The following is a 72,089-nucleotide window of genomic DNA, read 5'->3' as shown; positions in this document are numbered from 1 at the left end:
CTCAAAGTTTACACCCCACAAGAAGTATAGTCTCGTTGGCAATATTCCTTGGAACGATGACAACTGTGTTACACCTACTCGGAGATTCGGGCCTCAACGCTCCGTCTCTCCTGAATATTAGGGATGTGTAATGACGCGCACCTTTGTACCCGTTTGTCCTCGGCTGTAGCCAATTATGTTTATGTATTTAAGGAGTGAGTTTGTGTTTGTCATTTGTCGGTTATTGTCACGTTTTATGTTCAGAGAGCATGTTAGTCTTCTCTTGAGAGCTCTGCTGGATGCAAGCGTTAATTTTGTTGTTCTGCATAACGAATAGGCTACCTGAGTTAAGTGCTGTTTTGTTTTTGCCGATGGACATTCCATTAAACTACAACCTCCTGCATCATACACCTCCTGTTTTTTCGTTCGACTCAACTACACGGTGACAAACTGAAGGTTGTGTGAATAGATACTGAATAGACGTGTTCCTCAGCAGTGTTGGTCAAGTTACTTTGAAATAGTAATTAGTTTCTAATAGCTGACTGGTCCTCCAATAAAGTAATCCAGTTACTTTACTGACTACTTATTTTCAAAAGTTATTAGTTACTTTAATAATCACTTTACTTAGTTACTTTTCAAAAACATGATGCACAACCTGAATACACTATAAAGCAATAGACCTCTCAGGTTTTCTCCCCACGCAGAGTGTACAGCGGACACTAATGTTTTTGTCACTTTTTACAGAGTCAAACTCAAAGTAATGTCGGTACTTGTACGTATAACTTGAATGTTGTACCTTAATTATTTTGTAATGTTGTTTTTAATTGTACTTTTTTACTTTCCCAGGTTAATGGAGAATATTTGGCTTGAAGGGATAAGGCGAAAGTTAAAGAAAGTAAAGGATGCCCAAGTCATTCAACAGGTCATACCTTTTTCTGGGGAGAATGATTTCATGCAGGGTTACATTAAGAAACTGGAAGAGGAAACGAAAAGCATCTTCAAGTCCCCTGTGTCAAGTCATAAAGACTACTTTTACTATGGATGTGAAAGATCAACCAAAGCAAAGGGGAAAAGCAAAGTAGAACCAACAAAGACAAGAGCTAATTCTTGCATAGCTTATGTGTCCTTCAAAATAATCAAAGATGGTAGTTTCACAGCTGCTGTGGTCAACAAAATGCTTCAACATAATGGACATGATGTGTGCATGAAAGAAGAGGGAGTAAGAAATCTGATTGACCCAGAGTTAATAACCTTCATTTAAATGTGGCTCGATCAAGGACTGTCAATTTCAGAAACACTTGTGTTTCTGAAATGTGTGGACTGGGCAGTGTCATGGACATATGGACAAATATAATCGGCGATATTATGTTACACTGACGATATCCGATTAATCAAGAAGACCATTAATGCTCTTAGTTGTCCTGATGCGAAAGACTGCATTAGTGTGGACAAGCTAGTCACGTCCGAGCTGCAGGAAAACATTTGTTACTACCAGCCTTTGAGTGAAAATCAACCACTAAAAATTGTAGAGCAGACACCCTGGCAAAAGGATATACTTAGAGAACATCCCCATACCATGGTATTCACTACTTACAAAGCCATGACATCATATGGTTATGCATTTTATGCACTTCTTTTGACCAACAGTATTGGGAGAGCAGTCCCATTTGCTTACTTTGTTGTTAGTGAGGAATCAGCAAACATACTTGCTATCTGCTTGGATAAGCTTGTAAAACACAACCCAGGATTTCTTCCCAGGTCAGAAGCTAAAAACTTAGGGTAGCAAAAATAAAGTTAAGGCAGCAAAACTTCATTTTTACACAAGCTGTTCATTTTGACAAACTCTACAGATGTTGACATATCTTAATTCCTTCTCAATTCCTCATCGTGTAGGTCGATAATGATTGACCGTGACCTTAAGGAACTCAATGCCATAAGAAGAGTTTTTCCAACAGCCACGGTTCTTCTCTGCTGGTTTCATGTACTCCAGGTAGGTTTAATATATCTTTTGTACTGGAAAAAAAAAATATATATATTGGGTCTTTAATTAGCCTTATTGAGTTACAATTAAGAAATGTATCACTAGTCACAGACATATTCATTTTAAAGATAAAATTTGATTTAAAAGGCCATGTAAAAATTATAACATCATGACTAGCTTTTGAATGTTATTGTAGGCTGTGCATAGGTGGATGGTTAGAAGAGATGGAGGGAACTTGCCAGTGAATCAACGAAATATTGTTATTCAAGCAATGGTGTCACTGAAATCCTGTTTAACGGTAATATTTTTATATAAATCACTTTATTCTTTAGAAATTTCAGTACATGGAAATAAATCTTGAGTTGTATACTATGGATTTTAAAGGGATTGGTCAAGTTTATATTTGTTGTTTTGGACCCCATTATGTTTCATTACATGGAAGAAAAAAAAACTCTGAACCATTATTCAAAATATATATTAATATCTTCAAAATATCTATTGTGTTCTATTGAAGAAATAAAGTCATATAGTTTTGGAGTGACATGAGGTTGAGTAAATTATAATATAAGACACAATGACAATTTTCAGCTTTGGGTGAATTACCCCTTTAGATGTGTGTAAAATAAAGTGACTTCACAGTAAGAAGAGTTTAACAGCATGTCAGCTAGAAAGTCCGAAGAGCTCGATACCTGTCTAGGTAGTTCACATGTATCGACCTACCTCAAGAATCATTGGATTTGTTTTGCAGATTTGTGGTCCAACTTTGGCAGGTCATCCGGATTGTACCTTCGCCGCCAGCCTGTGTACTGATCACTTCCCTGTCCCCGACTACTCTGCCTTAAATAAACCCATTGTTCTTGGAAGCTACCTCCGGTGTCTGAGTCTGCATCTGGGTGTACCTCTGTGCGTGAGCCGTGACAGCACGAACTGGCCATGACAGACCCAGCAGACGCAGAGCAGCTACGCCAGGCTGTTCATCTCCAGGGAGCCGCCATCGGAAGACAAGAAGTACTCCTCCAGGAGGTAATGGGAGGAGTTCAGGCCATGTCTGATCGTCACGACCAGGTACTCAACCGGCTAATAGAACAAGTACAGGCTTTGACTGTTGGACCCTTTTCTCCTCCTGTTGATCACAGCCCTCCTGCCCACCCAACCGCCCCGGCCTCCAGAGGACCCCACTTACCACCTCCGGAGCGTTACGACGGTGATCCTGGGACTTGTCACTCCTTCCTCTCACAGTGCTCCCTCATCTTCGAGCTCCAGCCGTCCACGTTTCCGACAGAACGTGCAAGGATAGCGTATCTTGTCACTTTGATGTCGGGTAAGGCAAGGGCATGGGCCACTGCGATATGGGAGCAACAGTCCTCCATCTGCCACTGTTACGAGGATTTCACCGCCAAAATGAGACAGGTTTTCGATTCCCCTGTATCAGGCAGGGAAGCTGCTAGGACGCTCCTCCGGCTTTACCAGGGCTCTCGTGGGGTAGCGGACTATGCCATCGATTTCCGTACACTAGCCGCAGAAAGTGCATGGAATTCCAGTTCTCTTTTCGACGTTCCATCATGGATTATCCAACGTTATAAAGTACGAGCTTGCAGCGCGGGAACTCCCCGACTCTCTTGACTCCCTTATATCCCTTGCTGTCCGGATTGACAGCCGTCTGCGGGAAAGGGACCGGGAGAGGAAGGATCCCCGTTCTGGTAAACAGCCGCCTTTCTACACTGGGTTGCTGGCACTGAACCAGCAACCCAGAAGTCGCCTCAGTTACCAGGAATACCCCCGAGAGCTGCCGAGATCAGCCGTACCGTCGCCAACATAACCGATGCAACTGGGGAGGGCTTCGTTGACGCCGGCGGAGAGACAACGTCGGATTACCAGCAGCAGATGTCTGTATTGTGGCGAACCTGGACATTTCATCTCTACATGTCCGTTAAAAGGGCAGGCCCACCAGTAGGCAAGGGTATACTGGTGGGTCACGTTCAGACACCCTGGTTTCCCTCTGTCCGTGCTCCTTTTCACGCCCTGTTATCCTGCAAATCCCAATCCCGTTCCGTCAAAGTGATCATCGACTCAGGGGCTGACGAAAGCTTTTTCCACCGGGATCTGGTCGGGATTCCAACGCATCCTCTCTCTATGCCTGTGGTGGCCAGGGCACTGGATGGGCGCTCCATCAGCCGCATCACCCAGATCACTGTTCCGGTGGAGCTACGAGTCTCTGGAAACCACTGTGAGTACCTCCAGTTGCTCCCAGTGTTTTCCCCTGATGTGCCTGTTGTTCTTGGCTTGTCATGGCTTCAACGACATAATCCAACTATTGACTGGCCCACTGGTTCTATCACCGGTTGGAGCCCTCTGTGTCATGCCAAGTGCCTGAGGTCTGTGCAGCCTGCCCCTGCGGAGGGGAACGGTGGTGTACAGGCGATTGCTGACCTCTCTGATGTTCCGAAGGAATATATGGATTTGCAGGAGGTGTTCAGCAAATCCCGGGCCTCTTCCTCCTCACCGTCCCTATGACTGTGCCATCACCTTGCGTCCTGGTACTTCGCCCCCCAGAGGCCGCCTCTATTCCCTGTCTTCCCCTGAGACCAAGGCTATGGAGTCATACATCACCACCTCCCTTGCCGCAGGTCTCATCCGCCCCTCTTCCTCTCAGGCGGGTGCCGGATTTTTCTTTGTGGAGAAGGAGGGAACCCTTCGCCCATGCGTTGATTACAGGGGCCTGAACGACATTACGGTGAAGAATCGATATCCACTCCCTCTGGTCTCCTCTGCCTTTGAGCTCCTCCAGGGGGCTGTTGTTTTCACCAAACTGGATCTGCGCAACGCCTACCACCTGGTGCGCATTAAGGAGGGGGACGAGTGGAAGACAGCTTTCAACACAGCCAGCGGTCACTATGAATACCTGGTCATGCCGTTTGGTCTCACTAATGCCCCTGCAGTGTTTCAGGCTTTGGTGAACGATGTGCTTCGGGACATGTTGAACCGCTTTGTTTTTGTTTACTTGGACGACATCCTGATTTTTTCGGACTCTGTTAGCAACCATGTCTCCCATGTCCGCCAGGTTCTCCAGCGCCTCCTTGAGAACCAACTGTTCGTGAAAGCCGAGAAGTGTGAATTCCATCGTTCCACCATCTCCTTTCTGGGTTACATTGTCGAGGCGGGCAACATTCGGATGGACCCCAAGAAGGTCGGCGCAGTGTTGGATTGGCCGCAACCAACATCCAGGGTCGAGCTGCAACGTTTCCTGGGGTTTGCTAACTTCTACCGCAAGTTCATCCGTGGATACAGCTCTGTTGCTGCCCTCCTCACGGCTCTGACCTCCACCAAGGTCCGCTTTGCCTGGACTCCCTGTGCTGACCGTGCCTTTGTTGGGCTGAAGCAACGTTTTACCTCGGCCCCTATCTTGACTCACCCTGACCCGTCTCTGCAGTTTGTCGTGGAGGAAGATGCCTCGGATGTAGGGGTGGGGGCCGTTCTCTCCCAACGCTCTCCACAGGACCAGAAGTTGCACCCTTGTGCCTTCATGTCACGTCGGCTCAGCCCTTCGGAGAGGAACTACGACATTGGAAACAGAGAGCTGCTGGCAGTCAAAGTGGCCCTAGAGGAATGGAGGCACTGGTTGGAGGGGGCCGAACAACCGTTTCTTGTGTGGACGGACCACAAGAACCTAGAGTACCTGCATTCAGCCAAACGCCTGAACTCCCGCCAGGCGCGATGGGCTCTTTTCTCCCGGTTCCACTTCACCTTGTCATATCGCCCTGGTTCCAAGAACCTGAAGCCTGACACCCTCTCTCGGATCTACAGTGCTGATCCCTTGGCCTTGGATCCTGACACCATCCTACCAGTCTCATGTCGGGTCAGTACCATCACGTGGGGTGTGGAAGAGGCTGTGCGGCGGGCTCTGAGCCAACACCCTGACCCAGGACGGGGTCCGGCAGGTTGCCTGTTTGTCCCAGACCCTCTACGCTCAAGTCCTGCAGTGGGGTCATTCTTCAGACTTGTCCTGTCATCCTGGTTCCCGCCGTACTCTGGCTTTCATTTGTCGCCGGTTCTGGTGGCCCACTATGGGAGCAGACATCCCAGCCTTCGTAGCTGCCTGTGTGGTGTGCAATCAGAACAAGACACCATGGCAAGCGCCCTCTGGTCTTCAGCCACTTCCCATACCTCATCGTCCTTGGTCCCATGTTTCCCTGGACTTTGTCACCGGCCTTCCTCCCTCTGACGGCAACACCGTCATCCTCACAGTGGTGGACCGCTTCTCCAAGGCTGCCCATTTCATTCCGCTGGCAAAGCTACCCTCAGCCAAAGAGACTGCAGAGATCATGGTACAGCATGTTTTTCAGTTACACAGTCTCCCGGTTGACATGGTGTCTGATCGTGGGCCTCAATTCTCCTCCCAGTTCTGGCAGGCCTTCTGTACCCTCATCGGGGCCACCGCTAGTCTGTCATCGGGCTATCACCCGGAGTCCAATGGTCAGTCAGAACGGGCGAACCAGGACCTGGAAACCGTGCTCCGCTGCCTTGTCTCCTCTAACCCCAGTACCTGGAGCCGCAACCTAGTGTGGGTGGAGTATGCCCGCAACACCCTTCCTAGTGCTGCCACTGGCTTGTCCCCATTTGAGTGCTCCCTGGGCTACCAGCCCCCTCTCTTCCCGGACCAGGAGGCTGAGGTTGCTGTTCCCTCGGCCCAGCTGTATGTCCGTCGCTGTCGCCGGGCCTGGCGTAGGGCCCGTCAGTCACTCCTCCGGACTTCAGCCAGGTACCGACGGCAAGCTGATCGTCGCCGGAAACCGGCTCCCCGCTACCAAACTGGGCAGAAGGTTTGGCTCTCCACCCGGGACCTGCTCCTGCGTGTTGAGTCGCGGAAGTTGTCTCCCCGTTTCATCGGCCCTTTCCCCATCACCCGTGTCGTCGGGCCCTCGGCAGTCCGCCTCCGCCTTCCATCCACCCTTAGGGTTCACCCCACCTTTCATGTCTCCCGTGTCCGTCCTGTTACTAATTCTTCTCTGTCTCCTGCTTCTAGGCCTGCCCCTCTCCCTCGTCTGGTCGATGGCCTTCCCGCTTTCACGGTGCGGCGCCTCCTGGGGGTCCGTCCTCGGGGTCGGGGTTTCCAGTACCTGGTTGATTGGGAGGGATACGGTCCCAAGGAGAGGTGTTGGGTCCCAGCCCGTGACATCTTGGATCCTGCTCTTATTGCTGATTTTCGCCGTTGCCACCCCGGTCAGCCAGATGCGGCCCCCGGTGGGTCGCCAGGTGGGCCCGTTAGGGGGGGGGGGGGGGGTTCTGTCACGTCCTGAGTGTTCCCCTGTTTTGTTTGCCCCCCCCGCCTCCAGGTGTGTCTCGTCTGCTCGTTAGTGGGGTATTTAGTCCGTTGGGTTATGTTTGTCCTGTGCCAGTTCGTCTTGTGTGTTCCTACCGAGCGTTCCCGCGTACCTGTTACCTGTTCTGTTCCTGCCTTGTGCTCAGATTTCCCGTGCTTAGACCTCGTACCTGCCTGTCCACGACCACTCTAGCTGATTGTACCTTCGCCGCCAGCCTGTGTACTGATCACCTGCCTGTCCCCGACTACTCTGCCTTAAATAAACCCCATTGTTCTTGGAAGCTACCTCCGGTGTCTGAGTCTGTATCTGGGTCTACCTCTGTGCGTGAGCCGTGACAAGAACAAAATGAAGAAACGAATGTTGATTAAATAATTCACTTCAAAACGATTTTATTGAATGGTCTTTTGTTTCAACATTACAATAGACTACTTTCCTTTTGTAATAAGGTTCACATATCCTTCGTAGACGATTTAAGTGCTTTGATTTTTTCTTTGAGGCATGTGTCAATGAACTCAAATGTGCCCCCCATTAAACCAGGCCCAAGTCCATGGGTTGCCTGTCCAAACGTCTCCCAGTTGCCCCTTAAGGTGGTCAAAAGTGTTTGTAAGGTCTTCCTGCAATTGAAGTACGTACAGCTTTTAGTTTAAATTCAGTCATTAAAATCAAAACATAAAAAGAAAAACATAAAAATGTACTTTACCTGCAGGCTTCAGTTTTGGAAATTGCATCATGAACATCCTCATTTTCAGACATTTCCTGGACCACTTTCTTTTGTGGCGTAAACTTGGCTGCCAGGAACATAACATCATCGACCAGCTCACTGCATTCATCTGAAATGGAATGACATAAACAGAATTATTTGTAAAAATCTAAAAACACACTTGCCTTAACATTTTTTTACCTTCACACAGTTAAGTGCACAGGGAAGTCAGTTTGGTTCGCTTGGTGGGCTGCACACCCATGCCAGTCAGCTTTTCCTCAATTTTCTTTTTCTGTGCCTTTGCTTTGCGCAAATACGAAACCACAGTGTTGCTGGAATAACACTCAGGTGGTGAGCATCTCCTCTGTAACTCACTAGAAGAGACTAGATATCTGTAATAATAAATTAGAAGATGCCGAAGTATTTTGATCCGGGCTAAAGGACTAAAGTATCGATCAAGTAAGCAAGCACCTAATCAGCCATGCCCACAGCACATTACTTTATGTACATTGTGAAACACAACAGTATATTATTCAGCCTCAGTAAGATAACTTGTTCTCTTATTCTCTACACTAATCCTGCTTGCTGCATTACCTCTTTGCCTGTTGAAAGTCTGACACTTTCAGTACGCTTTCTACAAGGAAGCCATCTGTAAAAGATAACAAGAGCTACAAAAAAACTATTTAAAACTCAGCTTAACATAAATGGGATTCAGATGGACCTTCAGAGTTGCCAACCCCTGTTTTAATCTAATATATGTATATCCCTGAATCCTAGTGGGACAATGTCTCCTGTACTAATGAATCTCTCATTCTTTCTAAGAGGAATTATTTGCTTAACCTCTCTCCACCACTTCCTCATCTATCTGTTTGTCAGTCTCTGCAAGGAGAGTGTAGACAAAACACAAGTAACTAAACTTTTGAACGATGAAATGAAGAAAAACAAGATGTTGAAATATATATATTGCAATGTCTATTACAGGGCTCTTCAACCATTTCCTTTGAAAGGTCAGATTATCCCAATGAAAATAATAGTGGGGCCAACAATGCCCCAACAGAGTCTTTCATTGTTAACGTTAAAAAATAAATAAATGCTATTAATTCTGTGGGGTAATAGACCTTATTCAGATCAGCGCCATGACAGTTATGAAAGTGAGGCTGTAAGGGATAGACTTACCATGTTTTCAATGGCATCTGTTGTAAAACGCTGTTAAGCACTTAGAGCACTTTTGTTTTTTGTCTACTGAAAATAAATGGAAAGATTTTTGTGTGTTTCATCAGCAAAACAGTCCAAAAACATAAATAACAGCACAATTCAGTGAAGAGCCGCATGCCTGTCCCTCAAAGCCTCACTTTCATTTCTATTAAAAATCAAAGATGGTGCTGCTGTGAATATGGTCTGTGATGTTATGGTATGGGATTTACAACATCTCAGCTCAAACTTAAGGAGCTTTGCATTCATCTGCAGACTGGGAAAGTGACCAGGGGCCTGTACTACGAATCAAGATCAACATGCTCTGGATTACTTTCAGTTACCCGGCTACGCGAAGCCTAACAATCGCAGTCACGATAAGAGGTACTACGACGGCAGTTATCAACTTTCTAACTCAACCCAGATCTTTCCAATCTAGAGACGTGCGCGTTCACATAAAGGGGCGGTGTTTGCATCGTATGTCCAATCGCAAACATGGACAAAACAAGAGCCGCATATTTCACGCAGGAAGAGCAGACATTAATCTTACAAACTTTGTCTACTCCTCCTGCGTGAAATATTGTAATACAAGCATATCAGGAATACAGACATAATACAGGCACAATTCAACAAAAGCACTGCTGCCAAGCTGGCAGAAAATAGCATACGCTGTAAATGCGTAAACTACATGGCTTATTGAAGATGTGACCATAATTACACGTGTGCATTCCACAACGTTAAACTTTTGTTGCTGTATTATTTTAGTTGCAACCCTGCAGGGGCAACCCTGCAGTGGCAAACGATTGTGGGAGCAAATTAAAAATAAAACCATTATTCAAAACGGTAAGCCAATATACTTAATAATAATGTACATATTTTAAGGCCAACAAGTACAAGGCTGAATTGCCTGAACTAGTCCCTTTTTTAGGATATCTATCAGGGTCACCCCATGATGGAAGGAGTGGAAGGGGGCATTTCTTCAGACCCTGGTGGCAGCTGGTTGGAAGCCCAGGCATATGTATGTACTACCCAGGCAATGTATTACTGTTCTCTGCAGTGACTGTCGTCCCACTGTGCTATACAGAGGTAACAGTGAAACTAATAGTCATACGCCAGTATGTATGCCATATGTGATTGCTGAATATTGATCAAATATACCATTTACTTTCTCAAGTGGAGGTCCTAGATGATCAGGAAACTGTGTCTGCCTGCTCATTTTGGGGGTACACTTTTGAGTTGTATTTACCACTTGCAACACAGATGGTGAGAGTGTGTGAACATGTGGCTGTGATTGAAGTCTCTGTGATGACTTACTAATGGTGGTGGTCTCAACATAAGACACAAGTCCTTAAAGTGCTCATTTCAAATATGACTCAATTGATTAAATTGCTATGGTGTTAAACTCAGCAGGAAGAGGAACGTCTTCCTCCCCCTGAGCCTAGGGCCTCCACTTCAAAGCCAAGACAAAGACACAAGGTATAAGCAATGAACCTTGTAATAGTCAAATGGACACCTTCAACTTTGACCAAGTGTGCCTTGGAAAGGGACAATGTTCTTCTGTTTCAGGTTGGAGCACACAATGAGGGGCCCTGTATAAAAGAACCCTGGAGCTTGATTATAAGAGGCTTTTAATAAAAAAACAAGGCTGGAGACAGGAAAACTGGACTATGAGAAGAGATAGTAATTGACTGAATGAATGACACTAAACTTAGTTAAACTGACATATTTTTCTGTGTTCCTAGGGAAGGGAGAACACATGAGGATGTATTTGTTAAACTTTGTTTTACATTTTGGTCTTTTTAATACCTTTTTGTGGCTTTCTTGTTGTGCCTTTTGAAAATTTTCTGGGGGTTTTCACCACTTATTTCTTTCAATGTCCTATTTATTATTTTTTTAAATGCTATAAAAGTGAACAAAACATCAAAATTCAATGAAAGTAGTGAAATGATCATTTATGTATCACTTGTGAAGAGCTTTGTATAGATACCCATTGTTCTTTTTGGTTTGAAAGGTTTTGATTGGGAAAAAAACATTCTGATTTGGAAATGATTAGAAAATGGCTCAAAGCAACCCAAGGACAACAGAATGGGTTAAGGGGAGACACCCCAGTGAATAGGGATAATATATCAACATGAAACCTCCCCAGTTGATAACTAATAGTAGGCTAGGTCAAATATTGTTTTCATTACCAGTTTCCTGTAAATGTATGTTTAAATGAGCAAATGTTTTTAAGTTGTAAAATATGATATCATTTGCATACATTGCCAGAACGGAAATCAGAACATAGAGTGAAAAACCTTGTTTCATTTTGTCAACATATTAGAGTCCAAAGTTTTTACAAAGGGCACTTTGGAAATCTCTTTTTCATCACTACATTAATCAGAATATGGTGGCAACAGTCATTAAAGAAAATCCGTTGCAAATTGCGCAGCAGACCGTGTTCTTGCTCAGGTTCTCTGCATCACCCACACTATAAAAGTACCCATAGCGAAATAACGAAACGCTATGCATACAGTCTGTGGGACTGTGAGTGCACAGCTTCAATGTGTCGCATTGGCAACATACGGCTCAAGAAGCTGGCAATGTAGCCTACGTAATTCCCTCTGCAAAGAACCTATATCTTTCAGAAAGATACTCATGAGGGAATGCGAAAGGGTTTTGTCAGTCTCTAATTGTTCTGTTTCTTCTGAGCGCACCTCTGACTATCCGCGCACCAAGCTCCACAGGATCTTCTACGAACGGTGACGACATTATTGTCAAGAATTAGTTAATGGGCGGGGTTTTCATACCGGTTGATCTGTGACCGACCAGGTTAGCCGTTCAGCATATGTTACCATGGCGATCTACCCCGGTAACAAGTGATCCACCGTCGTAGTACAGAAAACCCTGGGTTGAACCTGAAGTTACCTCGCTAACGCCAAATCTTGATTCGTAGTACAGGCCCCAGGGGTCTCATTTATAAAGCTTGCGTACGCACAAAACGGGGCTGAAAATGTGCGTACGCCACTTTCCACGCAAAGGTTGTGATTTATAAAAAACAAACTTGACGGGAGAATGTGCGGTCCTCCACGCCAACTCTGACCCTCCCGTAGGCCTACGCACATTTTGAAAACAGTTGAAATTGGTGACGCAGATGACCGTACTGTAGTCAGACTGCAGAAAGTAAATGTGGGAAGAACATTACTCGTAATATTTATATTTTTTGTTTTTCTCATGTTTTTCACTAAATTCATCATTATCATGAAGATTTAATCCAGCAGTATTATTTGAGCTTGTACTGAGTGATGATTGTTCCATAAACACCTTGTACAGCCCAACTCAAATTTTACATCAAAATTCAGCGTCACATTGTATAACTAAATATATTTCTTTAATACTGTGCATAGCCTATATCATTATGTCAAAAACTGGAAATACAGTCGTTAAGCTTCTGCGCAATCGCTACACTACGTCCTCATAAGTCCAAACATTAATTCATAACAAAACCGTCATAAAGAAACGTGTGTTTAGGCCTACCTATTACGTTTTTTTTTTCAATTATATCTTGGGGGATACCAGTAGGCCTAATTGATGCTGAGACTTCACCAAGGTGCTAACAATCACAAGAATTGTAGTCACATAAATACTGCGGAGACCCCCGTGCGTAATATTGCATGATGGCACTTTTGGCACTGCTGGAGGACTATGCCAATGGCAGAATCAGGAGAGAAAGAATATTTGGGGACCGTAATGATTTACTGGCCCATGATGATGAGTGGCTAATAAGCCGATTTAGATTCCCTAGAGCTTTGCTCTTGGATCTATGTACTGAATTGGGTCCAGTACTAGAGAGAGCAACACGCCGAAACCATGCCATCCCAGTCCAAACCCAAGTCCTCACCACTCTGGGGTTCCTGGCAACCGGCTGTCTCCAGCGGGAATTGGCAGACAGGTAAGTGTTCTATATCAGTGTTTCCCAAAGACTGGGTCGCGACCCTCGGGTGGGTCGCAAGAGATTTTTTGGGGGGTCACCTTGTCACGATCTGAATGTCTGCCAGTGGCCAGGGCCGGATTAAGACATTTCGAGGCCTGGGGCTAATTACCAGAATGAGGCCCCTATATCACCCCGACGCACATCAGTCAGTTTAAACATGTGACTCACCATCACCATCATCACATCAGTGATATTAAAAGGCCAGTTTTTGCTCATTCTCAATGCAAACTCATCAATGAGCTCTTCAAAGTCCAGTTGGCGCAGTATGTCATGCTCTATTGACTAGGGATGCACCAATCCACGATTTGGTTTCGGCCGAATATTGGGCTTTTTGACGGGAGTCAGTTTCGGCCAAACCTTTGATTATTATTATTTTTTCACCAAACCCGAACCCTACGCTTGCACTGTTGAAAGTGACGCCGCCGTTGTCGAATATTGACTATTTTGTTAACATTTTAAATGCGTTAAGAACACGTTCATCTCAAAGACGAGTTCGTTCAGAATCAGCTACGTAGCAGGTCGACTGACTGATTTCCTTCTCATTCAGTCCAGTAGCGTCACAGTGCATTTCCCTGTTGAAGCCCAGCTTCAATGGGCTGCTTTGAACAGTTTTTTACAGTGCTTCAAAACTATACGGTCATTGGATAAATGCTGCGATTATGTCCCGCCCACGGACGCTCAGCGTCTCTGGGAGTGAATGGAGGAGTAAGCTAGCCTGGACGCTGGGCTTCTGCTTGATGATTGGAGGGTCTATCGAAACAATATCTCCTTTTGATTGACAGCCATTGAGTACTATAAAAAAACGCTGAAGTTATTTGAGCTCAGTCCTATCGCGGATTTTGGCCCCACTCTCGTGCTTTCTTTGACTGGACATTTTCGCACATTATATTTGTTTTCACTCGGAATGTTTCTAATGTTATGCGTGGTGCCGTTGACCCACTCGGCATCTGGCAACCTGAGGCCCCCCTGGTCGTGAGGCCCAGGGCTGCAGCCCCTAAAGCCCACTGCCTTAATCCGGCCCTGCCAGTTGCGATTTCTTAAACTAATTAATGGTCAAATATTTACTAGTGTTAACATTTTAAATGCGTTAGAACACGTTCATATCGAAAACGAGTTCATTCAGAATCAGCTACATATATTAGCAGGTCGACTGACTGATTTCCTTCTCATACATTCCCGTAGCGCCAGTGCATTTCCCTGTTGAAGCTCAGCTTCTATGGACTTCAATGGGGCTGCTTTGAACAGTTGTTTTCAGTGCTTCGAAACTAAACGGTCATTGGATAAATGCTGCGATTATGTCCCGCCCATGGACGCTCAGGTGGGGGTGAATGGAGGAGTGGGCTGGCCTGGATGCAGGGCTTCTGCGTGATGATTGGAGGGTCTGTTGAAAGACATCTCCTTTTGATTGACAATAATTGTGTACTATAAAAAGTCACCGAAGTTCTTCAAGCTCAGTCCCATCGCGGATTCTGTAAGTGTAGTCGATAGAGCTGCTGCAACCCATTTCTTGGTATTTGCTTGGCGAAGTTGCTAGCAAGTTTTCATCATACATTTCATACAATTATACACCACATGCCTGCCATGTTTCAGTTGAACCTAATTCCCACATTTTCTTCGAGTTTAATATTGTTTCATTGATCGTTCATTCATTCATTCATACATACTACATACAGTAGGCTAGGCTAGTGTCGTAAGGGTGAACTAGCCAGTGAACTAGAAAAATAATGTAAAATATATATGATTTATGAAAATGAACTTCCCCTATTTGAAAGACCAGCAGCTGTCTGCGCTTAATAAAACTCATCTCGTTGCGCTTATTGAGAACTTCTGAATGATGAAAGGTGGATGCAAAATCCCTTCGAAGTTGAGAGTCCTCAGGCTTAACTTGAGTTGACGCTTAGTCCTACAGAAGAAACCGAGTTGTTGCAGCCCAGCTGCGATCGCACTGACGCTATGGATCTGTGACCTTATCATTCTGGATAAGCATTTCGTCAGAATATCCTGTCCTCAGTAGACCCAGTATTTCTAATTATATGCTTATTCCTTTCACTACCACGTACATGTGCGAATTGGGATTTTCTGTGCTCACAAAAAGGAAGACAAGCACAGAAACTGACTGAATGCTGCGCCTGATATGCGTGTTGCGCTCTCCTCCTGCACCACGGATTGAAACGCACTACAAAAACGCAGACAGGCCCAGCTACCCCATTAGCAATGTTGAAATGGTACAACATGTTTTGTATAATTTGTAATCTTTTTGTAATTATTTCATATTTTGTTCCAATATTGCTGGTTCAATTGAATGTTGAAAATAAGAATACATGGGCTAGCCTATATGTTTTTTATAGCTGTATGTCCAATTAGGCACTTATTGGATACCTTTAAACATTGCTGGTTCAATTGTTCAGAAAGAATTGATCACTCAGTCTGAGATAGCTCATTAATAATGGCAGTAGGCGTACAAGTTCTGAAATAACAATAAAATAACAGTAAAATATCCTCATTATTGTGCAATAATGGTCAAATACACCTTTATTTTGTGATTTACGAATGATCTCTATTGGCTTGGGTCGCAAAGGCTTGTGACTTTTAAAATATGGGTCCCCAGAAAAAAAGTTTGGGAAACACTGTTCTATATCATCTTCAACTCAAACACTAAGGCATGTCTGGATATAATCTAATTGTGTATCATCCTATAGGTCTGGTATATCGCAGCTGTCCCTGAGTGCCATAATGCCGGCTGTTTTGGAAGGCATTATTAATATGGGTAGTCGATACATCAAGTTTCCCTACACTGTGCGAGAACAGGCCGAAATTAAAATGCAATTTGCAGCAATGTCCGATTTCCCGAATGTAATCGGCGCAATTGACTGCACTCATATTGCCATAAGGGCTCCATATGTAAACGAATATGCTTACGTTAATAGGAAGCATGTCCAATCAATTAATGTGCAAGTCATATGTGACTCCAAAGTCATATGTGGTCCTCAGTAACATCGTGGCACGCTGGCCTGGCTCCACACAATTCCTTTATACTGACAAATAGCAGTGTAGGGAACAGACTACAGGCAGGCGCAGGTCGTGGTGGCTGGCTTATTGGTGAGTTAGCATTTAGAAATGGTAACCATTTGTCTTGATGTTGACTATATATAATTATGTATTAATTATAACCTGTAGGTGACAGTGGCTACCCCCTCAGACGCTGGCTCCTTACCCCATTTTTTAACCCGGGGAGCGCAGAGGAATTGCGGTACAACGAGGTCCACGCTCGTGCGCGCTCGGTCGTGGAGCGTGCCATCGGCCTCCTGAAATGCTGATGGCGTGCTTTGGATGCCTCAGGTGGCAGACTGCTGTACCACCCGGCAAAGTTGTGCGCCATTATCAGGGCGTGTGGTGTTCTGCACAATGTGGCACTGAGGAACGGTATCCCTCTCCCTCCTGACTTTCCTCCCCCCCAGCATTGTGACCCCGAACCACTGCCCCCTGCTCGACAAGAGGCACATCAGCATGGGGCAAGAATACGTGAAGATGTCATGCGGCGTTTGTAAGAAAGACAATTATCAAGTTTTATTTTGCAGCAACATTCTTTAATACTTGAACAATTTCTTCAAGTACTTTCCTTATCTGCTGTAGCTCGCTTGACACGTTATTAATTGCCGTTATCGTGTCTTGCTGCAGGTGAAGGACGGCGTCAGTGGGCACCCGACCACTGCCATGTGCAAGAGGTGCACCGCTGACTGGAGCCGAATGCTGGTCTGCCCCCTCACTCTCCTCGACGGGAACCTCCTGCCCACCCACAGCTCCAGACTCTGGAGGGACTGGGATTTTTTTTTTTGATTAGGTGGATTCACGCTTTAAGCCTACAATAAAACTGTTTACCTTTTTCCTCAGTGGTCGCGTCAGTGTCTCCCTCCTTCTCCGACACAATCCCACACACGCTGACCTCGCCAATTATGGCAGCAATTTTACCATCAATTGGCGATAGGTCAGGTGTGCTTGGGCCTCCACCAGTTGTAGCCACACTCTGGCGGTGGGAGGACAGTTTCCTCTTTGCCTCCACCTGGAATTAATGAATGAGATTATTTCTTTTGCGCAAATGAGCACATTTAACTTACACCTCTTCAAATACACACGCAACACATAAAGGAATACAAAGATGTAGTATACTTTACCTTCAGATCGGACCACTTTTTCTTTAGTTCTGCCACTGTGCGCTCTGTCCCACTGAAACCGTTGACGGCAGCCGCAATATGCTGCCACTCGCATAGTTTTTTTTAATTTGTGATTCCACTGCTGTGGCCACCAAATAATGTAGATTTTCGGGCCTCCACCTCGCCTACAAGAACCTCAATTTCTGTGTCCGAGAACTTTCTCTTTTTTGTTTTTTTGTTCGCCATGATTCAAGAACAATCGGGTCATGAGATTAGGGCTATTAATATAGTAGATTAGTATTCATGAGGTGCCTTGCATTGACCATTTATGGTTAAAAATTCACGTACGCACACTCGTGGGTAATCTGTGATTTATAAAAGCAACATTGCGTACAGGTGTGCGTACGCACGGTTTTATAAATCTGAATTTTTGTGTGCATACGCCATTTTAGGCTTTTGGGCGTACGTACACTTTTAGTAAGAATCCTACGCACAGTTTTATAAATGAGAGGGTCTCATTTACTTTCTCATTTACTGAAAGTGTACACGCCCATTTTTAACCATATATAGTCAATGCAAAGCACCTCATGATTGCTAATCTAGTATCTCATCATGACCCTGGCATACGATTGTTCTTTACGGTGAATCATAGCGCATGACAACTTCTGAGACACTGCTAGCCTATTATTGGAGCCTGAAAACTCAGAAAATGTGGTGGCCGGTAGATCACCAATTTAAAAAAACTGTGCAAGTGGCGTCAACTGTGCCAGTGATACTGCGAGTCGACATACAATTTGAAAACAAAAGCGTTTTGTTATGAACAGTAATCTATTAAAGTCTGGACTGATAACGAGGACTTAGAGTGTAGCGATTGCGGGAGTTTAACGACTGTATTTCCAGTTTTTGACATATGAGGATATTTGCACAGTATTGAATAAATATATTTAGTTATACACTGTGTTCTGCAGTTATCGAAAGGTAGGATATATGATGTTATCCTTTATTCCATGCAGTCGGGGAATCTGCCCCTCCTGAACTCCCGTAGTGGACAATCTGATGGTGAGGAAGTGCTGAATTTTTATTTAAAATTTTAGTTGGATTGTACAAGGTGTTTTATAACACTGCTGGATGTAATCTTCATGACAATCATGAAATTGAATGAAAAAAACGTGTGTGAGGAAAACAAAATACATAAATATTACGAGTAATGTTCTTCCCACATTCAATTTCTGCAGTCTGACTACAGTACGGTCATCTGTGTCGCCAATTCCAACGATTTTCAAAATGTGCTTAGGCCTACGGGAGGGTCAAATTTTGCGTGGAGGACCGCACATTCTCCCGTCAAGTTTGTTTTTTATAAATCACAACCTTTGCGTGGAAAGTGGCGTACGCACATTTTCAGTCCCGTTTTGTGCGTACGCAAGCTTTATAAATGAGACCCCTGATGTTTTAAACATTCTCACTCTGGTCTGGTGACTGAATATTGTTGTGCACCCTCAAACTCACAGCTAGATGTACATCAAAGAGCACTCTGCTGTTTTAGGCAATGCAATGATTTTTCACAGTCAAGAGTTGTAAAAACATGATGGTGCAATACAGGGATTGGTTGAGTTGGTTGGTTGAGGAGCCCTGGTCTAGAGACTGCTATATTCTGCAACATGACTTTCCATAAATAAAACTCTATAAGCCTTACCTGCTTGTTTGTTTTCTTTATGTTCTGATGTTGTTTCACTTTGTAATAAAAATATATATAAAAAATGCATCAGGGCACATTTTGTACACAAAATATAAATAAGTATGCATTATAATTCAAAATGTATGTAATAAAAAATACATTACCTTTGCACAGAAAACAAAGTGCAGTCTCATGATAATTTTGCACACATTTCTGATGTACGCTCAATCCACATGTTGAACATTTGGCTGTATGTTGGTTAGAAGAGACTGATTTACTGAAGTAATTTGTTTTCTTATGAAACATAATTTGAGATTTGAAAAACAACTTAACTTGCTATTAGCCTTATGGCAGACACCACAAATGCTTGACCTTTCTAAAGAAAGCAAGAAACACTTGTTGTATTTATAGTTTTATAACTCAAACCAACAGAAAACTATAGGTATAAACCTGTATTGTACCTACCAAGTGAAGTGAAGAGTAGAAGTGCTAGTCTTTCTCTTTCCTCATGAATTGAAGGGCAGTTAATATACCTGTAGTTAAAAAGCTACTTGAAACACTGCCATCTTACATGTATTTTTTGGTAGACCATGTGCACTTGATTGCAATAGAACTACCACACTGTTTTGTATATTTACTAAGAATGCTACATCCAATTCACACAAAAAAAAGAATGTTGTAAAAGTAATACTTACCTTGACATAACTATGAGTTGTTGCCCTGACGTTCCCATCAAGAATATTGTTCAAGGTGTGGGTATTGATTGCCATTAAACCTGGTGTCTTCTAAATTACAAATGAAATGTTGTGTATTACAAATTGAGCTAGTTAAAATGAATGCCATTAGTTTAATTCAGTATTTGTTTTCTGACATTAAATGTATAGGTAGATAACATTATATCACCATGCTGAACAGGTGAAATATGGCATCCATGATCTGATCAGGTTTATATAAAAATTAAAAAAATTTCAGATAAAAAAGGTTGAAAGGAATATAACAATACAAAAAATATTTATAAATATACAGTACGTGAAATTTATAAAATGTAATAGAAAGATTTATTTTTTACCTCATCGGGAAGTTCCTGGTTTTCCAGAAGGGACTGAAAGCTAGAGATATATAGGGAATATGGCCCAATTTTCCTAATTTGTGTTTTGGTGCTTAATTGTTCCGAAATCAATTGGCGTAGAACTATATGGGAATATGAACAAACCATTATGTTTTTTCCTCTTTTGGCAGGTGAAATATATTATGTAATACATCAGTTGTAGCAGCGCACAGTCCTGCCCTGAGAGCAGCACATAGTCCTTCCCTGAGAGCAGCGCACAGTCCTGCCCTGAGAGCAGCACATAGTCCTTCCCTGAGAGCAGCGCACAGTCCTGCCCTGAAAGCAGCGCATAGTCCTGCCCCGAGAGCAGCGCATAGTTAACTATAGCACAGCGCTATCTTTGCAGCGGAGATTAATAAATAGTTTAAATGTCTGTAGCAATTATATCGTCGCTTAATGGCTTTATAGAAATGGCTTAATGGCTTTAAAGCGCGTTTTACCACATCTACAGTAACGTTGCAGCAAAGCTAAACTGCTCATGGTGTAACGTTAGCTAGCTAGCTAGAGCGGGAGATTACTGTTAAGGAGTCAAATCAGCTGCTGATTCCTCACTAACAACGAAGAAAGCAAATGGGACTGCTCTCCCAATACTGTTGGTCAAAAGAAGAGCATAAAATGCATAACCATATGATGTCATGGCTTTGTAAGTAGCATCCATGAATACCATGGTATGGGGATGTTCTCTAAGTATATCCTTTTGCCAGGGTGTCTGCTCTACAATTTTTAGTGGTTGATTTTCACTCAAAGGCTGGTAGTAACTAATGTTTTCCTGCAGCTCGGACGTGACTAGCTTGTCCACACTAATGCAGTCTTTCGCATCAGGACAACTAAGAGCATTAATGGTCTTCTTGATTAATCGGATATCGTCAGTGTAACATAATATCGCCGATTATATTTGTCCATATGTCCATGACACTGCCCAGTCCACACATTTTAAAAGTGTTTCTGAAATTGACAGTCCTTGATCGAGCCACATTTCAATGAAGGTTATTAACTCTGGGTCAATCCGATTTCTTACTCCCTCTTCTTTCATGCACACATCATGTCCATTATGTTGAAGCATTTTGTTGACCACAGCAGCTGTGAAACTACAATCTTTGATTATTTTGAAGGACACATAAGCTATGCAAGAATTAGCTCTTGTCTTTGTTGGTTCTACTTTGCTTTTCCCCTTTGCTTTGGTTGATCTTTCACATCCATAGTAAAAGTAGTCTTTATGACTTGACACAGGGGACTTGAAGATGCTTTTTGTTTCCTCTTCCAGTTTCTTAATGTAACCCTGCATGAAATCATTCTCCCCAGAAAAAGGTATGACCTGTTGAATGACTTGGGGATCCTTTACTTTCTTTAACTTTTGCCTTATACCTTCAAGCCAAATATTCTCCATTAACCTGGAAAAGTAAAAAAATACAATTAAAAACAACATTACAAAATAATTAAGGTACAAAATTCAAGTTATACGTACAAGCATACATGTACTTATTACTTTGTACAGAACAATAACACTCAAGAAAAATGAACCCATGGTGCACTCCTGCCCTGAGAGCAGCGCACAGTCCTGCCCTAAGAGCAGCGCATAGTCCTGCCCTGAGAGCAGCGCACAGTCCTGCCCTGAGAGCAACGCACAGTTGACTAAATATGGAAGCAGGAAACGAACCTATGGCGCACTCCTGCCCTGAGAGCAGCGCATAGTCTTGCCCTGAGAGCAGCGCATAGTCCTGCCCTGAGAGCAGCGCATAGTCCTGCCCTGAGAGCAGCGCATAGTCCTGCCCTGAGAGCAGCGCATAGTCCTGCCCTGAGAGCAGCGCATAGTCCTGCCCTGAGAGCAGCGCATAGTTAACTATAGCACAGCGCTATCTTTGCAGTGGAGATGAATAAATAGTTTAAATGTCAGTAGCAATTATATCGTCACTTAATGGCTTTATAGAAATGGGTTAATGGCTTTAAAGCACGTTTTACCACATCTACAGTAACGTTGCAGCTAAGCTAAACTGCTCATGGTGTAACGTTAGCTAGCTAGCTAGAGGGGGAGATTACTGTTAAGGAGTCAAATCAATTGAAATGCATACGGTAAGATGATTATTAGTTCTGTGGATCAATGTTTGCCAATTATCTTATTTTAACTAAATGTTCACTTACCCTTCACGATTCCAGAGATTTCCTCCACAACGTCCTGACAATTCCGATCCCCAACACAAATGTCTTCTGAGCCCGCTTTCACCTTCAACTTCATTGGTTGAATCTGTAAACCAATCATTTTGCTTTCTGCCCTCAGAACATGTTTGAGTTTGTATAACTCCCATCTGCCCTACAAGCTAGCTTAGCTAACATTAGGTAGATAAATGTTTACATTTGAGACTGTTATGATCTGGTAAAATAAGTAAGCTGGCGCTGTTGTTATCATGAAGATGATCTATTTTAACATGTTAAAATCTTTCATCTTCAATCATCTTATCATTTCAGAATCCGAATCAGAAGGGATTTTATTCGCCATTAATGTTTGCACAAACAAGGAATTTACTTTGTCAGGGAGGTGCATACATTAAACATATAGAAATATTGAAACTTAAATATGTGGACTAACTATACAAAAGGAGCAAAGTCTAGCTAATACTAAGGGGAAAAAAATAATATATAAGTAGTCATAATTTACAATCTAACCTAAAAGAACAGATACTGCAAGAGAATGATACAATAGTGCAAATTGCAATGTACAGGGTGTCATTGTGCAGCTTGTGATTTAAAGTCAGTGTGAGTCCTTGGCCTTGTTAAAGTGGCCAATAGCGGATGGGAAGAAACTGTTCTTGTGGCGTGAGGTTTTGGTCTTGATGGACTGCAGCCTTCTGCCGTAGGGGAGTAGCTGGAACAGGGAGTGTCCAGGGTGGGAGGGGTCGGCCACAATCTTCCTCACTCGCCTCAGGGACCTCGAGGTGTGCAGGTCCTCGAGGGAAGGCAGATTGCAGCCGATCACCTTTTCAGCAATGCGGATGATATGCTGCAGTCTGCTCTTGTCCTTGGCAGTGGCAGCAGCGTACCAGATGGTGATAGAAGAAGTGAGGATGGACTCAATGATGGCTGTGTAGAAGTGCACCATCATTGTCTTTGGCAGGTTGAATTTCTTCAGCTGCCGTAGGAAGTACATCCTCTGTTGTGCTTTTTTGGTGAGTGAGCTGATGTTCAGTTCCCACTTGAGGTCCTGGGAGAGGATGGTGCCCAGGAAGCGGAAGGACTCCACAGTGCTGACTGGGAAGTCATTCAGGGTGATGGGGGTGAGTGGGGCTGTGTTCTTCCTGAAGTCCACAACCATCTCCACTGTCTTAAGAGCATTGAGCTCTAAGTTGTTTTGGCTACACCAGGTTGTCAGCTTCCCACCTATAATCAGACTCGTCCCCGTCAGAGGTGAGCCCAATGAGGGTGGTGTCATCCGCAAACTTCAAGAGTTTGACAGACGGATGACTTGAGGTGCAGCTGTTGGTGTACAGGGAGAAGAGCAGAGGAGAAAGGATGCAGCCCTGAGGAGATCCGGTGCTGATGGACCGGGAGTCAGAGACTTGTGTTCCCAGCTTAACGCACTGCTTCCTGTCAGACAGGAAGTCTGTGATCTGTGAGTCGGGCACGTTCAGCTGGGAGAGCTTGTCCTGGAGCAGGGCGGGGATGATGGTGTTGAAGGCAGAGCTGAAGTCCACAAACAGGATCCTGGCGTAGGATGCTGGGGAGTCCAGATGCTGTAGGGTGAAGTGGAGGGCCATGTTAACGGCATCCACCGACCTGTTGGCTCTGTAGGCAAACTGCAGTGGGTCCAGGAAGGGGTCTGTGATGGATTTGAGGTGTGCCAGCACAAGGCGCTCAAAAGACTTCATTACCACAGAGGTCAGGGCGACGGGTCTGTAGTCATTAAGTCCTGTTGGCCTTGGCTTTTTGGGCACAGGGATGATGGTGGAGGACTTGAGACAGGCTGGCACATGGCATGTGTCCAGGGAGGTGTTAAAGATGTTTGTCCGGCCCAGCTGCTTTGCGGGGGTTCTGCCTCTTGAAAAGTCTGTTAACTTCACCCTCCTGAATGGAGAGAGTCGTCACAGTGGGGGGCTCATGGATGGGAAGGGGTAGTTCAGGACTGTCCAATTGTCTTTCAAATCTGCAGTAGAACTTGTTCAGGTCGTTGGCCAGGCGGGAGTCGTTAGTGGAGTGGGGGGCACGCTTCAGTTTCTCAGAGTACAGTCATTTAGCCACTCTCACCGCCTTGCTAAACCTGTTCTTCGACTTCTTGAATCTGTCTCTATCCCCACTCCTAAAAGCATTCTCCTTCTCTGACTTCAACCTTCTCAGCTCTGCTGAGAACCATGGCTTGTCATTGTTGAAGCTCGCCCTGGTGCGTGTTGTTATACAGCAGTCCTCACAGAAGCTAATGTATGATGTCACAGCCTCAGTGAGTTCATCCAGACTATTGGTAGCAGACGTGAACATATCCCAGTCAGTACAGTCCAAGCATCATTACTGGCAGTAATGATGTAATTCATCTTCAATTTTGCTTGAAATGGCTTGGGAGGCCGCAGCCCCAACACCCTTGTTTCCCTTTCCCACAGTCCCCTCTGGTGCATCCAGAAGTTCTCTGACGTGGCTATATGCCCCTTTCAGCAGGGCATTGTCTTTTTCCGACTTCTTCTCATATGGTGGAGCCTTGGCATGTCGATAGGTTCTAGGACTCTCCCCCCCAGCCATAGATGGACGGTGGGGAAGCGCCTTTTCCTCTATCATATGGGGGAGGTGACACTCCCTTCAAAGTCTCGTGATCAGCTTGGGCAGCCTGCCTGCAAGCTTTTAGTGAGGCACAATAGTCCTGACCCTGAGTCTCATACAGTTTCAACATTTCAGATTCTTGTGCGCGCTTCTCAAGTTTGTCCTTTGTACTCCCAGAGTGCTTATAATTAGCAATCAGCACTCTCATGTCGCCACACAGGCTTAGATCAAAAGTTCCATGTTATGGCCACACGGTCGTCATCTTGGCAGTGCGCTTGGCCCATTTCCTGTTCATGAGGAGGAGGCGGTCCCGGAGAAGAGGATAGCGAAGGCTGAGGACCTCCTCTGCAGTCACGCGCGGAGGTCTTTCTGGTGGTGTCTGGTCAGCACTCTGGCTCGCTCTGGCCCCTCCCTCTGGACTCTCAATATCACTCATGGCAGTTGAATTTAAATTTTCCGAGACCCAAGACTCTGCCGAAACCAGAGATGTCCTTTATATGTCTGTGCGGTCAGAAATATGACTCTACCGGCAGTTTCTAAATCTTGTTGTTTTTTCTTTCTGTGACAAATTTGTCACCAGAATTTGCATTGGATTCTATGGGGCGAGAGTTGGACTTTGTCTCGCTTTCGTGGGGCTCTGAACAAATGTGTAAGTCTGTTGGATTCCACAGACAACTGTCTACGACCAGCACAAAATTAGCTATCTATTTATCCAAAAACGAACCATGAAGAGCGAAAATTGTGGCAATGCTGGCAAACTATAAATATTTTTTCAACAACATCCGAAACTCCCCTCCACTCTAAGCGCTTCAGTCTGCACTCTAGGCTTTCACGTACACACCCATGTAAATCTCAGAAACGGTTTGAAAAAGTCATGAAACATAATCAGTGATATTGAAAAAAGTTGAACAGATATCAAAAAGCTGAATTATTCAAAAATAGTTTAGGGTTTTGTCAACATTTTAAAGTTTAAATGGTGGCTCTAACTGAAAGATTGAGGAAGAAGAAGGATTTGGAAGTTGAAGAAGTTTTAAGAAGTTTGAAAGGATTTGAAAGAATATGATGAATATTGATTTATACCAATTCAAGCATAGAGGTACAAAGCTGAAAAGTCATACTATGGAGGTTTAGAAAACAAGGGTTTTACCTGTCCTCCCCTTTTACTTGACTTAGGCCACGTTTACACATAGCCGGGTGTTTACAGAAACAACTATTTCTGCCCCTCCGTTTTCAAAAATAACGTTGTACACAAGTACGTTTTCAAAAATGTTTCTGTTTACATGAACCCGCATATACGCCCCCGAGCGCCATTATAACTATGCCAAACCTGTTGGCAGCAGTGTAATGTGAAGGATCCCAGCTAACAAAATGACGTCCCCAGGACGTCCTCTGAACGTCCCCGAATATTATCAGGACGTCGCAAGGGAACGTCCCCATTACGTTTTTTTGTAGGGTCCCCTGAAAGTCCATGTAACGTCCTCATAACATTTGGGGGACGTTCAGGGGACGTTTGTCTGGGACGTCATGGGGACGTTCCCTTGCGACATCCTGATAACTTTCGCATACCAAATGCAGAATCAATTTCTCAACCTTAATTTATAGTCACATTTATGCATTTAATGGATATTTTTGTATACAAAGTATAAAATGCATATTAGCCTATAGTGCAAAACTAAACTGAATGTGTTCACTTAAACTCAACAAGGTAATTCAACTTCTTTATTTAAAAGAAAAAAATAACAGGCTGCTGCTAAGTATTGTGTATTGTAACTTATTATGTGTATGCTTGTAGAAGAAAAAACACGATTTACAGTATAAACAAACACTTTATTCAAATGCATTTTAAAAGCCTGAATTAATTTTCTTATATTTTAGTTGTGTCAACCCCTTCTCATCCTCTCCCTACTCCTCCTCCTCGTCCTCCACCAGTTCGTCCGGAATCAACACCTGCAACATGAATTAGCTACAGTTAGACAGCAGATCAAATGCAAAGAACATTAAGTGGAAATGTATTTTATTCATATGCTCCTGGAGTTATTTTTAGGACCGTAAAAAGCTTCCCTGACCTTCAGTATCCAGATATTTACAACCATCTAGTAGAGCTAAAGTTTGTATTAAAACATATTTACCTCAAATTCTGTCCTTCGGGTGGCCCACCTTCACAGGAGTGCGCTAAATTACTAGCCAACTACACAAAAAACACTATTAAAAACACAAAAACAAAGAACTAAACTATCAACACTAAAACTTACGTTGAAGATATATTTACACGAATTGATTATCAAACAGTATTATAGCTATAAATGAAGGATGCGGGATCAAAACGTTTTGCTGTCTCTCAACGACTTCTTCACTCAACAACAGGGCTCACGTCACGAGCGGTGACGTCCGCGAGAGATGTGCTGTAATAGGCTAGTATGGAACATTTCTAGAGACACAGCTGGTGCTTGGATAGGCTGGGTCCAGCTTAGATGTTTTGTTTCAGTACATCCCCAAATTATTTATGACTATAATATATTACTTCGCTCAAATGCAAGTTATTGGTACCATACATAAACAATTGATTTAATACTGTACAGTTTCCAGAGTGACAGTAGGCTATAGCTCAAGCAATTCACATCACAGAATGACACAAAAACGAAAATATCAGTTCGGAATTTAGATGGTTACGTTATGACCAACGAATGACGTTCTGGAACCCCCCGAAAGTTTTAAACATAATGTCATGTCATAACCAACCAGGGACGTTCCTGGGGCGTTCCTGGAACGTCCCGAATGTCCCCCGATATTTTTTAACATAATGTTGTATCATAACCAACCAGGGACGTTCCTGGAACGTCCCGAATGTCCCCCGAAACTTTTTAACATACTGTCATATCATAACCAACCGAATTTTTTTAACATAACGTCGTATCATAGCCAACTACCAACTACGTCCCCTGAATGTTTAAAAATAAATGTCTAAATTGTGACCCTTTTAGGAACCTTAATAACGTCCTAAGGACATCCTAGGGACGTCCTAAGGATAACATCACGGTATAACCTATAGGGGACCAAATAGGAACGTCACCGAACGTCCCCAGGACGTCCCTTGTTAGCTGGGATAAAGCCATGCAAACCAATCAGAATGTTCAAAATCAACAACAACTAAGGATAAGACGATCGACTTCCTTTACCTTTCAGGCGCGAGGTTCATTTGTTTGAATGATTCACAAATGCGATGCACAAATGTATTTTGTGATTCAGAAATGTAACGCAATTCACAATTAAATGACCCCATTACACTAGTTGTGTTCGACTTCATGCAGCACCGGCAGTGCCGACAGCCGGCTGCGTTGAAGCTGAGAAAGCCATTGACTGCTTTAAGTCAGCCGGGCTGCAGGCGACGCCGGCGCTGCATGAAGTCGAAAGCACCTATTACTATAAACTATAAGCTTTTTTAGTCCCATACTGTGACGTTTGAGAACCTGAAACTCCGTTTAAGCTAGTGCACACGCAAACACAAAAACAGAGTTTTCAGAAATCTCCACTTTGGCCGGAGTTTTCAGAAATGATCGTTTTCCGTGATAAAATCTCAGTTTTCGTGTAAATGAAAGGCCAAACCGCATGAAAATATATGCGTTTTTCTTCCGTGTAAACAGGGCCTTACTGATTTTCCTAGAGCAGGGGTTCCAAATCCTGGTCCCCGGGCCTCCCTGCCCTGCATGTCCAACACACCTGATTCCAATGAATGAGTCGTTATCTAGTTATGCAGAAACCTGCTAACGACCATTCATTTGAATCAGGTGTGTTGGAACAAGGAAACATCTAAAACATTCAGGGCAGGGAGGCCCGAGGACCAGGATTGGGAAACACCTGCCCCCTAGAGCACACATAAATAGATGTTTGTGTAACCGTCAGCCCACCTGCTGTCAGAGACAGATACTGAGAGATGGAGGGATTGATATGAAGGAGTGTGGGGGGTTGAATTGAAGTGCGGGAAAAGATAAATTGTGCTTTTTGTGTGACAGTTTAACACTGTGGGGACAGGGGGCCACAGTGATACAACTCTATTAAGCAGCTGTACAAAAACTTCAGCTCATTATTCAGTGGAGAGTGCTGCAGAGCACAAGAGGGGTGTGTGGCTCTCAGGATATAAAGAACTAGAGACCCACTCCCAAATATTTGTATTCAAAGATTGAAGTTCACTGTCATGAATCGGTCCAGACTCCAGGATCTGTTGCAGCCAGGCATGTTCTACGGAAGATCTGATCGATACTCCGAGTGGACTTCTTCTTCTTAGAAAGGTGGCCTTGCATGTGTTGTTCGAGTGAAATAAAAAGTTTTGCAAACGGCATGGTAGTCATCCGTTCGTCAAAAAAGTAATTTCGACTGTAATGCAGGATTCCAGTCAAAGAGAGAGTTTATTTAAATGTTGTCTCTCTGTAAGTGTGTTAGTGAATAATTAGTTAATGATTAGTGGATGTGTCGTTATGTTATGACTTTCCATGACTATTAACAAATGAAGTACCGTCTCAATCCATGGATGTCGCCATTGTGGTAATTAACACATGAATTAAGGTATTACCATTAGTTTACCCTGTTAACTCAAGGTTTTAGTTAACACAGTTAACTAACAGTATTAGTTTGCACATTTTACTAAAGTAGTTAACTCACCTATCAGTTCATGTGTTAATATCGATTGTTGGAATTGATACATGATTCCAGATTTAAATAATAAAAGTTCTAAATCATATGTGACACCCTATTAACAACTGATGTGTTCATGGTCAGTGCATAATTAAGTAGCCTACTTTCTGAGTTATGTATTAACTGATGATGATTCATGCATTAGTTAAGGCATTAATAAACGCTCATTAATGCACCCTTATTGTAAAGTGTGACCCAACTTTATTATGATGCCTGTGTACTGTGCTAATTATAAAGCTTACTTTGGTATTGACTAAATTGACTGTTGTTGGTAAGTAATTCACATCAAATGTCCTCGTTTTCTACTTTATGCAAATGTAGGTGAGCTGAAACCCATTTATATCACTGAACATGTTATGTTCTGTATGTGCAATAGTATTATTGTTTAATTGGCGTGTCTTTGATGAAGTGGTTGGCTCACTGACCTGGGACTGGTGCAAGCCAAGCATACTTTGGTGTAATGACCAGATAGATGAGAAATATCCCTTGAATTCACTCCCAATGTATTATAAATACATGAACTCTGCTATGGCATATTATGTGTCGGGATTATTTTAGGCAGCAATACATAGTTGTTTATACAACTAGGAAAATTAAAGTTATGGTATAGTATCTTAGGATTCTTCTGGGCTCGGAACTGTTAGCTCTCTTTTTCGATTTCACATTCCATGTGCTCCTTACGGTGTGTTCACACTGCAGCGGGGCCGGCAGAGCGGGGCGTCAGCTTCCCATTCATTTTCAATAAAACCAGGCATCGACGCCTGCGTAGGGCATTGTGGGAAGGCGAGCAGGGCGGCGAAAGTTGGATTTTCTCAACTCTATGTAAATGAGGAACGTGAAAATGCTAGCGTTAGCCAATCGGGTTGGTTTCTTGTTTCTTGTAACATAGCAACTGTTAGGTTTAACAATTTCAAGATGGAAGAGCAACTCATCGTGTGTGTGTGTCTACACACTCAGTCTTGTTTTATACGCCTCTATACGATTAAAGAGACGTTAACAAAAAATGTATACCTGGCGCAGGGTTGCCGAGGTTATGTGTCCCTGGTGTGTTAAATTCAGTCTCAACCCTAACCCTCACCCCCTAACCCTAACCCTCACTTTAGCTAGCTACAGTATGTAACCTAGCTCTAACCTTCTTCTGTGCTAGCTGCATACTGTACTAGTCTAGCTACAGTAGTCCAGTTTACCCGGCACACGATTGACATTCAACGTTGAAATGCTGGTTGGCAGTCACTCGCTAGCCATACAGTAAACGTGTACTGTAGTTACCATAACCTAGCAAATGTTACTGGAAAAATGTTTGAAGTGCTGTACGGTACTGTAGCCTATAGCCTAGTTGACAAGATCATGCAACATCTAGTCAGCGTATCTGATTCCTTGCATCATGCCGTGTAAAAGCTGTATTTTGATCGAGATGGGAGCACCTATTTTCAATAATGATCGCTATTGTAAATACATGAACCCAAGTCTGAACACTTGTCCATGACACCGTTTTACACAAACTACAACAGTGACATTAGAGAACTACAACTCTGTATTGACTTTTTTAACACGCCCCCGAGCGTGGTGCACGGTGGGAAGGCCAGCGGTGCAGAGCGGTAAAAAGGTCTGCAGTGTGAACGCACTGTTAGAATTAGCTGAGCAGGTAGAATCTAATAATATATCTGAGTCTGATGCCAGTGACTGAGTAGAACAAGTCATAGAGAGCTTGGCTGCATACTCTGCCGTCACAGATTTGAGGTTAATTAACCTCAGATTAATGAGGTTGCCATAGTTTGAGGCTGTGGAGTCTCAAACGACCAACCATCGAGTCAATTGAAAGCTATTTATTAAATGGTTTTAAAATAAATGAAATAGCGGAGCTGTTCTGCGTATGCCACCGCCTCGTACCGAACAAGATGGGTAGCTCGGTCAGCAGGGAGCTGATGAAGAGCGGCTACTGACGTCACTCTGCTGCGCCGCTCAGAATGCATTTTCATTTTCGAATTGTGGGCAGTTCTTTGCGGGCAGAACACGAAAATTAAAATGCAATGTCCACTCTCTTTTCGATTATGGCATGAAATGTGCAGTCTTGAAGTAGAAAATGCAAAGAGGAGCAAATACTAATTTAATTTATGAGTCAAATAATGCAGCCACATTCTTAAAATGAAAATGCATTTCTGGAAATGCATTTTCATTTTCAAATTTTACATTTCAAATTGAATTTTTGTATCTATTTGCTGCGGCATATTTTGAAAATTAAATTTCAAATGTATTTTTCGTTTTCATTTTAATTAAGTGAAAGAATGAGCAGTCTTAAAGAATAAAATTCAAATAGGATGATTGATTACTAATTTCATTTATGAGTCAAATAATGCAGCCACATTCTTAAAATGAAAATGCATTCCTGGAAATGCATTTTCATTTGAATTTTGGTCACGATTTGCTTCCATACTCTCGGGAAACTTCCGGGTTCTGAACTGGTTGAAGTTCCATGTGAGGGCGCTAATGAGCGAGTGCAAAATGAATGGAGGTCTATGGAGCGGTACCCTTCAAAATCCACTTTTCTCAGGATATAATTTTTTGTCTAGTAATTTGAATTCGAAAGGGGAGGCAAAAAAAATACACACTGCTGGCTGTTAGATTGTCATGAAGTCGCCTTTCTGTTCTAAAAAGCTTTTGAAAATGTAATTGACGTCAAACACATCGTACGACCAGAGCTACTGCTTTACGGCAAGCTCTGGTCACTTACTTTTTTCTCTCAGGGCATCGACAACACAGCTGACAGGTTAGGCTCTCCCTGTCAATACACATGCTAGAAAGAGTTTTGGCTTGCTAATGTTGTTGCTAATGTTGCTAATACTCTGACATTCTGATTCCGCTTCGGATGCCATCAAGCGGGAGCTCTTGTCGTATCAGTCCTTCACTAACCAATCAGCATTCATTAGCACAGGGGTTTTCAAAGTGTGGGGCGCGCCTCCCCTGGGGGGCGCCAAGGAGTTTTAGGGGAGGCGCACCAAAGAGTTTCAAGGGAGGCGGCAAATTATAATTTTTTTAATTATTGAAAAAAAAAAAAAAAAAATGCTTTCTGGAAAATAATGATTTGGTAGATGTATGGAATATACATATTTTAATGTCATTTAATCACTCTCTTAGTCCGGATAGCATGTGAAGTATACTTGACACAAAACATCTTTAGCTAGCAGTGACAGCAACTTTGCCGATAGAAAATGTCTGAACCCAGCAGAAAGCGCAGAAAATATGATTAGGTATATATACAGTCAGGATTTTCTTGGATAGGGCCATCCGATGTTCAATAGCCACAATGTGTGGTCTGCAGAGGCTAACCCTAGGCATCATATCTCGTTGCATTAGGCCGATTGCAAAGGCGGGTAAGCCCCACAGCCTCGGCGAAACGGGCAGCGCTAGGGAGGGGCTTGCAGGTGCTGTGTTGTGATGTAGCCTACTAATGGGCTACACTAGGTTTTAATCTAAATAAGCACATTATCACACCGTGCATTAAAAAGTGCCGTTTTCAGTTGTCGCGCATGCTCTCTTTCTCAAACACAAGTGCCTGTAGCCTACCAGTGTTTGCCATGGAGACAATAACCCATCATTTATCGTTGTGGAGGGAGTTAGCTAGATTAAGCTGATAAGAATAAAATAGAAGGGAAAAAGATGCCAGGAGGAACTGAAAAAGCCAGGTAAAAAAAGAAAGATCCATCACTTCATAAATCTAGGTTCCTGCAAGGGTGGGAAAATGTTTTCTCAAAAGCCCTGAATCTTTCAGGTAAACATTTGGGTTGTAATTTCCGGAAAATATAAGAATATGAGTCCAACTTAATGTTCATATTAAGCTAGGCTACATAAAGCTAAAAAAAAATATATTTTGCACTGAAATTAATGCAAAAGACTTCGCTCACGCACCCTCTGCGCTCGCATTAATGTGAGGTTCCGATTTCACCTCACATCAAAACTTTGACTAGGTCTTAGGTTCGGGTGCGCCCTTCTCATCGCCTCTGCTCCTGCACTCGAAAGTCCGCTGGTTGTCCCGAGGCAAGGTCCTCACCCGCCTGTGTGACTTGCGTGAGGAAGTCCTCCTGTTTCTCGCCTAAATCAACTCTCCGTTGGTGAAACACATGGGGGACATGAACTGGGTGGCAAGGTTAGCCTATTTGTCTGATATCTTTGAAAAGATAAATGTGCTCTGCAGGGAAAGGAGTGCCATGTATTTTTGGTACATGATAAAGTCGAGTGTTTTTTTGGGGGGGGGGCACCATCGTTACTTTCTTGAGCAATTAAATATATCCCTTGTTCTGGCTGTTTTGTATGGAGGACCAAACCTGCCATATTTAAAAATGAATGAATGAATAAATAAATGTCCACATCCATGCATTTAGACAGAAATAAATGAATACATGTACTAGTTAATGCACAATTGTCAATCAATATTACCTTATAATTTACATGTATTTATGTATTTATTTGTGTATTCATTTATTTATTCATTTATTTATTCATTCATGTATTCATTCATTTATTCATTCATTAATTAATTCATTTATTAATTCATTTATTCATTCATTCCTGTATTTCTTCTTCTCAATATGTTAATGAGATGTGTCAATCAAAATAGGTAGGCGGTATTTGACACACCATTGGCTAATCGTTTTCCACGCTTTGTATTCGATTATGTAGCCTTACATCCATCCTTGCTGTCATGGACAACATAGCCTACATGGACAGGCTGGCCGACCTTGTTGAAAACAAAGATTGAATTCACCATATATGATATTTGGATAAACAAACATGTTATAAAGATTTTACTACGTTAGTTGTGGGCTATCACTTAACACCCAACTTCACTACGCTGACCGGCCAACCATGTGTTTACCCCGATAAAAACGTAAACATTTTAAAATAAAAAATCCTGATTGTTGATTGTCAAACCAACATATTTGTCCTGTGTGTAAGAGCGAGATAGACAATCTGGCATATAGCCCCCAATCAAGCAGAAGAGAAATTTGTGAAGATTGACGACACAAAGTTAATCATCGAAGATCAAATCAAATTTATTTGTATAGCCCTTTTTACACGCAAGCATGTCACAGAGGGCTTCACATACGCCCATAGAACTGCCCCTCAACCAACCTAAACCCTCAAGGAAGACAAGGAAAAACTCCCAACGGGAGAAAAAATGGAAGAAACCTTGGGAGGAGCAATTCAGAGAGGGATCCCCTCCTCCAGAGACGGTTGGCAAGAGAGAGGAGCAGAACACAAGCTAAACATAGTCATACAGTGTCAATGGGTTTTGAAACACCAAAAATCCATTGTTCGGCTTTATAGACGTTGGATGGGACCTGGAAACTCGCTGTTGGCCGTCATGGAGGCTGGTTTCCGGTTGACGACCTGGTCCAGCGTTGGTAGACCGACGACCAGGCAGGTCCTGACAGCTCAGACCCCCCATACCACAGGGGATGTGTGGGGGGGACAGAGAGGAGAACAGGGATTAGAGAATGCCAGGAGCAGCTAACAGTTTCAGTCGTAATAGAATGAGATCCCCACCGGTCAAGTGTGGACTAGTGCAGCAATTTAACAAAGCTAAGAGGGTATTTGATGCAGCCCCACACACCAAGACAGCGACAGCCCCCCTTGGTTGGAACATGAAATCTGTTCCAGGGGAAACAACTCTAAAATAGGTTATATTTATACGAATAAGGATGAAAACAACCAGCCCCCCGTTGTCTCCAACTAGTAAACTATAACAATTAAAATATACAGCAACGGAACTATTACAGTAACAATATACAATAACAGGTTTACTTTATTTGTAACATTTAAATGGGCAGTGTGAACATAAGCTAAAATTACAATTTAAAAGTTACATGTGATACACACATAGGCAAACGCACACCCCAGGTTTACATAGAAAGTACACACATTTAACAATCATAGGATTGACTAAACAAGAACGTTTTTAATCTAGTTTTAAAGGTCGAAACAGTATCAGCCTCCCTAATTGAGACAGGTAATTTGTTCCAGAGAAGAGGTGCTCTATATGAGAACGCCCTACCTCCAGCAGTTTTTTTCTTAATTTTGGGTATTACCAGATAGCCGGCATCTTGAGATCTTACAGTCCTTGCGGGGCAATAGGGTGCAAGGAGACCGGAGAGGTACAGTGATGCCAATCCATGTAGAGATTTGTAAGTTAGTAGTAAAACTTTGAAATCAGCTCTGGCTTGGATAGGGAGCCAGTGTAAAGAGATAAGAGTAGAGGTTATATGATCAAACTTTCTTGTTTTTGTCAATAGTCTAGCAGCAGCATTTTGTACCCGCTGTAAATTTTTCAAGTAGGTAATTGGGAGGCCAGAGAACAACACATTGCAGTAGTCCAATCGGGATGTAACAAAAGCATGTATTAGTTTTTCAGCATCATCCTTTGAGAGGAATTTTCGTATTTTGGCAATATTACGTAGATGGAAAAATGCAGTTCTGGTGATTTGTTTAATATGGTACTCAAACGAAAGGTCTGGGTCCAATGTGACTCCTAAATTTTTTACCAACTGGCTTTGAGATACTTTGACACCATCTAAGTTTAAGGTCAGATTGGATAAATTATTTCTGTATTTTTTAGGGCCGAAAATTTGAACCTCGGTTTTATCCGAATTAAGAAGAAGGAAATTTGCTGTCATCCAAGTTCTCAACCCGGAAACACATTTTTCCATAGCATGTGGAAATTCTCCAGGCTTTATGGACATGCATAGCTGAGTATCATCTGCATAACAGTGATAATTTACCCCAAAGCTTCTAATTATGTTTCCTAAAGGCAACATATAGAGTGAAAATAACAGAGGGCCTAGAACTGAACCCTGTGGTACTCCGTATTTTACAGTAGTGCTCCTGGATGAGCAATCATCATAGTGGACATATTGTGATCTATCAGATAGATACGATCTAAACCACTGAAGTGAAGTACCAGAGATCCCAACATAGTTCTCCATACGCTCCAGGAGAATCTCATGATCCACAGTGTCAAATGCTGCACTAAGGTCTAGAAGAACCAGAACAGAGATAGAGCCTGCGTCAGAGGCTAATAATAGATCATTGACTACCTTAGCTAATGCAGTTTCAGTGCTGTGGTGAAGACGAAATCCAGACTGGAGAGGTTCATAAAGCTGATTTGAGGAGAGGTGCTCAGTGAGCTGTTGTGCCACAGCTTTTTCAAAAATTTTGGAGAGAAATGGCATATTTGAAATTGGCCTATAGTTGCTAAGACAACCTGGATCCAGGTTTGTTTTTTTAACAAGGGGCTTAATAATAGCTTGTTTGAAATTGTCAGGGACTTGTCCAGTTACAATAGATTCATTAATAATACTAAGCATGGGTGGTCCAATAATAGGGAGAAGTTCCCTACAAAGTTTGGCAGGGAGGGGATCAAGAAGGCAGCTGATGGGTTTCGAGGAATCTACCAGCTCGATGAACGCTTCCATAGAAATAGGGTTAAAGTGAGTAAGAGCCTCAACATGCAGCATGCTGGGTATAGAGTCAAATTCAGTGTTGATGGCCACTCCTCCAGGACTAGTCTGTAGTTTGTCCCTTATTGCATAGATTTTTTGGTCAAAGAAATCTATGAAATCATTGGGAGAGAGATCTGAACTAACACAGAGTGTACTTTTCTTAGTGAGTTTTGCAACAGTATCAAATAGGAACTTTGTGTTGTGTTTGTTCTTACTAATCAATTTAGAGAAATATTCTGATCTGGACCTGATGAGGACTTGCTTGTACTCCATTTGGCTGGCCTTCCAGGCCAGACGGAAAACCTCCAATTTAGTGGTACGCCACTTATGCTCTAATTTTCGAGTGGACCTCTTGAGAGTGCGGCTTTCCTCTGAATACCATGGAGCCATTTTCTTGTCTTTTCTTTTCCTTGGTTTGAGTGGGGCAACAGAATCTAGGGATAACTGAAGAACCAAATTCAGATCCCTTGTTTTAGCATTTAATGATTTATTTGGGACGTCCAGTGCTTCTAGTGCAGCAGGTAGAATATTAGCCAGTTCCATAGCTGTGTTTGGGGTTATGCAGCGGCTAGTAGAAATATTCTGGGTGCCTCCAAGGCTCTGGCAGAGATCCATTTTAAAGGTAACCAGGCAGTGGTCTGATAATATAGGATTGTGGGGGTGGACAATTATGTCACTAATCTTGATTCCCCGTGTGAGAACTAAATCCAATGTATGCGAGTGAAGATGGGTAGGTTTAGAAACCACCTGAGTGAGACCTGTGGAATCCAATAGAGCAGTAAAGGCCTTACTTAGAGGATCTTTTGGGTCATCCAGATGGATGTTAAAATCACCCATAATTAAGACATTATCAGTATATGTCACAAGATCAGCACTAAAATCTGCAAATTCCTCTAGGAAGAGGGAATACGGGCCGGGGGGCCGGTATAGAGTAACTAAACTAAATGAGGGAGGGGGGGCAATAGTAGAAGAATTTGTCCTTTTTAGAGTAGTTGGTGGTTTCATGCAAATTATCTCAAATGATTTAAAGGTATTTACAGATTTTAGGCTAAGGTTGAAGCTAGCTTTATATATCATAGCAACACCGCCACCTTTCTTTGAGACACGAGGGATGTGTGAGTACGCAAAATCCGGAGGCGATGCTTCATTCAGGGAGGAATATTCTTCAGGTTTTAACCAGGTTTCGGTGAGTCCAATCAGGTCCAGGTTGCATTCAGACATCAGATCATTAATCAAAACGGCCTTTGGGGATAGAGATCTGATGTTTAGGAGCCCAACATTCCAGTATGGGTTTTTGGCAGCTTTAGACGTAGGTAATCCTTCTGAAAAGGTGGCACTGCTATCACAGAACTTAGTAGGAAGAGCAACGGGGGAGCAAGGCTGAATACATATCAAATTGGTATCATTCCTAATAATTGAGGGCCGGAATTTGGAAAAATGGCGGGGGACAGACACCGTCTCAATGGGAGAAACAACATCAGCATCCACGCTGGCTACACTACAAGCTGAGCTTTCGGGCCCCCAACAGCTCACAACATGCCTATCAACATATCTATCAGACTCTCTAAGAGACTGTGGCCCGGCTTGTTCTAGTGAGTGTCAGGCCTGCTCTAAAATAGCTTCAATATTCCTAGACAAAAGAAAAGCACCTCTCCAGCTAGGATGGAGCCCGTCACTTTTCAACAAGCCAGGTTTGGCCCAGAAACGAGACCAATTATCTACAAATCCTAAACCCTGTTCTGAGCAAAAGCGAGCCAACCAGCGGTTGAGAGAGACAAGCCTGCTGTAGATCTCGTCAGTCCCCCTAACAGGTAGTGGGCCAGAGACTATTACTCGATGCCGACTCATCTTTTGAGCAAGGTCACATGCCCGAGCTATATTAACCTTCGTGACCTCTGACTGCCTCAGCCTTACATCATTGGTGCCGAAATGAATGACAATATTCTCATACCTATCATCAGTGCGTGCGCCATGTGCCTTAGCTTGGGCATTTGCCTTAGCCCTAGTGCTAGCCAGCACCCTAAGATTAGCTTCTATGTCGGTAGCTCTGGCCCCCGGTACACAGTAAACTGTCGCTGGTTGCTCTAATCTAATGTTACGAGTGATGGAGTCACCGATCAGTAACGTCTGAGGAGTCCCACTCCCACCATGCTGCAAAGGTGAAACCGGTGGGGCTAAACTTGAGTTCTCCCTCACGCTAGGACTCCCTGTCTGTGATGTTGCGCCAGTCGCATCTAATCTAAAGTTACTAGCATACGTTCTTCCTCAAGCGACTGAACGCGACTCTCTAACAGAGTCAACTTATCGAACAAAATGGCACATGTAGGACAAAGTGAGTGGTCGTGAGACATTATAGTTAACTTACGTGAATAGTTTATGCCAACCAAGATAATCCGTCAAGAGCGTTGAGTTGGTTAGTTCAACGGGAACAGTAGCGTCGAGCTCCAAGGAAGAAAGCCGCGCCGAGTAAACCTATAACTAGACAGTAGATGTATGGATTAAATCGGTAAAGACAAAATAAATGAATAAACGAATTAATATATAATATATAGCGGTTAACAAGAAAAAGTTTGGGGAAAAGTTTGGAGCAGCTCAGGTGCAGCGCGGTATGTCGTCAGACAGGACTACAGTATGGCTTGGAGGATGTAAAGTAGCTTAGTCCTAAATGGAGTTGTATGCCCCATAGCACATATTTTACAAAGACTACGGCAACAAAAGCCAAACGTTGCCACGTTATGTTGGGAATGGGATGCCGTTGCAACGGTTATTGTTGGAGCAACAAGTTGCCTAAATAGCCTGGAGCCTATGCCATGTTTATGTACATGTCAGCTTTACATGTAGAAAAGAAAATCTCAGAGAAGGTGAAAGCCTTGGTGACCGGCGTGGAGAAATGCGCGTCTAGTGTGAACAGCATCGCGCCATTCGTAGTATATTGTGGCGCTCCAGGGCGCTTCGCAGCGTGTGTCCCAGGCGTTAGCGAGATTGAATCTATGGCTCTGGATTGATTGCAATGTCTGAACATCAGTTTCCACGCCTACTGGCCTCCTCTCATTATCATATTGGGAACAATGAATGAATGAATAAATGAATATATAAATGAATGAATTAATAAATCAATCAATCAATCAATCAATCAATGAATACATAAATGAATACAAAAATACATACATACATGTAAAATATATGTAACTATTGATTGACAATTGTGCATTAATTCATATATATATCCGTTTATTTATGTCTAAATGCATGGATGTGGACATTTATTTATTCATTCATTCATTTGCAAATATGGCAGGTTTGGTCCTCCATACATAACGTGGCAACGTTTGGCTTTTGTTGCCGTATAGTCTTTGTAAAATATGTGCTGTGGGGCATACAACTCCATTTAGGACTAAGCTACTTTTCATCTTCGATGATTTACTTTGTGTCGTCAATCTTCACAAATTTCTCTTCTGCTTGATTGGGGGCTATGACAGATCGTCTATCTCGCTCTTACACACAGGACAAATATGTTGGTTTGACAATCAACAATCAGGATTTTTTATTTTAAAATGTTTACATTTTGAAAATTGATCGGATATCGTTTTTATCGGGGTAAACACATGGTTGGCCGGTCAGCGTAGTGAAGTTGGGTGTTAAGTGATAGCCCACAACTAACGTAGTAAAATCTTTATAACATGTTTGTTTATCCAAATATCATATATGGTGAATTAAATCTTTGTCAACAAGGTCGGCCAGCCTGTCCATGTTGTCCATGACAGCAAGGATGGATGTAAGGCTACATAATCGAATACAAAGCGTTGAAAACGATTAGCCAATGGTGTGTCAAATACCGCCTACCTATTTTGATTGACACATCTCATTAACATATTGAGAAGAAGAAATACAGGAATGAATGAATGAATGAATGAATACATGAATGAATACATGAATGAATACATGAATAAATACATGAATACATAAATACACAAATAAATACATAAATACATGTAAATTATAAGGTAACATTGATTGACAATTGTGCATTAATTAGTACATGTATTAATTTATTTCTGTCTAAATGCATGGATGTGGACATTTATTTATTCATTCATTCATTTGTAAATGTGGCAGGTTTGGTCCTCCATAGTTGTGATGTGTTTTGACTTGAATGTTTTATACTGAAATGAATATATACCGTATTGTTTGTTTGTGTCACAGTTTAAGTATTTTAATTTGTCAGTCCGGAAAAGTTCAGTTGTATATTAGCCTACTTGCTAGCTAAGTCGCGTGAAGCTGTGTTAAACGGAGGTAGCCTACAGTTGTCACATTTCCGAAATGTGTTTCGCTCATTTCTTGTTGGTATGTTTATTACATAATGCTTTCAGTGGATATAATATTTCAAGTTGAAATGCAAAAAGTTTGACATGCATAAAAATCCATTGCAACATTGGACTTGACAAAGCAACATCGTGTCCGTTGCCAGTTTTGAGAAAGCCGTTATTGTTTTGAGAAACGTGTGTTAACAACTGTGAAAAACTAATGTAGCTGTGAAGTAGTGTCACATCTTGAATTGCCTTCGGGATCAATAAGGTGGATTAAATATGCTCTACATATTTAAAAATATATATACTATTTCATTCTGTATGTATTGGTTTGCCATTCAACATCATTACAAATTATACATTTGACTTTTGGATTAACACTTTGTGGTTAAGGTTAATGTATGGCTTACTCCAACAAAAATATGTACAACCAAAAGGTATGCAACTCTTCACCAAACAAATCTTAACTGTCCTGTTTCTACAGTTAGTTCCATGTAATTTGGAGGCCGCAGGAAGTGCCAAAGATATGAGCCTTGAGTGTCACAATGCTTTTACACAATGGTCTATCACAAATCTATGGTTTGTCTGAAAAGATACCATTTATATGTCGTCTGTAACTGAATTCTTAAATTATTTGCGCAAATAAATGTGGACAAGCCACTAGTTGGTTCTGGTATTGTCTATAAACCAACATACTGTACACTTTATAATACTAAGGAGATCACAAATGGGTTTTAATGAAGCCAAACCTTTGAAGAGGAAAGTTTTTTGTGTATTATTTCTCCACTTATTTCACAAATACATGAATAATTAACAATGCAAAAGATTTAGTTAGAAAAACAACTGTAATCGAATACTATTATATAATGTCTATATTTTTTTAATTATATGCCACAAAAAGGCACAAATTCAAAATAATCAAATATCTCAAATTGTAGCATTCCATGATATACAACTCCAAATACCTCAGGCAAATACCTTTCAGATAAAACCATAAGATGTTACACATTAAAAAATAAAAGAAAAAAGGTCAGTCTGAAATAAAATCCTGGAAACCCAAACACTGATAAAAAATTCCATGTTGCTTTTAGCAGGAACAACAAAGTTCACTCGTGTGATGTTGGCGCAGTTTCTTGTACAGGCAATCCAATTGTGTCGATATGTTGTCCAGTGACGATTGAAGATTTACTTAAGGCATCATGCACCTATTAAGAACATTTAGAAGAGAGGGATATTAGTGAGAATTATCTAGCAACCCCAACAATCTCCACCAAATGTAAAGGTTTGTCATTCACAAGGATGTCAATACAATAATAACAACAATACAAAATGTAATGATTGAACATAAAAGGTTTTCAGGAAAGCTAGTTTTATAATAAAGTGTTGAGAAAACATGCACATTGACCAGGAAAACAAAAGCACAAAGGGATTTAAAACATATGATGTATATGGAGAGAAGTGACAAAGAAGCAAATAAGTTCTTATTCATCAATTTCTGAAGCATCTGAATAACCATTCCATTTATGCATGTACAATGCTGTAGCATTTAAACACGCAAAGAGGGGACCATATATGAACATTACTAAGACTATAATAATAAACATAGTAGCCTATTTTGTTCAGTTTAGGTTGAAAAATAACACGTTAGTTAATGTTTACCTGTGCGTCATTCCCTTGTGCTGTTAATGAAGGTTGTCCTTCATTCGTCGTCCTAGCTTGGTTGTCTGAGAGATGAGAATCAGCTGAAATACCGTCCTTCTTGGCTTTTACTTTAGTTTGAGAGTCATTCACCCTAGCCTGAGAGGTTTTGACCTGCAAGTCCCTCACTATGTTGCTCCCTATAGCTCCTTCTATCTCTTTCTGGACTTCCTGCCCAATCGTAGGGTCACTCTCCACTGCGTTGGAGAACCCCTCGGTAAGTTCCGCCTCACTGACACTCTCCAGTGTCTGTGAGTCAACATCATCATCACTGAACAGCTGGTCAGCATTCCGACCAAGGTTTTCTGCATAGACAGTCTCGATTTGGACCCTATTTGGCCTCCTTTGCCGAAGATTGTTTCTCTGTACTGGGCCCGGATGAGAAGGAGGTTGAAGAGCATCCCCCTCAGCTAGACGGTCCCTCAGTTGAGCAGGCTGGAGTTGGGGCTCCTGTTGTTGCTGGCCCAATACAGGAGGAGGGGGGTCCCTGCGGTGGCCTGTCAGTGGCCTGAGGATACCATGCTGGAAGGCTGCTTGGACACTGCCATACAGGAAGACCTTGAGAAAATTGAAATCAAATATATCACTCACTAATGGAATTTCAATGCAGAAACATTAACAAGTGATTTGTAACTGTACAAACTGTGGAGACTGTAGAGTGCTTTGTAGTCTACGACCAAGTGTGTTTGAAATCAGTTTTGGCATTTCCATACCAAGATGGACAACACAATGGTGAGAAGAACTGGAATCTGCAGAGTGACTGGCAGGTCCTTGAGAAGAGCTCTGAGAAAGTCACTAATACCCTGGCCAATGTGCTTCAATGGCTCCGTGATGAACGTGGTGATGGTGACAGAGATGGCCTGCATAGAAAAAATTACAAGTGGATACTGTCATATCCTTTGTGTAGTCATATCAACTTACTCTACTGTCATTATAATAATGAAATACCCTGGATGAGGCCAATCCTATGGCTTAATTACCTTGGTTGGAGGTACAATTAAGATTGGATTAACATAGACGACCTCGTAGTACTTTTTACAGGGATCATCCTGAAGTGTCCAGGTGCTTCTGTACCACTCTGCAGAAAAGACAGAAAATACATTGATTTCTCTAAACATACATTGCTAATCATTTACGTGGTAACTCTTTATTCTTTGGAAGCCGCATTGATGGTTAAGACGCATACAGTATGCACTGACAAACACGCATGTAGCATTAAAAAAAACTATCAACTAATTAGGGGCATTACAAAATAAAACATTTCCAAAACGGTATGCAATCCCATCACTGTCTCACCCTTCAAGTTATCGCTCCAGTCAATTTTTCTCAATCCAGAGCACTTTTCATTGAAACCCTCCATCTTTACAAAGTTGTTTTGGTGCTCTGCAAAAGCAATCTGTCAGGTAGGAAGAGTAACAACACAAAAAAAAACATTTACATTTATTCATTTAGCAGACGCTTTTATCTAAAGCGACTTCCAAGAGAGAGCTTTACAAAGTGCATAGGTCACTGATAATAACGACGAGATAGCCCCAAACATTGCGGGCAGCCAAACCATGAAGCATACATTGCGAAAAAGCAAATAAGTGCCAAAGGGAAGAACCACAAGAGCATGTAGTTAAACAAGTTACAATTAAACAACATGAACAACAATAGATGTATTCAATTACTCCAAATCTTGCTGACACTTAATACGTTATACATAGTGATAAATACTGTATATCAGGGGTGCACAATTAGCAGACCAGGTGAAGGTTTTATCTGGAACTAGATACCATTTCTCAAAAATAATTGTTAAATCCTGATGAAGCACCCACTATTTTCAATATCAATATATTATGTGTTGATAATACTGCACTGGCTCAGCGCAGCTGGGAAAGTCCCAGACATACTACCTTTGGGGGGTGAAAATGTTAGTCAATGGACCTCTTTGAATTGTAATTGTGCACCCCTGCTGAATATAATTGCCTAGCAAAAGTGGAATTTGTCTCACCTTGTACAGATATAACCAATTCCAGCCAATACTGATGAAGAAGCATATAGCAAACAGCCTCCTAAATTGGACTAACCAAGAGATGACAGACCATACCTCACTACAGATAATGGCCACTATAATCAGCACACAGACAAGCATCTGAAAGAGAAATGAAAATACATATTGATTTTGTCAGTAGCTTAACATTGATTGGTTTATCCCAAAACAGTTTAAACAACACCTTCGCACACAGACTGATAAAAACACACTTCACCTGTATGACTGTGAACACCTCCACACCAAATGTGTCTTCAAAGCGCCACCTCCAGGCCTCATAGTCATGAGGTTTGAGATCCACTAGGATCTGACTGAGGGCATCATCCAATGCGCCCGTTCTCCAGCTTCCAATGCCATCTAGAAGCGTCTTGATCTCTGACATGGCTTGATGAGACAGTTTCACCTTAGCATCATAGTAGACTTCACTGGCAGAGTCACTGGGCTGATGAAGTAAACACATAAAGGGAAAGGGAGATTAGACAAGGGTAAAATGTATGGATTATAATTTAAATGATCAGTAGAACTTTTCAGAACTTACAAGGCCTACTCTTTGAATTTCCTTCAGAAGCTTGGTGATAAACCGCTTGAATACAGGATGACATGAGGGCTGCTGCGAGATCGCTGCAATCTGTCAGGATGTCGGACACAGGAGGATCACAAAACATGACGTGTTGATGACACATGTTGTATTTCTATTCGTCGCTACGTTTAACCCCGTATTGAAACCAAACCATGACCCAAAACCAAGGCATTAACAGTGGGAATAGTTAACTTCATCCAAGATGGATAATTGACAAACGTGTTCTACAACAGAGCCTCACTAACCTCTTTCTGTAGGCCCTGGACTTTGATGTTGCACTCTGCAATGCCAATTTGATTAGAATCTTGGATGTGATCTCTTCTTTTAGTCGGCACATATTCGTAATTTTTTGGCTGTAAATGATCAAGGACACATTGATGACGTGTTGATAAGACGGTGTAAGGTGACGTATCTATTATATAGGGTACAGCCACTAACTAGTACAATTTAGGCGGAACGTACTGTACATTGTTGTCACTGTGCTAACTAAAAGTTTACCTCCGCTGTTTTTTTCATTGTCTTGGTGCTTGCATCGTAATTCAACATATCGTACGGATCGATCCATTCCTCATCTTGCCCCTTTGCAACCAACAACAGGCTACACACTAAAACAATAACCATGTGCATTGCCTAATACTGTGAGGACCTCTTTACTTGCTAACAACACACTCCACTAGCAATTGCTAGCTACTATGTCTAGGCTACTGGTGATGTTCTACAACAATTGTCGATTACTTACATACATATACACAAAAATGGTAGTTAAATAAAATATATTTGATGAGTTAACCATAGAGCATGGACATCAATATGAAAGTACACCTCTCAAATAGCCGTTACAGCAGCCCATTAAAGGAAGTTTGTTTTGGTTTCCGGGTAGCTTTGTTGCGTACCTCCAGATTAGAGGTGCATTCGATTCATGCAGCGTCGGCGTCGTCTGCAGCTGACTTAGACCGGCTGACTTAGAGCAGCCAATGGCATTCTCCGCTTCAAGGCAGCCGGCGGTCGGCGCCGCCGGTGCTGCTTGAAGTCGAACACACCTAATAGGTGCATTCGACATGAACTATGGAAGGCCTAGTGGGCAAGTATTAAGACGCCCCCGTGTGTTAACCACGCGTAATTAACGCCGACTTGGCATGCAAAGCCGTCTCAACCACGCGTAAAAAACGCCGACTTCCATGCAAAGTCGGCGTCTTTTTCGCCTCGAATAGACGCGTGTCAAGTGACACGTTGCCATTTACACACGTAAATTACGTCTCAAACTTTGAGACGTGTCTAACAAACCACACGAAAATAACGCCTGGTTTGGCACAATCAGCGTCTGGTTTTCCAAAATTAAAGTCTGCTTGCTTGAATCTCCGATGGGAAATTATGACAACAATTGTAACATCTAATACGTAAGTCAAGTAGGTCTAGGGATGCTCGTGCGAGCTACTATCAAATGCAATGTTGGTTAGCTAGTTAGCTATTAGTATGAAGTTGGTGGTCACAATTGCAATACTTAGAAGGGGTGCAGACTACAGACAAATAAATGCAGTAATATCAGGCTGACTGGTTGTCTGGCTTGGAGCTTTGTGAACTTTCCTTGCACTGCGATTGCGTTGCCTCAGTATTGTGCGCGATTTGGTTTCACTGCCAACATTCCTTAATGTAAGAGGCAATGTGCAAACTCAGTTGGTGGTAAAATACAACTGTTGTTACTATTCATGTCAAGTGTATTTTATTGTCATTTTCAATTAATTATGGTTGTACAAACGAAACAGAGTTTCCCCAGGACCATGATGCCATATTAAAAAACATGACAATAAGGTGCCAGGGTCAACGTATATATAGCCAACAGTGACAGGGCAGTATGTACACTGACAGGACAGTATGTACAGTGACAGGACAGTATGTTCAGTGACAGGGCAGTATGTTCAGTGGCAGGGCAGTATGTACAGTGACAGGACAGTATGTAGTGACAGGACAGTATGCAGTGACAGGACAGTATGTTCAGTGACAGGGCAGTATGTACAGTGACAGGACAGTATGTTCAGTGACAGGACAGTATGTAGTGACAGGGCACTTATGTACAGTGACAGGACAGTATGTAGTGACAGGACAGTATGTAATGACAGGACAGTATGTTCAGTGATAGGGCAGTATGTACAGTGACAGGACAGTATGCAGTGACAGGACAGTATGTTCAGTGATAGGGCAGTATGTACAGTGACAGGACAGTATGTTCAGTGACAGGACAGTATGTTCAGTGACAGGACAGTATGTACAGTGATTGGAGGTAGCAGTTATGAAGTGATGTGTTGTATAGACTTTCAAAAGTGAAATACACAGCCAAGGTGACATAAATAAAAGTTAATCGGCTGTCCTTCACATTCACACACTGTTGTCCTTAACAGTGTGTGAATATACTTAACAGATCATCTATGATGTCCCAAAGACCCAACTCCTTCTCAGGTCACCTTCTGGCAGCAACCTTGCAGGTGGGTTTCACTGTGCAACCAGGCCTACCCAAGCTTCTGCTGGGCCAAGGGCTGATTGTAATGGCACACTGGGATTTGCAGATGACCTGAAATACATTTTCTTTCTGCTGTGTAAGATGTAGGCCTACTGCTTTTAACTTGAGTTGAACGCTGTTAAACATTGACATGGTCAGCAAACACTAGCCATGGCTCTACTTCAGAAAGGATACTGTTCACAGGTGTATGAGTCAATAGGACATTACCTGAATGATTTGTAATGACCGGGAGGCTATGCCTGCATGATGGCATAAATTAGATTGCTGCCTTAATGTGCACTGTTTGGGTCTCCTTTCTCTGTCTTCTGTTTCTGTGTCTTTGGTTCTGTTGCAGGATGGCAGGCAGGTAGAGGACCTGTGATTGCTGCAGGGGCGCACCTGTGACCTGTGCCTTGGTCCTTAATAAACTGTGCCCTAACAAGTTGGGTCTCTCCATTACTAGCAGGAACATCATCACTGCTTGCTTTTTAGTTTGTAATGATTCTCTATACTTGCAGTGATTCCACATCCATTCCCTACACTACTAATTTACATGACCGTCACATACAACCGTTTTTTTGTCAGCACTTTCTATTGAATAAATACGCTGTTATCCATATTCATGTGGCTTGCCACTTCCTTCATTTATATGGAGCTAGAAAGCTGACAAAAGTATCTGAATTTGAATATGAAACATCTGAAATATTTGCGTGTCGAATTTCCTAAAACGGAAATATTTTGCTGTTGAATATATAATATCTGAATTATTAGTATGCCGAATTTAATAAAACTGAATTATTTAGATCCAAAAATACAAATTTCTAAAATTTAGATTGCAGGAATTCCGATTCTTGAAATTCCGATTGCAGGAATTCCGATTCTTGAAATTCAGATTGCTGAAATTCAGATTCTTAAAATTCAGATTCTTAAAATTCAGATTGCTGAAATTCAGATTGCGGAAATTCAGATTTTGTCTGAACTAAGCCAAAAGTGAAACAGCTTGCCTTCACAGGGAAAAGTAGACGATTTCAGAACAAAAGCTAAGAGTTGCTTGTTGGAGGAAGAGTATGGAGCAAGTGCTTATGAAACTTGTAAAAACTTGTGTCTTCTCCTCTGCCAAAATCGGCAGTTAACTGTTACCGAGTGAGTCGAGATAGAGTCAGAGGGCGGCGGAGACCGATGGAAGACGCGGAACAACTGGCAAAGCTATAGCCTATACATTTGTTCCGTTGTTCTCTTTTCTGTGTTAGAGTTCTTTTAAGAGCTTGATGGCATCAACATCCAGCCTGATATAAAATCTTGAACTTCAATTGTGTCTCTTAATTATAATACCTACACAGAAAATCCAGGTTGAATCAAGTCACGCTAGCTAGCTACTGTATTACTAATAGCCAATTTTGGATGGTCAAGCATATTTTTCATTGTCTCCTTATTCCTATCAAAGTCAATGTTCAGCCTATAGGCTATGTTCATTTCCTAAGTGACATTTCAGATTGGTTATGGATAGTGAAATATTTGCTGTCTGAGAGATCGGACATAGTATTTAGCAGCATAGATATAAGGAGTTATCTATAATTAACAGGATATCTGTAGTGCGGCCGGGTGTGATTGGATTCATTGTCCACACGTCGTCTGGAAGTCAGTTTCAATCAAATGCCAACGATCTCCATACTAGATCTTGCCGACGTATCTTCTACACATCGGGACATATGTGTGCTATCCCAGATACTTATGTGTGATCTGGGTATTCCTCCAACTAGCAACTCAGTTTGTTCTGAGGTAAAGTTCGGTCGTTCTGAAATCGTCTACTTTTTCCTGTGAAAGCAAGCTGTTTCACCTTTGGCCTAGTTCAGACAAAATCTGAATTTCCGCAATCTGAATTTCCGCAATTTGAATTTCAGCAGTATGAATTTCAAGAATCTGAATTTCAGCATTCTGAATTTCAAGAATTTGAATTACTGCAATCTGAATTTTAGACATTTGTATTTTTGGATCACAATAATTCAGTTTTATTAAATTCGGCATATAAATAATTCAAATATTATATATTCAACAGCAAAATATTTCAGTTTTATGAAATTCGACACACAAATATTTCAGATCTTTCATATTCAAATTCAGATACTTTTGTCAGCTTTCTAGCTCCGTACATTTACTTCTGGAGCAATAAGGTATCAATCTAATCTTCCTATGAACCCGGTTAACACAAAATATCGTACACTGCTAATCGTCAGCTAACTAAATGGTACGCAAATAGACAATCAAGCTTGATATGGTATAGTCATGAACTAGCACTGTTCAAAGATGTCCAACCCAAGTTCTCAATGTCTGCAAAAAAACACAAAAGAGTAGAAACTTGCTCTCGCAATGCAGTGTTAGGCTACTAATAAAATAATTGTGATAACTTTCATTTATCTTCACAGTTCCCACTCACTAGGGATCATTTTCCAAAACAAATAACACAATGCGAGGTGACCTGACACTCAGGTAATTGACCCTTTAGTGACACCATCTATATGGGTAACACCATTTTCATTATCATAAATCATACTCTAATCTTTTGTTACATTTCCTTCTCATGTAATACACTTTCCCCTACATTCAGCCTAATAACATACTCCAAACTAACACAATGTACCATCATTGGGCTACAGTGTCTTGGTAAAGTGTGAAAAATACTAGATTTTAACTAAACTTCCATTCAGGATTACGACTGCAGATGCATTGATTAAAGAGAAGTTTAAAGAATTATAATAGACATTTTTGTAAGTCCAACGGTAATATCTGTTGGTTGCCACCTACACTCAGAAGCCAATTGCTACTAAGAAACCCTTTTAAAATCAAACACTCTAAAAGTAAGGTTATACAATTTAATTTGATGTCTGTAATTAATTCAATTATGCCTTATGTGTCACAGTGCATGGTGGGGTAGGAGCCAAACACAGGAGAGTAGCCATACATTGCCTCAAAGGGTTTATTCTTTTATACGGGAAACAGCCAGGGTCAGTAGCGGTGTTAGCACATTTGGCGCCCTAGGCAAGATTTTTCACCAGCACCCACACTCATGCCGCCCTAGGCGGTTGCCAATGTCGCCTATAGGAAAGACCGGCACTGGACAGGGTACTCACGTTAACAAGGGTAAGGACAAGACAAAGACTGGACACAAAACAGGAACCTAAAATACACAGAACCAAACAAGACACAGGTGGACAAGATAATACAAACAATAAAAAATGGCTGTGTATTTCTATACAAGGAAGATGACCGCTCAACAAATTGGCATCACAATATATTGGCACGAGAACCTATCACTTCATAACTGCTACCTCCAATCACTGTACATACTGCCCTGTCACTGTACATACGGTCCTGTCACTGAACATATTGTCCTGCTACTTTACATACTGTCCTGTCACTGAATATACTGTCCTGTCACTGCATACTGTCCTGTCACTACATACTGTCCTGTCAGTGTACATACTGTCCTGTCAGTGTACATACTGCCCTGTCAGTGTACATACTGCCCTGTCACTGTATGCTACATATACGTTGACCCTGGCACCTTACTGTCATGTTTTTTAATATGACATCACGGTCCTGGGAAAACTCTGTTTCGTTTGTACAACCATAAGTAATTGAAAATGACAATAAAATACACTTGACATGAATAGTAACAACAGTTGTATTTTGCCACCAACTGAGTTTGCACATTGCCTCTTACATTAAGGAATGTTGGCAGTGAAACCAAATCGCGCACAATACTAAGGCAACGCAATCGCAGTGCAAGGAAAGTTCACAAAGCTCCAAGTCAGACAACCAGTCAGCCTGATATTAATGCATTTATTTGTCTCTACTCTGCGCCCCTTTTTAGTATTGCAATTGTGACCACCAACTTCATACTAATAGCTAACTAGCTAACCAACATTGCATTTGATAGTAGCTCGCACGAGCATCCCTAGACCTACTTGACTTACGTATTAGATGTTACAATTGTTGTCATACTTTAAAGTACATTTTAGAGTAAATTCATAGTTATAAAGTTTTTGCCAGTTCATCATTTTGAAGGTAAGTTGCTACGTCGTCGCACCTACTTGTGGATAACAAACTTTTGGATAACGTCGTCGCCATACTTTAAAGTACATTTTAGAGTAAATTTATAGTTATAAAGTTTTTGCCAGTTCCTCATTTTGAAGCTTTTAACATGAAGCAAAGACATTGTCAGAAGATGACTTTAGTCGTAGCCCGACATTAAAAACATTTTATAGTCGGTTGACTGATCGCATTGTTGTACCCATCAAAGGAATAAACTCACAGGAACATCATGAACATTCAATGGTCTAGCCCAGTTATCCTGGCAAAACATGTAACATAATGTTCTATATTTATTGCCAGGACACGGTCCAATTAGCCTAGGCATACGTAAAATTGAAAGCAAATTTGTTTGGAATGTCTAGGCTATACTTGATGTTGCTGAACATGTTGATGTTCAGCCTATTCAATTTAACAACTTCAGAAGACAACACAGGCAGTGGATAATATACTGGTTGAGAATGTCTATTGTGGTGCTATTACTAGAAACATTGGGACTCCAGTTCCATGAGTGGATGGCGGGAGAAGCCCATATGAAAGTAGCAGCCTATTCTATCTATTACTAGATAGGCCTACTAACTAGCCTGCCAGATCATTTAGAGATGGCCTTAAGTTTTCTTCACTTTACATCTATGGACTAAGTAGAATAACTGATTTATAGCCTAGGCCTTATAATAAGATAGACCTGTATAAACGATTAGGCTAATATTTTGCTAAACATGTAAATCTAAATGTTTGCTTATGCCTGCATAGCCATAAGTTAGTTCTTTGTAAGGTGTGACTATGAAAGGCCTGTGACACTAGTGTAGGTCAGAGGTCACAATAGTACCAAAGTGTATACTGCCATGCAACTTTGAACGAGGAAAATAGGAGGAGCGTCAAGGCCATTTCTAGGAGCCCTATCTAAAGACCTAAACAAATGCCATCTAGCATGCAGCGTCCTCTTTCTGTGCTTGCAAAGGCTAATTTGATTATCACCCCCTGACGTTTGTTGTGAAAGTAAAACTACCCATATTGTAATATTATTTAACTGCCCTGCTTCCTGTATTCATGGTCCAGTCTTCTGAGATGCTCAACTTGAGTGTATCAGACATGTGCACTTTATAGATCTATAATAAATACGTTGAATTTATCTTGAACTTGTACTTTGTGATTCACTTCATTGACTTGGTACTTTCACAGCAATTGGGTACTATCTAATACATCTTCAGTATTAACCCAGTAAGTCGTGAATTTAATGGTAAAGATTCATGTTTAAAGGAATATCAATAGGCTAGTGACAAAGGTTCTGTTAGTGTAGCATCCACACTAAAAATGAAAACCTTCACTGATGGTCTGAATATGTTTAATTTGCTGTCTTGCACTTCTACACCAGAGCTAAGCAGAAAAGTGTAGTCAGAAGGCAAAATGATCAATTAAAAAACTCCATTAGCAATAGGCTACATTCATTCGTAACTTATTAGAACCACCAAGTTAGCAAACACATCAAACAAACTCAATACAACTAGACAACACTAGATTCGTCGCTCATTTTGAAGATGACGTTAGAGGGCAATACGGAGCCGTATTGACCGCTGAGGAGGGCAATACGCGTCTGGCACGACTACCCAATAGCCAATCAGAAAGCTCGTACCGTCGTTGCCATGTAAGAATAACTACTTACTAACCGAGAGTGAGGTCATGCCGGGAAATATCAAACCTCGGCTATCGCTCGGTCAATACGGCAAAGCCGAGGTTTGATATTTCCCGACATGACCGAACGGTCGAGGTTAGTAAGTAGTTTATTATATGCCATTTTTAGCTTCTTTTCATTTTGTAAACGAAAATAAATGGTACCTCTAGGCTAATTGTAGCTAGCTCTCAAGTCTTCTCACGGTGTGTTTCATGTGTTGCCTAGCAACTCATTACTTTTGATAGAAAGCGGACAACATGGTTTTGCTAAAATGGCTTTAATTTCATCACAAAATAACGACACAAGTGATTAAAATAGTCTAGTCTTCATCCTCACTTTCGATGACAAATCTTTTCAGCATCATCTGGATAGTAAAACTCAGCAGCTGACTCGTCGCTCATTTTGAAGATGACGTTATTGATTGGTATTGACCGCTGAGGAGGGCAATACGCATCTGGCATGACTACCCATTAGCCAATCAGAAAGCTCGTACCGTCGTTGCCATATAATAATGTGTCTTATTACATGGCTGTTCTTAATGCTGTAGAATGGTCCATTCACTTGAATGGGGCTTCCCAATGTTCTGCGGTGAGCAATTTTCTCATATTTGACCGTTGCTATGCATATTTGACCGCTGTCAAGGGAAGTGGCCTATTGGCCTCGGATTCACGTCTTTCGTAGCACTCCGCAAGTAGTCCGGTAACTTTTCAACCCCAGCGTACTTTGTTGCTTAGCGACGTCAGCTGATTTGAAGCCTAAATAATGCTCAAAGTCTATGAAGTTCAACGTCTTTGGCGAACTATTTCTCTGCTGATCAACAATACGAATGGTAACAAATAGCCTACATTGTAAAAAGACACACTAAGTTATTTTTGTTGGCAAGTAACAAAGTAACAATGACTTGGCGGCCCAAGTGCAGATCTCACCAATGGGCCCCTTAACCGACCTATCGTCGGGCGAAATTATTGAGTGTGGATCTTGGAGAGGCGCATGGAAATGTATTTATTATCAGTGTTGCGTTTGAACACATTCATGAACTCGCTCATAATTTTGGTGAACGTGAACTGAACGTAGCCTACTGTATTAGGCTACTGCCTGATGAACAATACTGTGCAGTGGACGCACTCATTCTGGTGTCTGTGAATGGCACGTTCACTCTTTTTAATTTTGTTTAATACTGTGTCAGATTTCTAGAGACTTCTAGGCTAAAAACACACCGCTAACAGTCTTGTGTCCAGGGTTACCCAACCTGTCAATTGCTGCGTGTGCTTTCTTTCTTTCTTCTACTGTCTATGCATGGCAAGTGTGAAAACACCGAATTGCGTAGAGGCAGAGAGTGGTATTTCAGACGGCAGCCACATATTGAAAAAAAGAACTGAACTAACCTAGTTCATTATTTGGAGCTTTGAACTTAGTTCAACATTTTGAATTATGAACTATGAACTGAACTAGTTCATGTAGAAAGTGAACTTTCCCAACACTGCTTTTACAATAGGCTTACACATTGTGAATTGATTGGTGAATGTTTGATTTTATTTTTGTATATGCTAGCTTAACGTTTAGCCTATCTATTTTCCAACAACATCCTGCACATTGTTTTCAATATCTAACCTGGCTGCTGCCTTATGCCTATATGTGCATTTAATGATGTTTAATAGCCATGTCTAAATGCTTTCAATAGGCTATACCAGACAGTAAACGTTAGCTTACCCTGGTGGCTGAGTTTCACTCATTGCTGTTGGGCTGGGGGTCAGACGTAGTGTCCTCTTGAACACCTCGCCACAAATCCAAATGAAGATAATTTTGCCAGCTTTGCCACCCTTTAATCCTGCTCTTTGCGTTTGTGCCGCTTCCTGCAGCCACTTTTGTGTTTTTGAAAGAAGGGCATGATGGGGTAGCCTACTTACCGCAATTACTCAACACGCAATGCAACACAACAGGATGGCAAACGATCACAACGTGTGGGTGGGCTATAGAATCGTTGACAACATATTACCCAGACAATATTACTTAATAAAAAACTAAATAGAAATACTGCCAGTGACAACATTGTTACAGTAGCTTATTTCAAAGGGTGTTTTTAATGAATTATGCAATATGAGTAGGATAAATGCTTGAAAATATCACTAGAAGGGAAAACGACCCACCTGCATCTGAAGCAAGCAAGCACACCCTACAGTTTCCCCAGAAATTGTACCCTCTCTAGTTTTACTTTATTTTAGTTTTTTATTTTATTATTTTTATTGAGAAACCACAAAGACTGTGCAAGAGTGTATGTGTTTTGTTATATGTTTGGAAACTGCACGAGGCAGCTCGGATCCAAGACGGATTCGAGAGACTGCAGATAGAGTGCGGCTTGTCTGGGTTGTTATATGTTTGGAAACTGCACGAGGCAGCTCGGGTCTAAGACAGATTTGAGAGACCGCAGATAGAGTGCGGCTTGTCTGGGTTGTTTTATGTGCGAAAACTGCACGAAGCAGCTCGGATCCAAGACTGATTCGAGAGACCGCAGATAGAGTGCGGCTTGTCTGGGTTGTTATGTGTGTGGAAACTGCAAGTGGCAGCTCGGATCCAAGACTGATTCGAGAGACCGCAGATAGAGTGCGGCTTGTCTGGGTTGTTATGTGTGTGGAAACTGCAAGTGGCAGCTCGGATCCAAAATGGATTTGAGAGACTGCAGATAGAGTGCGGCTTGTCTGGTTTGTTATATGTTTGGAAACTGCACAAGGCAGCTCGGATCCAAGACGGATTCGAGAGACCGTAGGTAGAGTGCGGCTTGTCTGGGTTGTTATGTGTGTGGAAACTGCAAGTGGCAGCTCGGATCTAAGATGGATTCGAGAGACCGCAGATAGAGTGCGGCCTGTCTGGTTTGTTATATGTTTTAGATCTATTACTTTTATCACTTGTATTATTGTTTTTGTTGATTTTATGTAAAGCACCTTGAGCTGCAATTCCTGTATGAAATGTGCTATATAAATAAAGTCTTACTTACTTACTTACACCCTATAATTTCCCCAGAAATTGTACCCTTTCTAGTTATTAGGGGCGAAGCTGCGAGGCACCTATTGTAATTGGTAGTATTATTAGGATTCCTCTGTAAGGAGGAAACCTATTGTTATTGTTAGTTTTATTGGGGTGTGCTTGCTTTCGGCAGCACAAACCATTGTAATCTCACATATATATTTATTTGTATTTATTCTTTTTGCCCCCCTAAGGATCAGTCAATATTTGGACTACATAGACAACGCCTGTGTCAAAATGTTCGTCTTGGTCTCGATTGCGTTGCTTGTATTTGGATTTACGTTCCGTTGCACAGTTTAGGAGGTTACGTTTTTGTGGGGACAAAGTGCCTTTTGTCGACGAAGGGTAACCTGTGCTAGCTACGTCACCAAGTCAACACACGTTAGCAACGACGCATGGATACAACTTGATGGAGACTTTCTAGCTCGTAAATTGGAGCTTGGATTACGAGTGAAAAATACCACCCCCAAAAAATCAAAACCATTTGGCTTTGTAGAGAAAGCGATTTTGAGTGGAACTGCAATCTCGGACTATATATTTAGGTTGTGACAGTCTTTAAAATTTGAGCGAGGTCCGTGTACCTTGTGGCCATTGGTTTTTCTATTTTGTAACCCGTGTTGACAAACGCTAAATAGGGCCGTAATATCGTTTTGTCATTTTAGTAACTCAAACACACATTAAAGTATGATGTCTTGTTTTTGGTTGTTTCGTTTTTTTTAAAATAATGAAATAACCATATAACACAAATGGTATAACGAGCCATTAATCGTTGTTTTGATTATTCCATATTCTTTATGCTAATATCTGCAAAAGATGAAAAATGAGATTGTAATATCGATTTGTCCATTTTGGATGTCAGAACCAGATAATGAGGAAATGCGTGGATTCCATTGTTTTGTTTCATTTTGGAATTACAGAATAACCATATAACCCAAACGGTATAACGAGCCATTTACTCGTTTGTTTAATTATTCCATATCCTTTATGCTGGTATCTGCAAAAAATGCTAAATAGCCTCGTAATATTGTTTTGTCCATTTTAGATGTCAGAACCAGATTATGGGGAAAGGCTTGGTTTCCATTGTTTTGTTTCATTTTGGAATTACGGAATAACCATCAAACACAAACGGTGTAACGAGCCATTTACTCATTTGTTTGATCGGCCGTATTGTGCATACTGGCCCAAGTGAAAGAGATAGAGAGAGGGGGAGAGACGTGTAATGATTAGGGGTGTTATTTGACACTGTGGATCATGAGATTCTCCTGGAACGTATGGAGAACTATGTTGGGATTTCTGGTCCTTCACTTCAGTGGTTTAGATCGTATCTATCTGATAGATCACAATATGTCCACTATGATGGTTGCTCATCCAGGAGCACTACTGTAAAATACGGAGTACCACAAGGTTCAGTTCTAGGCCCTCTGTTATCTTCACTCTTTTTCACATGTTGCCTTTAGGAAACATAATTAGAAGCTCTGGGGTAAATCTTCACTGTTATGCAGATGATACTCAGCTATACATGTCCATAAAGCCTGGAGAATTTCCACATGCTATGGAAAAATGTGTTTCCGGGTTGAGAACTTGGATGACAGCAAATGTCCTTCTTCTTAATTCGGATAAAACCGAGGTTCAAACTTTCGGCCCTAGAAAATACAGAAATAATTTATCCAATCTGACCTTAAACTTAGATGGCGTCAAAGTATCTCAAAGCCAGCTGGTAAAAAAAATTAGGAGTCACATTGGAACCAGACCTTTTGTTTGAGTACCATATTAAACAAATCACCAGAACTGCATTTTTCCATCTACGTAATATTGCCAAAATACGAAAATTCCTCTCAAAGGATGATGCTGAAAAACTAATACATGCTTTTGTTACCTCCCGATTGGACTACTGCAATGTGTTGTTGTCTGGCCTCCCAATTACCTACTTGAAAAATTTACAGCGGGTACAAAATGCTGCTGCTAGACTATTGACAAAAACAAGAAAGTTTGATCCTATAACCTCTACTCTTATCTCTTTACACTGGCCCCCTATCCAAGCCAGAGCTGATTTCAAAGTTTTACTACTAACTTACAAATCCCTACATGGATTGGCACCACTGTACCTGTCCGGTCTCCTTGCACCCTATTGCCCCGCAAGGACTGTAAGATCTCAAGATGCCGGCTATCTGGTAATACCCAAAATTAAGAAAAAAACTGCTGGAGGTAGGGCGTTCTCATATAGAGCACCTGTTCTCTGGAACAAATTACCTGTCTCAATTAAGGAGGCTGATACTGTTTCGACATTTAAAACTAGATTAAAAACGTTCTTGTTTAGTCAATTCTATGATTGTTAAAGGTAAGTATGTGTGTACTTTCTATGTCAACCTGGGGTGTGCGTTTGCCTATGTGTGTATCACATGTAACTTTTAAATTGTAATTTTAGCTTATGTTCACACTGCCCATTTAGATGTTACAAATAAAGTAAACCTGTTATTGTATATTGTTACTGTAATAGTTCCGTTGCTGTATATTGTTATAGTTAACTAGTTGGAGACAACGGAGGACTGGTTGTTTTCATCCTAATTCATATAAATATAACCTATTTTAGAGTTGTTTCCCCCGGAACAGATTTCATGTTCCAACCAAGGGGGGCTGTCGCTGGTGTGTGGGGCTGCATCAAATACCCTCTTAGCTTTGTTAAATTGCTGCACTAGTCCACACTTGACCGGTGGGGATCTCATTCTATTACGACTGTAACTGTTAGCTGCTTCTGGCATTCTCTAATCCCTGTTCTCCTCTCTGTCCCCCCCACCTATCCCTTGTGGTGTGGGGGGTTTGAGTTGTCAGGACCTGCCTGGTCGTCGGTCTACCAACGCTGGACCAGGTCGTCAAACGGAAACCAGTCCATGACGGCCAACAGCGAGTTTCCAGGTCCCATCCAACGTCTATAAAGCCGAACAATGGATTTTGGTGTTTCAAAACCCACTGACATTGTATGACTATGTTTAGCTTGTGTTCTGCTCCTCTTTCTTACCAACCGTCTCTGGAAGAGGGGATCCCTCTCTGAATTGCTCCTCCCAAGGTTTCTTCCATTTTTTCTCCCGTTGGGAGTTTTTCCTTGTCTTCCTTGAGGGTTTAGGTTGGTTGAGGGGCAGTTCTATGGGCGTATGTGAAGCCCTCTGTGACATGCTTGCGTGTAAAAAGGGCTATACAAATACATTTGATTTGATTTGACCAGAGGGCAGCAACGACTAGCTTTTTAAAACATTTTCCTGTGATCTTATAGGCCTAAAATCTTGACAAATTAGCAGCAGGTTCTTTAGTAGAAGACACACACCAAACTGGAGGCACATGTTGACCGAGTTTGCTAGTTGCTACTTAGTTAACAAATCTTTGATGAACCCAAGTATCTTTTATATATATTAGAAACATTACAAGATGGGGTTCCAGTGTGTTCAAACAAGGCCAAAAGTGTCAGACGGTATCAGTTGAAAAAGACAATCATACCTGTGCAAGAAACACTCCACGCCTCAACCCTCCCTCCCTCCCCCCACATAAATTACCGCTTTCAGCTCTGCTATACGTTTTAATAAAGTGCATTGAGGCAATCATAGCGAGCAAGTTGAGGTCATGAGGGCTACCTTTGCATTTTACATAGACACACAACTGACAGAGGAACTGTTGTGGATACTTTTTTCAAAGTTCTGGTCATATTCTATGTCCAAATTCAACTTCCAAAAAAGTCCAAAAACAGCACGGAGCAGCAACGAGAGGGTTCCCAGGAAAATCAGATTTCCTTTGTCTGTGCTACACCTTTTATATCCAACACATTACACCCCTGAACTTTTAAAACAAATCTTTTGGGCTACTACAATTGTAAATATCCTATGACTTCTGCTCCAATTGGGCCTTGATGCAATGCCATTTCATATTTTCAGCTTTTTCTGCAACATTTTTGGGGACTAACCAGGGACCAAACCAGTTCCTCTATTTTGCCCTTCTACATGTGTTTTCCAACACCAGTTGCAATCAACCCTGGGTTATAGCCCTTCACCATTGTATGGTGCCATTCATTTTTCACAGGTCACAGGCATCAAGTCAAAGTGAATAGTAACTGGTCCAACTCAATATTGTAAACAAATGTGATGCATTCCCAACTATCTTTTGTCATGAATTTCACTAACATTGCAGGTACCGGTAGACATTATCCTGATATTAACCACAGAAGAATTCACCTGGCATGACGTTTGAACAGTAACACAATGTTGGCATGTCGACTGTCCATGTGATGTCGATTCAACCTGTAGCTTCTCATGTAGCGAGCTACTTCAAAGCTAACAAGCACAACAAAAGTAGCTCGATACATGAAAAGCTACAGGTTGAATCGACATCACATGGAGACTTAGCTTGCTACATTTACTGGTAGCTTAGCTCACTACATTTTCCAAGTAGCTTACCCAACACTTAATTTTAGGCTACACGTAGCCACGTACCCAATACACTGTCCTCTACAATCTAGGTAACATTAGAGACATTTCCTTGGCACCAAGTTAATAGGCCCAAGTTAATAGGCTGAAATTGCCTTACCTGGTGAAAAAACGGATGTCTTTGTCCGAGGAAGCGAAACGGTGGATGCCGAACCTCTGCGTCAACGTAAGTTTCTCGACCTGCTGTCTCAGCTGGCGGGTTTCCTCTTGAAGAGCTGCATTTTCCTCTAGCACCAGGTCCACAAATGCGGGATTGGGACCCACGGCTTAGTCATGGTCATCTTGGCCTGATGCGTCTGCGCTTTCTGGAAGGCTCTCCTTAGGTTAACCACCAGATCCTGCTCTACAGACTTTCTGCGATGGGCATCACTGGCACTGCACTCCAGTGGATCTCATCCTACCTGTCGGGAAGATCCTACCAGGTCTCCTGGGGAGGCAAACTGTTAGACCCTCACCAGCTCTCCACTGGTGTCCCACAGGGCTCCGTCCTTGGACCCCTCCTCTTCTCTCTGTACACCACCTCACTTGGACCAATCATCACCTCCCATGGCTTCTCCTACCACTGCTACGCTGACGACACACAGCTGTACCTGTCGTTCCCCCCGACCGATCTGGGGATCTCAGCTAGGATTGAGGCCTGCCTCGCAGACATCTCCGCCTGGATGACCGAGCACCACCTCCAGCTGAACCTCGCCAAAACAGAACTTCTCATCATCCCGGCCAAACCCTCCATCTCCCACGACCTCTCGATCACCCTGGGATCTGCGACGGTGACCCCCTCATCCTCTGCCAGGAACCTTGGGGTTACCATGGATGACGAGCTCTCCCTCACGGCCCACATTGCTGCGGTCTCCCGGTCGTGTAGATTAACCCTCTACAACATCCGGAAGATCAGGAGATACCTGTCTGAGCACTCCACCCAGCTGCTTGTCCAAGCACTTGTCCTCTCCAAGTTGGACTACTGCAACTCGCTGCTCGCCGGTCTCCCAGCATGCGCAACCCGCCCTCTTCAGAGGATTCAGAACACGGCAGCTCGCCAATCCCTGCGGATTGAACTTTTTCTTCGATTCTTTTCTCTTGACTAGCTTTGGACAATCAATATCGACGATGGATGCCATTGCAACGGAAGTAAACGCGGTGACTGAGAGTTTTAGGCGGAAGTACGTCAGCTCACCGTGGCATATAGGCAATTTTACAGACCTATTCAGAATGTTTGTAAACAAAGGTTGCCAAGACATTTCCGGGTGGATAACTGTCGTCCTGTATTAGTATGGTAGCATAGCATAGTAGTTCATAGTAGTTCATTTAAAGATTAGATCAAAAAGATTAACGTCATGCCGAAATATTGGTGTGTTTGGGGTTGTAATGTCAAATGTACACAGGCATGTAAAGGATAAGGCTTTTTCCGTTTTGCCACGGTTAAATCGAAATCGACCCAACGGAAACTGTGGATAACGTTAGCACAGATCCACTAGTAGCCTAGTCTACGTTTACCGGGCGGTCTCGCTGCATCTAACGGTACCAATGCAATGGACAGGCTGGCAACCAACCACTCATGACCGGATTTAAGGAAGACATTTCCTCACAGATCATTTATAAAACGTTTTTGTTGGGTTGCTGTTGGGTAGCACAACGTTGGGTAGCATATCGTGCAAGCTTGCTAGCGTGAGAGTACTAGTCCAGTTGATGTAAATAATCAAACTACACAAAGTGGCGTAATCTGGCTGGAGTTTTTCATTTACAGGCCATTTCAGGCCTTGGGCCTAGACCTCAGGTCAAACTACAAACATCATAAAACACTCAAGGCTCTAATAGGTATCAAGCCCTATGGCTCAATATAATTTGTTTCCAAAATGTGGGGAGAAGGATTATCAGACAAGGAGATCAGTGTACAGTCTGACTTGTACACTAACATCAATTCAGGAGATCAGGTTATGGCAGACAGGGTTTTTTGATTGTTGAAGAACTGGCAAAATGTGGTGCCACACTGGTCATGCCTTCATTCCTCAAGGGGAGAAAGCAGCTAAAATGTAGCTAGGCCAAACACTATGATAAAACGGCCATGAAAGCAAAATACAAATATTTCATTATTTACAGTCATCTGATATCTGTATATTTAGGAGGTTTACTTATTTAAGCTTAGCATAGATGTAATTTATGTTCTGTGTACTTATGTTAGGCATATGTAAATGCCAGGTGCTTGCGTTGTCTTAAGAATGTGCATCGGACAATAAAAGACTTGAACTATATGAAAACAATATATATATGCTATATACAGACGTATACCTACTATATGAAACAATCAGTATTAAACTGATAAGAAATCGTAATGTTTGCTTTAACCAACATTAACTTTTCTACTGTTAACTCTGCTTCATCGATCCACAAATCCTCAAAACTGCTCATCATTACAATGATAAAGTTTCCATAGTCAATAAGATAGATAGGTACTTAATTAACCCCAGAGGGAAAATTATTGTGTCCAGACAGATAGCTAGAAAGCTCACGCAGTCCAGAAAATCTTTAATCGTTAAGTTGGATATTGTAGCTACAGCAGTAGCTAGCGATCTCAGTCACTACGAGTTTGATACACCGTTACAATATTATTGTTATTCGCTAACAATATCAACACCAACGACATCGGGAACGTCTAGTTTTTCCGTTCCAGGCATAATCATGAAACGTGTTATAATCATAATAATCCTAAAACGTGTTCGTGGTTAAATGACATGGAAAATCCTGTTGGCTTCAATGGCTTGTTAAGCCTAGTTTATACTTATGTCGCCGACACTTTTGAAATGGTCGCCGACGAAAAAAAAAAGTGGCGCTCAGGCTGCTGCATTTATACTTTGGGAAACAGTCGCCTGTGCTCAAGGTTTGCGTGACGTAAACGGAATCATTTTACTGTTACATTCGTAGCTGTGGTTACATTGTTTATGCTTTACCCTAGGTGATTGATCGGAGAAAATGGCTGTAGCTAATTTTGAGAGGCAATATAAAGGTGTGGATATGTTCTAACTTGCTCCGCCAATCTCTCCTCTATTCCTTCCATCATAAACAGTTGTTAAGCGTTCACTGAAAATTCAAAACAATGAAGTCAACGACGCGTGACGTCTATCTAGCCAATCACACTTGCGCGACACTGTGACGACATCAGCGCCAGTAGAAATTTCTCCTGGTAGGCAACACTTTCAAGCGACGGTTAAAAGTGTCGATCGTGACGCCATTTCTGTCGGCGACCTTTTCAAAAGTGTCTGCGACCTAAGTATAAATTGGGCTTTACGGTTAACTTTCGCCAGCCAAGATCGACGTTATCCACCCGGAAGTAAGATATTTGTTGTTGTGACGTCAGGCTGAAATGTCTTATAGTTCAATTTTACACCAAAAAACTGAAAGAGGGAAATGTTTTGACGATATGACAATTGTGAAAACAGCCAGGTGGTGAGATTTTAATATAGGTTGCAAAAACATTGATTTCGATAGAGTATTTTATTAATCCCCGAAGGGAAATTAAGGTGTCATAGCAGCCGGTATATTTGAATACAATAAAATATAATACAATAGAATAAAGTGCAAGGAGACAGGTTTAGTGCAGTTCTGTGATGTTGGCTCTGACAGAGATAGATGAGTTGAACAGTCTTATTGCGGTTGGGAGGAACAATTTCTTATATCGTTCCTTAGAGCAGCGGGGTTGAATGAGTCTGTGGCTGAAGCTGCTTCTTAACTTGTCCAGGGTTTTGTGGAGGGGGTGAGAGGGATGGTCCATGATTGCCAGCAGTTTTGCCAGCATCCTGTCCTCCACCACCTCCTCCAGGGTGACAAGCTTAGAGCCAACCACAGACTCTGCTTTCCTGATGAGTTTTCTCAGTTTATTGGCGTCCTTTGCCTTGATGCCCGCACCCCAGGACACCACAGCAAAGAAGATGGTGCTCGCCACAACAGACTGATAGAACATCTGCAGCATCTTGTTGCAGACATGGAAGGACCTGAGCCTCCTCAGGAAGTAAAGCCGGCTCAGGCCCTTCTTGTAGACGGCCTGTGTGTTGGTGGACCAGTCCAGTTTATTGTCCAGTGTGACCCCCAGGTACTTGTATGCCGACACCACCTCCACATCCGTCCCACCGATGCAGACAGGAGAGAGCAGGGGCTTGTTCCTCCTGAAGTCCACCACCATCACCCTCGTCTCCGCCACGTTGAGCTGCATGCAGTTCTCCCCACACCACTTCACAAAGCGGTCAACCAGGTCCCTGTACTCAGCCTCCCCCCCGCCCTCAACACACCCCACAATGGCCGTGTCATCAGAGAACTTCTGTAGATGACACGACTCAGTGCAGTGCTGAAAGTCAGCAGTGTATGTGGTGAAGAGGAAGGGGGACAGTACAGTTCCCTGGGGGGCCCCGATGTTACTGATCAGACGACCAGACACACAGTTCTGTAATTTAACAAACTACGGTCTGCCCGTCAGATAGTCATTGACCCAAGTGATGAGGGGAGCACTCACCTGCGCGCCCTCCAGTTTGGCCTTCAGCAGTCTGGGCTGGATGGTATTGAAGGCGCTGGAGAAGTCGAAGAACATGATCCGGACTGAGATGTTGGGTCTGTCCAGGGAGGAACAAGCCTTCTGCAGCAGTTAGATGATTGCATCATCAACCCCAACATGGGGCTGGTATGCAAACTGCAGGGGGTCTTGTGATGGGAACACCAGCGGCCTGAGGTGTGCCAGGACTAGTCTCTCCATGACCTTCATGATGTGAGAGGTCAGTGCCATCGGCCTGTAGTCCTCCAGTGCAGCAGGACAAAACAAATCCCTTACAAAAGAAACTTTCTAATTTCCTGCGCTTTCAAACAATCAGTGGAGTGTGGATAGCAACGGAAGCTAGCTTGCCCCTAGCAAACTGCTTTTGAATTAGCCATGTCCCCCTAAATTAATATCGAACTTATTTACGTTTTGGGGGGCTTATTTTCAGTGAGCAGACGCTACTATTTGAATCGCAGTTCCATCTGAAATACTGCCAGTGACAACGTTGTTACAGTAGTTTGTTTCAAAGGGGGTTCCTTGTTTCAAAGGGTGTTCTTAATGAATTATGCAATATGAGTAGGCTAAATGCTTGAAAATATCACTAGAAGGGAAAACAGACCCACCTGCAACTGAAGCAAGCAAGCACGCCCTACAATTTCCCCAGAAATTGTACCCTCTCTAGTATCTGTCTGTTTTTCTTCCAATATCTCTGCTCTGCTGTCAAAACATGTGATTTGCCTTCGAATTAGATAAGTGGCATTATCTTATGGTTAAGGAGAGTGCCATAACATCTAAGCAGACAATGTGGGTGCGTTGCAATACATTTGCAACACAAGCACTGATGCATCTGTGTCATACAATACGGGTGTTTATTAAGTTTGGCCTTATTGACCATTAAAATATAATATTATAATATATTGACCTTATTTTATTATAATATATGTCTAATAAAAAAATTGATTGGTGTGTGAAATAGAATTTAGAAAAAAACTAAAGAGACAATTGCATGTCGGAAAGCTTGTGTGTCATCACAAAATGTTTTAAATAATATTCAAGAAACCTTTTAGTCTTTAGAATGCGGTTTGGAATTTATTCATAATTACATTTGACACAAAGCCATTCACCAAAATATTCAAAGCAAGGAAATTGTGGCAGAAACCACAATGAGACTAAGCACAGTGAGCGGTGCAACGGCAGGCCACATGGGCGTCCACTGTCTCCCTCAGGTCCACACTCTTCTCATAGATTCTGCTCAGACCCTCTGAACGGTTTAAGTTGGAATCTGTAAAAGTAAATATGGGTAAAATGTAAAAAGGAAGCTGTTGGTACATTTGATGCATTTTAATTTCAGTAAAACATATGTAGTCCATCATGCACTCACCGGTGGGCAGGCAGTGGAAGCCTATGGTGACAGGGGTGGTCCTCACTGGGTAGCAACCATCCAGACAGCGCAGCACAGGTTCAACAGAGAAGCATTTGGACTCCTGGCCATTGACAATCATCTGCTTTTCCAGCTTCACAGATTCAAGCTTCAAGCGACATTCTGGAATATGAAAGTATCATTAAGTTCTGCATAGACAACATAATAAAAATATCCTTTGCTCAATTAGAAAGACGTTTTTCAGAGCCAACATTGCATAGTTTGTTCAACAGTTTAATTAACAGTTCTTTGTAAAAAGTTATGTTTTACCGGTGGCGTCCCGGCAGCTCTCAGCTGGAAGCACCCAGGAATGGGCAAAGATGACTGGGCTCTTGCTCAGGCGTCCATTGGGCATGCGGAACTCCTGTCTGACTTCCCCATCAGCTTTACCACAGATACCACAGGTCTGACCCTTCATCCAGTCCACAACTTGGACCTAGTACAAAGATTTCAAAGAGAAATTAGCTAGTTATCTTTTATCATCACTTTCTGGTTCATCTTCACAACAATGTTTTGTTATCAAGTAAAATGACTGAATCTTATCAGAAGATTTCCATCACCTTCCATGAATTTCCATCCATGTAAACCTCTTGGAGACCATGGCTTGGAGCATGGAGAGAGATACCCCCACCGCTTTGTCTGATCTGGATGGAGCCTATATTCAGGAAGAGGATAATCTTCATGAAATGTTTTTAACACATTGCTAAACCTGCAGCTCAATACACTGATGTTGTTAAAGGAAGTTAATAGTTTACAACAAATGAAAATAACCTGTAGGGTGTTGGTATGGGAGGCTGCTGATAGGAATTTCTTGTTCGTTGACCTTCACCAGTACCTGGTTGTCCTTGGGGTACAGGTCAATATCGCTGGGGAAAATAAATTCATTTGGTTATTTTGTAAAAAAATATATACTTCCCAATTGAGCATGAATAGTATGCAATTGTTGTCATTTTAGTTACCAATATAGTTATGCTTGTTATTGCGTACTCACATATTAGATATCTTCACATTGATGTGGTTTTGATCATTGTCCTTCTTTAACAAAACCATGAACTTGAGCTCTTGTGTACAATCCTGAGCCACAACTTGGTAGCAGGAGAGTGGCATGTCACTCTTGTACCTCCTGTTGTTGAATGTAGTCATTGTGTTTCCATCCATGCTACATTCAGCTAGAGTAAAAAAAAAAAAATTATGACACCACTAAACCATTTAAACCTAAAACATTATTTTGAATAATCAGATTCTTCTCACCTGTATTGGCTTTAGAGAACAGGTAGTACACTTGGTCAACAATGTTGTCTGAGAGAACAGAAAGCTCAGCAGCGGTGTCTCCAACAGGCAAAGCAATAGGGAGACTCAACACCAGTTTGGACATGGTCATCTGTAAGGACAATGAAGTAATTTTAAAGTAATGGAAAACCAGCTTCTATAAAATTAACCTCAGTTAAAAGCAGATGACTAGGTCACCTTTGGAGTCTTCAGCACAATATTCAACCTTCTCGCAGAAATGAGAGCCAGTGTGAGTTTGATCTCTTTCTTTATGTTTTTGGCTTTTCCTTGAATAACCCCAGCCTGGATAGCAGCACTATAAAGGGACTCAGTGACCCTAGATCAAGAAAGTAACATTTTAAACATACTTATATACAGTAGATGATTATTTCTAAAGCAATTTCGCACATGGTATAGACCACAAAGTCATAGCGTTGAATGACTAATAGTGAAATGAAAGATTGTACCTCTTTGCATTTCGCCTAAGGGCACTTGGGATCTTGTCCCATGACAGCTTCAGACGGAGAGCAGGATTTTCGTTGACAAGACCAGTTTCTGCTGTGATCTCAGTCTCATATTCCTTGCACTCAACACCCCATGCAATCTTAGCCTAAGAGGAGAAATTGTGGGTTGTTATGTGCATCTTGCAGGACCTCAGATAGCTTGTAAAACAATTATAGTAGTTCATAATAACAAACTAATAACAATCTAAACAAATTATATTGTGCACCAACAACACAGAATAAATCGTAGAGGGTAGTTTAAGGGGACATTTCTGTAGATAACAGCAGTGCCCATGAAAATAATTTTGCTAATCATTGTTTTTGTCAATTCAGACAGCATCAGAGGTCTTCAGGCTTACCATAACTTTGTGGTTGCTCAGCAACACTCCATCAGTACAGATTCTGTAATGGTTATCCTTTTCTAGGTTAGCCACAATGATCTGCACCCTGGAAGTAGCTTTGTCCATATAGGCAGTAATCTGGTATCCCTGCACTGCATGGTCAGCTCTCACAGCACGGATGAGTATTGTCACGGAAGGAGCAACAGCATTGCCAAGGAATTTGTTCTGACAAAATGTAAAGTTAAGTTATTCTCATACTCGTGTCCAGGGTCAGTTTGAGCTTTGTGAGAATAAATTATTGTTGACGTTTTTTGTTAGGGGTATTGTTTTACCTGTTTGTAGATGGCCTCAAAGCTGGATGCACTGCTTCTGCTGGACGTTCTTTCCTTTGAGATGGCGTGCTGCAAGAGTGATGAGGCAGGTTGGATTGAAGTAGGTGTTTATTTACACACACATTTTATATGAAAATAATTACCTTGTGGACGTGGTCCTTGGTAAACTTCATGTCATAGAGTTCCTGCTATAATAGAAAAGTAAACCTTTCAGTAAATGCATTTTTCTTTTGAGAAGAAGAGTACTTATTGATTGTACCTTACCTTTGAAATGCGAGAGCTGGAGCTCGACGAGCTGGAGCTGGAAGAGCGGTTGTTTGGTGATCTTCTGGTGTTCCTTTGGCTGTTGCGTCCGCTGCTGCTGCTGCTGCTGCTGCTGCTGCTGCTGCTGCTGCTGCTGCTGCTACTGCTGCTACTGCTACTGCTACTGCTACTGCTACTGCTACTTACTCTCTTAGACTGCTTGTTAACTGCAGCAGCACCAACAATCATGATGTTTTTGTCTTTACGGGAGGATGAGCTGGATGACGAGGAAGAGGAGGAAGAAGATCGAGAGCTGCTGGAACTAGAACTGCTGGAGCTGGAGGAAGATCTGGTACCATTCTTGCGACCGGGAACTAAGACTTTCTTGAGTTTCAACAGGACATTTGTTGCGTCTGGAGATTCTTCATCTTCATTCACAGTGATCACTTTGACAATCTTTTTAGCTGCCTCTGATCCAACCTGGACCTCAATCTCCATTCTTTCAATGACTGTGCCTGAAGCTATACCCAAAAATAGATTTTTAGACATGTATCTCATTTGTAATTGTATTTCAATCAAATATAAAATGTATAATTTCACTTGCCTTGTGATAAATCAACAGTGACTGAGTGTTTCCCGATAAGGGTATAGAGTGGTGAGTTTCTGATGAAGGCAGCATTCTGGGATTCAATGTTAGCGCATGCCTTTATTCCAAAGGTTTTGAATGCGGTACAGAATTTCTTCTTCAGTTGTGCAGACAACCTTCTCATTTTAGGAATGATATTAGAAGGCAAATCAGAGTAAATCCGTTCAGATGATCTTGACTGAAACATATACAATAGATTAGATCTCAGGGGTATACAAAGAAGTTCATGCTGTAAATGGTCAAATGGTATGGTTTCAAATAGGTTACTCATCTTACCCAATCACTTTCCTGTGAGGATGAGATTGTTGATCTCAAAGTATCTCTAGACAGCTGTGCTTCTTTGGCAGGAATCATTGGTATCATCTTAGTAGCTGCAAGGTCTTCAACATTTCTTGCCACAGCAAGACTTTCAACACTGTAACAATGATTTACGAAATTCTTTCAAATATTATAGTACACAATGCAATATTTTTTTCAGATGTAAAGTTTAAAAGAAGCAGTTGCATACCGCACAGTTGCCAGGTGATCTGCAGACTGAACAGGCAAAACCTCAAACTTGAAGTTGCCCTTGGCAATGTCAACTTTAGCTGCCATTTTTGCTGGGACAATTGTGTGTACTTTTGCCCTTGCCATAAGAGTAGCCTGGATCCAGGCAGTGTTCACTCCCATCACAGCAAATGTATGCATAGCAACACTGAAACATTACAAAATAAATAATTGTAAGAATAATTGTATCACATGAAGTAACCTTTTCATAACAAATGTATAGGTGTAAAATTGTACTCGTATCCCTGTAGCAAACTGATCAAATACTACCTTGGTGTTATCTCTGCATGCAGCTGAATGTCTGTGTTCAAGAGCTGGGCAGGATGGAAAGCCTCAGGAAGTGAAGGAGTCATGGCCACTCTGACTGTGAGGTTGGAGAGAACACAAGTATAAATTCTTAATTTGATCAATATTGTAACATCAGTCGTTTACATTACTCTGTTGGTGGAGAGAGCTTACCTTGTACAGTTGCAGCAGCCACGGCAGCAGTGTAGAAACTGAGTTCCATGGGCACACCAACAGCTGTAGGGAAGATGCGACGTACCTCTGCAGCCAGTAGGGGCTTTGCGTACTGGAAAGAGGCTCCAGACAACAGTTCCTTCAGAGCCTTCCTTCCAATTGCATGTGCAGAAGGTCCAGTAGCCAGCTACAGGAAATCATAGATATATTGGAACATTATTTTAAAGGAAATCATAGATATACCGGAACATTATATTTAAAAGAAATCATCAGGTATGCAAACAGGTCAGGGGTAAAAAAGGTGAGAACGATACGGCGAACCCTCGACCCTCTACGGGGGTTGGGGGGCATGCTCCCCTGGAAGAAATTTTCTTAACTTGTTAAAAGTTAAACGCATCAATCTAGTGCACTTTGAGACCTCTTCCCACTCTGCCCGATTGGCTTTGAG

At 42.1% G+C, this 72,089-nt stretch overlaps 3 protein-coding genes and 1 long non-coding RNA gene across 5 annotated transcripts in view; 1 reads left to right on the top strand and 3 right to left on the bottom strand.

Moving 5' to 3' along the window:
* Positions 1–34,540: 34,540 nt before the first annotated feature.
* Positions 34,541–39,266, bottom strand: LOC146254884 (uncharacterized; the record flags this gene model as incomplete). Its single annotated transcript, XM_084676260.1, has 1 exon — positions 34,541–39,266. A coding segment is annotated over one exon (666 nt), but the record flags the coding sequence as incomplete, so codon positions are not given.
* A 1,250-nt stretch (positions 39,267–40,516) lies between these two features.
* Positions 40,517–46,625, bottom strand: clcc1 (chloride channel CLIC-like 1). 2 transcript variants are annotated; one of them, XM_084676318.1, is made up of 11 exons: positions 46,441–46,625; positions 46,117–46,223; positions 45,864–45,971; positions 45,577–45,666; positions 45,256–45,480; positions 45,000–45,140; positions 44,303–44,402; positions 43,987–44,084; positions 43,720–43,866; positions 42,968–43,564; positions 40,517–42,513 (listed from the first exon to the last, which is right to left on the bottom strand). In XM_084676318.1, exons 1-11 carry the CDS (start codon positions 46,466–46,468, stop codon positions 42,415–42,417), a joined length of 1,740 nt encoding a protein of 579 aa, XP_084532444.1. In that variant the 5' UTR covers positions 46,469–46,625; the 3' UTR covers positions 40,517–42,414. The 2 variants fall into 2 exon arrangements, with proteins under 2 accessions (XP_084532444.1, XP_084532445.1); XM_084676319.1 differs by having other exon boundaries at positions 46,117–46,524.
* Positions 46,626–46,834: 209 nt separating this feature from the next.
* On the top strand, positions 46,835–48,668 carry LOC146254882 (uncharacterized). The gene is made up of 3 exons (XR_014731529.1): positions 46,835–47,015; positions 48,015–48,098; positions 48,468–48,668. It is a non-coding gene; the product is annotated as an uncharacterized LOC146254882 (long non-coding RNA).
* Positions 48,669–66,943: 18,275 nt separating this feature from the next.
* The window catches only part of LOC146254881 (vitellogenin-like), a 9,367-nt gene continuing 4,221 nt past the window's right edge, over positions 66,944–72,089 (bottom strand). Inside the window, exons 17-34 of the mRNA XM_084675516.1 lie at positions 71,642–71,828; positions 71,453–71,546; positions 71,145–71,330; positions 70,913–71,051; positions 70,595–70,814; positions 70,012–70,511; positions 69,891–69,935; positions 69,748–69,816; positions 69,434–69,640; positions 69,039–69,181; positions 68,770–68,908; positions 68,554–68,683; positions 68,294–68,471; positions 68,074–68,168; positions 67,863–67,957; positions 67,573–67,738; positions 67,264–67,425; positions 66,944–67,164 (exon numbers count right to left, since the gene is read on the bottom strand). Coding sequence (XP_084531642.1) covers positions 67,052–67,164; positions 67,264–67,425; positions 67,573–67,738; positions 67,863–67,957; positions 68,074–68,168; positions 68,294–68,471; positions 68,554–68,683; positions 68,770–68,908; positions 69,039–69,181; positions 69,434–69,640; positions 69,748–69,816; positions 69,891–69,935; positions 70,012–70,511; positions 70,595–70,814; positions 70,913–71,051; positions 71,145–71,330; positions 71,453–71,546; positions 71,642–71,828 — 2,868 coding nt within the window. The 3' untranslated portion in view covers positions 66,944–67,051. The remainder of the gene's footprint in view (positions 67,165–67,263; positions 67,426–67,572; positions 67,739–67,862; positions 67,958–68,073; positions 68,169–68,293; positions 68,472–68,553; positions 68,684–68,769; positions 68,909–69,038; positions 69,182–69,433; positions 69,641–69,747; positions 69,817–69,890; positions 69,936–70,011; positions 70,512–70,594; positions 70,815–70,912; positions 71,052–71,144; positions 71,331–71,452; positions 71,547–71,641; positions 71,829–72,089) is intronic.

The sequence above is a fragment of the Hypomesus nipponensis genome, chromosome 16 (assembly GCF_054491055.1).
Source record: "Hypomesus nipponensis isolate SF chromosome 16, ASM5449105v1, whole genome shotgun sequence".
Classification (NCBI taxonomy): domain Eukaryota; kingdom Metazoa; phylum Chordata; class Actinopteri; order Osmeriformes; family Osmeridae; genus Hypomesus; species Hypomesus nipponensis.
This window is presented reverse-complemented; position numbering and strand designations above follow the sequence as displayed.

Bases quoted from the DNA above. Each gene is read 5' to 3' on its own strand.
- clcc1 (XM_084676318.1), bottom strand. From the start codon at position 46,468: ATGGGCTGCTGTAACGGCTATTTGAGAG. The intron at 44,085-44,302 runs GTGAGACAGTGA...TCTTTTCTGCAG, and splicing joins CTGGAGCGATAACTTGAAGG to AGTGGTACAGAAGCACCTGG. The intron at 43,867-43,986 runs GTAATTAAGCCA...TTTTCTATGCAG, and splicing joins TAATTGTACCTCCAACCAAG to GCCATCTCTGTCACCATCAC.